Genomic DNA, 72,089 nt, shown 5'->3' with positions numbered 1-72,089 from the left:
TGGAGTGTCTCCTAATGACAAGATAATAGGATATCCTGGGGCCTTCAGAAACTTTGGCTGTGTCTATACTGCTAATTAAAAGGTGACTAATGCCTGGCCCTGAAACCAAACTGGCTGTGTTGTACCCTCCCTGTTGTGGGCCACCTCTTTATAGCAGATAAGACTTAGAGAAAACTACTCAGAGCACTGAAACCCAGTGCCAGCGAGTGAGCTAACAGATACATGGTGTAGGTGTACCTGAAGGTTATGCCTTCTGTACTATGTCTGCTGAGAGATCACATCAGTGTGTACAAATATGTGAGGGGTGGGTGACAAGTGGATGGAGCCAATCTCTTTTTGATGGTCAGCAGCAATAAGACAAGAAACAACAGCTATAAATTTGAATGTAGAAGGTTTCACCTCAACAGTGAAGGTGATGGAGCACTGGAACAGGCTGCCTAGAGAGGTTGTGGAGTCTTCTTCTCTGGAGACTTTCAAAACCTGCCTGGATGCATTCCCTAGGGGATCCTGCCTTGGCAGGGAGGTTGGACTCAATGATCTCTGGAGGTCACTTCCAACCTTTAAGTTTCTGTGATTCTATGAAAAAGAAGAGGTCAAATGAGTAGTAGTCCCTGACTTACACAGCTTGACTTCTGTCCTTGCTGCTTAGTGCTAAGGTTTTGAAGCATATGGGCCACATCCACCCTCCATGTGGCTTCACCTATTTTCTGATTCCCAAGTGATGCTTCTATGATTACACACTATGATGATACCTCTGTGTGTTTTTTCAGATGAAGGGAATCTTATTAATATTTTAAAATACAAGATGGAAAAAAATACAATGGAAAGAAGACAGAGACTTTTCTCAAATATAATCTGCTTGAGCATCTTTTTACTGCAAGGATGATTAAAAACTGAAAGAGGTTACCCAGAGAAGTCATGGAGTCTCTGTTTCTGGAGTTACTCAAAATCTGCCTGACCATGATCCTCAGCTCTGAGCAGGACTTTGGACAAGATAATCCCTGGCAGTACCTTCCAGCAGTGTTCTGAGTCAGTGGCTGTAAGAGAGAGTGCCCATCATCACCTCAGGGGAGAGATTTCTGGGCCTCCATGGGTAACTGAGGTTCAGCCTTTCAGGTAGCTTCCAAACAAACACTGACACTCCTAATGTCTATGCTCCAAGTGTTAGCTATTGCAAAGAAAGGAGGCAAGGGTCTGTTACTGAGTCTTACATCAGTTTTATCTGCCTTTATCTCATTTCAGATGAGTCATCTTCTTAGATTAGGACAGATTATAGCACTTCACTTTCTGCTTAGTTGTATTGGGGCTGTTTTTAGAATACTAATGAATCTGAGCAAAGGTCATAGAATCATGGAATGGTCTAGGCCAAAAGGTACCTCTAGAGGTCATCTAGTCTGGCCCCTCTGCAGTTAGCAGGGACATCCCCACTAGATCAGGTCATTCAAGGCCCTGTCAAGCCTCACCTTCAGTGTCTCCAGGGAAGGGGTCTCAACCACCTCCCTGGGCAGCCTGTTCTAGTGCTCCATCACTCTCATAGTAAAGAACTTGTTCCTAACATCCAATCTAAATCTGCTCTTCTCAAGCTTGAACCCATTGCCCCTCATACTGTCACTGAAGGCCTTTGTAAACAGCTTCTCTCCATCCTTCTTGTAGGCTCCCTTCAGGTACTGGAGGGCTGCTATTAGGTCCGTCAGAGCCTCCTCCTCTCTCCTGAACAACCCCAGCTCCCTCAGCCTGTCCTCACAGCAGAGGTGCTCCAACCCTCTGATCATTTTCATGGCCCTCCTCTCGACCCACTCCATCAGGTCCATGTCCTTCCTATAATGAGGGCTCCAGATCTGGACACAAAGGTGTGGTGGCCTGTTTGCTAGCTCTGCTTGTTATGACAGGTTCTTATGACTGGGCTGCTGCACAGTTCTCCCCACACTGCCTGCACTCTCACACCCATATCTTCTTCAGAATGCCTATAGTGCCAAGATTTTAGCCTCAGGTTTTCTTGAGGGGAGTCCTAATCTGTTGGACAATTGCTTTTCCTCCTGCCCTTATACAGATTAGGTAATCCATCTCTCCCTGAACTTTGTGAATGCTGTGGTTGCATTTATGCATTCCATTTTTCTTCCTTTTGCACTCTCACCTGCTGCCAGTTTGGGGGTTTTGGTTGCCTTTTCTGAAGTGGATTCCCAGCATGCATTGTACAAGCACAGGTGGTAGTGCAGAAGTAGAGGTAGAGAGGTAGAGGCTTCTGGCAATTTAAAGTGAATGCTCCAAGCGGGGCAACTGTGTTGTTTTTAAATGGATGTCATGTTTTAATGATGGTCCAAACTAATGTGAGATCAGGTTATTGACTTCTGTTTCAGGACGTGATGCTGCTTCTGTACTTGCTTTGATGTTTTGTTTTCTTTGTGTCTTTTTCAGGCTCTGCAGTTAAAAGAAGGTATGAATAGAGGAGGGGAAAGGAGAAGCTTTTAAAAATGTTCTTGAATCAAAAACTAAGACATTAACTATTACACTGCCAAAGCACAGCTGCCAGTCACAAAATTAAGAGCATCATTCTATGTATTTAGCTAAAATTGTTCAACTTCATCTAGTCTGTTATTCAGATGTCTTGTTTACAATGCTGATATTTTAATGAAAATAAGTTTATTTAGTTCCATGTCTTCTGCTTTTTTGTCCTCAGGAGGGAATATGAAGCAAGGAGCTCCCATTTCCCCTCTGTGGCAAATGTCCCATGGGCTAAGCAGGGAAAATGGGAGCTTCCTTCTCAGCTAAAGTGGCAGGATTTGATATAATCATTTAAGCAGGAACCAGACTGATTTTCTCTCAACTTACATAAATCCATAATGGTTAAATCCATAGTCCTTCACTGTCCCTACTGCCAGTGGTTTCCAAATACAAACTCTTTATTAAATAAACAGGGATCAGATGGCATGCCTTAGAGTGCAGATGACCAGTGCTAATAGAGATTGCTTCTAGCTGAAAAACACAGATTTGTAAGGGGCTGCTGGGTGCATGCAAGAAAGGATTACCAGGCACAGATGGCAGTGTTCATTTATAGCAGTAGAGCAAGGTTGTAACAGTATTAAAAAGTGAAGGAGCTGATTTTGTACATACAGAAAGTGAAACCCATCACATGAAGATGCAAGAGGGAAAGTCACTGGTCCAAGCAACTGGCAATATTTTCCTGTCTAGTTCATTGTGAGGTGCATTAGTGAAGACACTTGAAGTGTTCCCATGCAAACAAGCATTCTAACACATCTTTTGTTGCTGCCTTGAGCCCAAGATGAGGAGGAGAAAGGAATAAAAGAGTGTAACAAAATGCCAGTACGGAATCTCACAAGTCCATCTGCATTACTCACACTCTGCTATCCTCTTGCATGCTGGGGTCCACATGAAGGCCAGTGTATTTCACATATATTTGTAAGAGTTATATAGACTGCCAGTCCCACTTTTCCACAACATCACTTCATTTACTCCAAAGCAACTGGCAAAAATATTGAGATGTGATGCTTAAGTGGTGCCTTGAAAAAAGCTTCACCATGGGAGATGTACTCATGTTCCATATTAAATAAAACCTATGCAAGCCTATTTATGGGCTCTTCAGATCCTCTTATTAAATCTGTCTTAATTCAGTGTCATTGATGGAACTGTAGGGTCTGTGAGGATGGGAAAAAGAGTAAAAACTTTCCACATCTATTAACCCGAGCTTGAAAGCATGGGGATTCAGGTAGTATAAACATATGTAATTCCCAGCATTTCCATGGCCATATAATTGGCCACAGTGAATGGATTATCAGACTTTTCAGCCTTAAAATGTGTAAGCAGTTTATTCAGGCTTACTTATATTAAGATAGCATGGCAGTGCACTGCTACAGAAACCTACCTGGTTAATTCTAGTGTAAGTGTTACAGCTCCGTGTTCAGATAGTTTCATCTCTTCTGTTTGCTTGCTGCTTATCACAAAGCCTGGTACTGGTTTACATTCAGAGAATTACCTGAGTGTTTTGGGTAGTTTTTTTGTATAGAATAGATTTAGAATAGAATAAAATCAACCAGGTTGGAAGAGACCTCCAAGATCATCCAGTCCAACCTATTGCCCAGCCCTCGCCAGTCAACTAGACCATGGCACTAAGTGCCTCATTCAGTCTTTTCTTGAACACCTCCAGGGATGGTGACTCCACCACCTCCCTGGGCAGCCCATTCCAATGGCAAATCACTCTGTCATGAACTTCCTCCTAACATCCAGCCTATGCCTCCTCCAGCACAACTTGAGACTGTGTCCCCTTGTTCTGTTGCTGGTTGCAACAGAGATCGACCCCCACCTGGCTACAACCTCCCTTCAGGTAGTTGTAGACAGCAATGAGGTCAGCCCTGAGCCTCCTCTTCTCCAGGCTAAACAACCCCAGCTCCCTCAGCCTCTTCTTATAGGGCTGTGTTCCAGGCCCTTCACCAGCTTTGTTACCCTTCTCTGGACATATTCCAGTATTTCAACATCTCTCTTGAATTGAGTGGCCCAGAACTGGATGCAATAAACCATATTTTTCTCTGAAAATTCCATAGATAATTGATTTTTAATTATTGGGGTTTTTTTAGGAATCCTCGTTGCATCAGCTCACTGAGTCAAAATATTTGCCTTACTCCATAGTTTGTATTTTTTGCTCTTTTTTTGGTTGGGTTTTTTTTGTTTTGTTTTGTTTCTTGTTATTAAACATAAAGTTACACACCGGAAATCATTTCTCATGATGTCTGTGCTCCCATCAGTCCTTGAACTGTAAAACAGTGTCATGTACTGTTTTGTTCAGCTGACTAACTGCATCTACATCTATAAAATTATTCAGTCTTCAGTGGCCAGAGGCTCATCTTATTATTTTCTTCCCCTTAAATAACTCTTTAAATAAAACATTGAAAATGAAAATGCAATTCAGTGGTTATTGCTTTTTTTTTTCATAAACTTTTATCTATCTTCTTCAAGGTTGAAATTCTGAGTGTAAATATTAGCTCTATTAATGGAAATTGTATGCATAAAACCTTAAGCAGAGTGCTAGAAATCTTTACTCCTCTTTGTTCCCAGGTACAGTTCCTTGCCAGGCTTGGCAAAGAGGATTTGTCCATAATGCATCTTACAGGAATACTTTTTTTTCCCAAGGCCTCTGAAGCAGGGAGAGGGAAGTACTAAATTTACAAGAACTTCAGTTTAATACTTTTGATTTTATGCTTTCCATTTGTATAACCATGTCAATTTTATAATGGTATAATGTAACACTAAAACATTCCATCCAGCATAATCCAATTACTGTTTCACTCTCTCCGATGTGTCTTATTCTTGGATAGGAGAAAATCATCAAGTGTGGATTTTATGGATTCGCATGTAACAGACATGAGCTGTGTCACTGATAGAATCACAGAATGGCCTGGATGAGTTGGAAAGAAGCTCTGAAGGTCATCTAGTCTTCAACTACATCAGGTTGCCCAGAGCTTTGTCAAGCCTCACTTTGAGTATCTCCATGGATGAGGCCCCAACCACCTGCCTGAGCAACATGTTCCACTACCCCCATGGTGAAGAACCTGCTCCTAACACACAATGTCAGTCTGCTCTTCTCTAGTTTGAAACCATTGCCCCTTGCCCTATCACCACAGGCCTTCATAAACAGTTTCTCTCCTTCCTTCTTGTAGGCCCCCCTCAGGTACTGGAGGGCTGCTCTTAGGTCCCCCCAGAGCCTCCTCTTCTCCAGGCTGGACAATCCCAGCTCCCTCAGCCTGTCTTTGTAGCAGAGTTGCTCCAACCCCCTGATCATTCTCGTGGCCCTTCTCTGGACCCACTCCATCAGGTCCACATCTTTCCTATATTGAGGGTTCCAGACCTGGACTCAGTACTCCAGGTAAGGTCTCATCAGGGCAGAGCAAAGTGACAGAATCATCTCTCTAGTTCTGCTGGCAATGCTGCTTTTCATACAGCCCAGGATGCAATTTGCCTTCTGGGCTGCAAGCTCACACTGTCTGCTCGTGTTCGGCTTCTCATCCATCAGGACCTCAAGTCCTTTTCCACAGGACTGCTTTCTATCACCTCACCCCCAGTCTGTATTGATAGTGAGAATTGTTCCAGCCCAGATGCAGAACCCTGCACTTGCTCTTGCTGAACCTCATGAGCTTCACCTGGGCTCACCTCTCCAGCTTGTCCAGATCCCTCTGGATGACATCCTGTCCATTCGGTGTATCAACAGCACCACTCAGCTTGGTGTCACCTGCAAACTTGCTGGTGGTGCACTCAATCTCACTGTCTATACCATTGCTCAAAATGTTAAGCAGCACAGGTCCCAGTATGGACCCTGAGGGGTCCTCTGGACATCAAGCCATTGAGAACTACCCTCTAGATGTGACCAACCATCCAGCCAATTCCACTGAACAGTCCACCCATCAGATCCTTATCTCTCCAACTGGGCAGTTAGGATGTTGTGGGGGAGTATGCCAAAGGCCTTGCAGAAGTCCAGATACATCACATCCAGAGGTCATCCTTTATCTACTGACACAGTCACTTTATCATAGAAAGCCACTAAGTTGGTCAGGCAGCATTTGTCCCTAGCAGAGCCACACTGGCTGTCTTGAATCATCTCACTGTCCTCCATATGTAGGCATCTAGGAGGATCTGTTCCATGGTCTTCCCAGGCAAAAGGGTGAAGCTGACAGAATGGTGGCCTCAGGGTCCTCCTTTATATCCTTTTTAAAAATGAGTGTAATGTTTCCTTTCTTCCAGTCCCAAGGGACTTCACCTGACTGCCAGGACTTTTCAAATGCCATAGAGAGTGCCTTGGCAACTACATAAGATAATTCCCTCAGCATTCTGAGATGCATCTCATCAGGTCCATGGACGTGTATATCTTCAGGTGCCTCAGATGAGCACACACCTTGTCTTCACTCTACAGTGGGAGGGACTTTGTCTCCCTGGTCTCCATCCTGTGGGCCATCAACATGAGCACCATGAGGAGAGAGGTTGCCAGTGAAAAATGAGCAAAAGAGCTGTTAAGAATCTCAGCTTTTGCCTTGCCCATTGATACTAGTTCCCCACTATTGCTCATCAGAGGAGGTTTGCTTTCTTTAACCTTCCTTTTTCTGGTTTGTGTATTTGTAGAAGTCTTTCTTGTTTTTCTTTACATCCCTTGACAAGTGCAGTTCCAGCTGTTTCTTGGCCTTCCTGACCTCATTCTTATGCAACCAGGCATTGTCCCTATACTTCCAGGATGTCTGTCTCTTCTTCCATTTCCTGTATGATCCCAACTTGCCATTTAGTTTGACCAGGAGGACATGACTCAGTCATGGTGGTCTCTTGCCTTTCTTGCCTGATTTCTTACACATGGGGATTGAGATCTCTTGTGCTCTATAGAAAACATCCTTAAAGATCTCCAGATCTCTTCTGTCTCCTTGTCCCTGAGGGCCATTTCCCATGGGGTCCTATTTACTAACTCCTTAAAGAGCTGTAAGTTTGCTTTCCTAAAATGTAGAGTTCTAACTGTGCTTCTCATGGGCTTCATACCCCTTAGGAGAGTGAACTGCACTAGTGCCTGATTGCTGCAGCCTGGGCTGCCTTCAACTTCACCTGTGTTTTGTGATGTAGCTGTCACTGACAGGCTGCCTCAGTGTCATGATACAGACAAACATTATAATAATTTTAAAAGATTATTTCCTAAACTATGAAAAGGATGCACTTGTGGACAGCAAATTTGCCAAAACACAGTTTGCAGGGGTAGTTTTGTTCATTGAAGGAATTTTCCTCTGCCTCCATTTAGGCTGATACACTCTCTGGGATGTGCAGATGTGTCTCCAAGGGAATTTTTGTTACTTAAGCCCCTCTTCCAGAGACAGATCCATGTCACAGTATGATGGTGATGTAAGCTTAGTTTATTGCTCATAGCTGTTGCCAACATGTGCTTGTAAAAATTCTCCTCGTGTATCAGATGAATTGGACATGAATTTTGCATAACAATTGTCAGCTGAGGAGACTAAGCTGTAACTGGCACAACAGCACGGACTCTAGAGGTGACATCTTCACTCCATCAATAGTTTTTCAAACACAGAAACACAGAATGTTAGGGGATGGAAGTGACTTCAAAAGATCATCTAGTCCAACCCCCCTGCCAGAGCACGATCACCTAGACCAGATCATACAGGAACACATCCAGGCGGGTCTTGAATACCTCCAGAGAGGGAGGCTCCACAACACCCCTGGGCAGCCTGTTCCAGTGTTTTGTCACCCTCATTGTGAAGAAATTCCTCCTCATGTTTACATGGAACTTCCTATGCCTCAACTTCCACTCACTGCCCCTTGTCCTGTCATTGGGCATCACCAAGGTGATCCTGGCTCCATTCCTTTGGCACTCACCCTTTACATATTTATAAACATCAATGAGGTCACCCCTCAGTCTCCTCCTCTCCAAACAAAAGAGCCCCAGCTCTCTCAGTCTCTCCTTGTAAGGAAGATGTTCCACTCCCACACCAGTGTGAAGTTCCTTTTCTTTCCACATTAGGATTAGAAGAAAGCTGCTTTTCTGTTTTTCAGGATCTAAATATGCCTCTTTTGCTGTTAGATGGATGTTGTCCTTTTATACATTTTGTTTGGTTAAGAGAATTGCAAATCCTTCCTAGGAAAAGATGGATTGCAGTGCTACACCTCCAAAGGGTTGGCACCAGCAGACTGTCATTGCAGTCTGAGCTAGTGAGGACAAGGAAATCTTCTGTACATCTGTGAAGCCAACAAAGATAGGTAGAGGAGAATCTTAGCAGTTGGTTGTGGCTGAATTAATCAGGTTAATGCAGCCAACATAAAAACAAAACAGAAGTCCAAGAACTGAAACCTAAGGCAAAGTGGATAATCAGGTATCCCAGATTCCCAAAACAAGTTTTCACTCCATTACAGAGCTGGTAACACTATTTTTTTGCAGGGCATGGGGGTGGGAGGGGTGGGGGTGGGGGACCCAAAGTTCAATCCTTGAAAGTGACAAACAGTGCCAGTGTGTAGATCAGGCCTCCCATGGTGCAGCAATTTCTTAAACCCGAAGGGCCACAAAGTTCTCCCATTGCATCCAGCCCTACTGGCTGATTACACTCCAGACTCCACCACTACAGATCAGGCTCCACTCTCCAGCTTTCTATAAGGATACCCAGAAAGCACCACCATCTCCCCTCTGGAATTATCTTTACCCTCAATTTCCCTTTAAAATACAACGAGCCTTTTCAGGTGGGCTTCTCTGCCGCCTCCTGCAGCATTGAGAAGAGCATTGGTTATTGGCAGTTTGTGAGGATTAATTCCCCAGACTAAGTGAACTTGCTCCACTGGCATGTTTTCCAAAACTTGCATTTCATTCTGAGTGCTGGTGCAGTCTCACAAGTACCATCCTTCCTTGCTACTTTTGCCTACCTCCTTCTCTTCTGCATGTAACTCCATCCCTAGCAGCACCTGCAGCACAGGGAGAATTCAGAAGGCCAGGTACTGACCTTATGATATGGCTGCTGGTGACTTTATGAAGGTTGGAAGAGATGCAGCTCTGCTGCAGCTCAGCCTTTTAAAAGGGTGAGCATAAAGTCAATAGGACATGCTGCAGAAACTAGAAGGCTGTGGGAAGGTTTCACTGCAGTTTGTAATATTAACATAGTACCATGAGGAATCCCCAAATGGCTGATTAACTGTCAAGTTGTGATGCTGTGCCCATGCATGATGGTGTCTGGAAAAAATGCAGTGAGGCCAACAAATTAAAACACTAACCTGGAGTTTCCTCTACATATTTTTGCTTTTTTATCCTCTCTTCATTTTCTGGGTTTTTGGGTTGGTGGTTTGGGTTTGGTTTTTTGTTTTTTTTTTAGGTTTGGGGGGGTTTTGTGTTGTGGGTTTGATTTTGGTTTTTGTTGTGTTGTGGGTTTGGGTTTTTTGTTGTTGTTGTTGGTTTTTTTTTCTCCTTTCCATGTCTTTCCTTGCCCTTCAGTTTCCATCTCTATTATTCATAAAATTCCCTTTTATCATTTTTTTTCCATCTAGCTTCTTTCTTTTTTCCTTTCCTCCTAGTCTCTCTGTGCCCCACATTGCATTTCCCCCTTCTGTTAGTCAGCCTGTTACCAGATCCTGACGCCTCATGGGAATCATTATTCAAGAGCTTTAAGGCAAATGTTACGGTTCTCCCTCTCCTGTTCTTGTAAGCTCCACATGGGTAGAGACTCTTGGTCTGTCACAAATGCTCCTGTTGTGCCTGCTCTTGCCAGTGAAAGAATAAACCTACCAAGGTCCAGCTGAATATTTGTAGTTTCACACTCCAATTAGACACTTAACAGAAAAGCTATTTCAGCACAACCACAACATAATGTTTGTAAAATGGGAATGATGATGGTGGAGGGAGAGGGAGTTAAGCAGCTTTCCAAGTGCTTCATCACAAAAATACTCATTTAACCAAGGGGAGGAAAGCATTCCTGTCCATTTTATAGGTATTAGAAATAGTGTGCTCCTGGAGTTGTTGGTTTGGATTTTCAGCTATGATAGGTTAGCTGTTATGTCATTTTCTGGCACTAATTACAGAAAGACTTAGACTAATCCTATTTCTGAAGAAGCCTAGCTCCATTTTTGTCTATCTGGCTGGCAGCAGGGAGAGTGTACTGTCACTAGAATGCATCTCTGAGCCTGCCCTATTTCTCCTGTGCTCCCACCAGCTCTTCCACAGCATGGCCCGTGTGCACAGGGCTCTGGAAAGGCCTTGGTGGAACTGCTTTTTGCTCACCAGGCTGAGCTTGGCAGGAGATGCTGCACAGCCCCAGGCAGCCTGGTCCTGCGGCTGCCTCCACAGCTGCAAGTGCTCAGGGGCAAAGGGAAAGCATGAGTAGTTTTTATAATGAGGAATTATTCATTACATCTGGGAACTCTCTGACCACACCTCCTTCCAGAAGACTCTTCCAGTCAAAAGCAGCTGATTACCAATTCAGTTTATCCTCCCATACTAGGATGAACCACAGAACAGCTGAGTTAAATTGACATCATTGGGTATTACCCAAAGAATGAAATCACTTGGTGCCATGGTCTAGCCTTGAGCTTAGAGTTAGAAAGCCTATTCTCCTCCCAAAGAAATTCTTTTTAAATTCAAAGAGAAATGTAAGGTCCTTAACAACAGCAGAAGTCACCATACTGCAGCCAGAGGATGAGCTCCTGCTCTGGATGTTGGAGCCAGAGCCCTCTTCACCAGCTGCCTATAGTACCCCTGGAGAGTGATGATGTGGAGTATCAGGGATCCCCAAAGCATGAGGCACAGCCAGCAAGACGCTCACATCCTGCACAAAGAGAGGTTTCAGAGTGCTCAGGGAGCTAATAATCACTTACGAATTTAGAAGTTTTTAATGGTGTTTAAACTCAAATTTAACTTTACTTCCAATCAAGTTGTGTCAAATTTACCTTAAGATTAGGTGAAAGGTAGCCAGGCTGAGCTGTACCTCTTCTTGCCTTTCCACCAGCCCCAGTTGAATAATTCATTGTTTGGGGGGGGTTCATTTGCATAAAGGTAGGGGTGAATGTGCTCCAAAGAGGCTGTCTGCATTCTCCAAAGCCTTTGTTACGCAAGTAAGCAAACCATACCAATGTAAAATGCCATTCATTGTATGACATCTGCAGCACAGAGTATCCAGTTTTGTGTTGGGCACCAGACTTTTTTTGCTTGGTTGGATTTTGTACTGATGCACAGCTTTATTTCCAAGTTATTTTATGGCTTTTCCTATGACTAAAGAAAGGATGTTGGGGGTGAGGGAGAAACTAGAAAGTCCTTGAGGTTCAGACTGGTGTGCATAAATCATGCTTGAACCTGAGCAAATCCCCTAGAAATTATTTAACCTGGGCAAGATCAATGGGTATTCCTGCTTGCTTTTTGCATTTGTTTTTCTTCTGCAATGTGGCTTGTAGCCAACTTTTTTAGGATTGGCTGAACATTTTTGCTTACCAATCTAAATGGTTATGCCCTTAAAATCTCTCTTGTCTCTTACTCTGGTGCACTGTATTTCACATGGATTTCAGTCTGTCGTACTAAAAGCATCAAATGGAGTGCTGACAAGCATTGTGTGGTTTATGTCTTCATAAGAGCAGGGGATGGGCATTTGTTGGACTCCTTTAGGCAGAAATGTCCAGAGCATGACTGCTGCTAGTTGCTGGGGACTGGTGTGACCGCTCTCTTCCCTCAGCTTCCCCCACAAAGGGTTACTTTCTTACAAGAACCTTACAGAAAATATATTTCAATAGTGCCTTGCAGAACTGGATTTTTACATTTCAGAGTCCAGACTACTTCCTCCACACTTGAAGCTACCATTTTAAAACAGAAGATACAATGTCTTTCCTAATTCTATTCACCTGTAACATTAATATATCTTTGTGTGTGTGCGTGTCTGTTGCAGAGGAGATAGTGCTTTTCAGAGAAGTCAGGATGGGTTTACTTAACTTTAACATTTGTTTGCCTTAGTTTGAAAGGGTGTGTTACTATGTGGTTTCTCTTCCTAGATGCTTTCATATGCACCACCTTTTTTATTTCATAATTACGTGTCTCAAGGTGGTAGCAACTTTCAATCTGTCCCTCTGCCTAAGTGAGCCATGCTGAGAGTAAGCCTAGAGTTAAATGGAAACAGTTTTGTTCTCTTCACTCCTGTGATCTTACATCACTTCACCAGTTATTATTTCCTCTTGTCAAACGAAGCAATAGCAAAGCTCTGAAATTATATTGTTGCTTTTCCAAAGAACAATTCCCCTCTCCTTCTCTTTCCCCTGTTCTGCCTTTTCCTGTATATTTGATAGTACATCAGCTGCCTTTTGAAACGATCCCCAGTAGAGCACTTCAGCTATTTCAAACAGGGTTTTTCTGAAGGTAGTTTTTAAAAACCAGCTTCTACAGCAGAGTTTGATTTTAAAGAAGAACAATCCAAAAAATCCTTCTGCCTCAGAGAGGCAGTCTTGTACGTGCTGATGCACCTGCTGAACTCTCTGCCTGGAATATTCCCACATGATGCAGTCAGTGGTATTGTTTGCACACACTGAGTTAAGCACCTCTCTAAGTGCTTGTGAGGTAATGGCTTTAATCTCACTAGAAGCTAAAAAGATCTGCAGTGCAGTGCAGGAGAGACTAACGAAGACAATTCAAGTTTGTTGTCTTTTTTATGATTATCTGTGTTTTTAAAGTGGCTGCTATTCAGCAACACATATCATGAAGAGAACAGTGATGATCTTCCAAAGAATTTCTTCACTCTATTCCAGTACTTGTCATCACTTTGAGCTAGGCAGAATATGCGAAAAACTTGCAGTCTGGGCAATTTCCCAATGATGCTGAGTGAATATCCAATATGACATCAAGGGCTACAGGATTTAATCCTAGAACAATTAGTGCCATGGTCTAGTTGACTGGATAGGGCTGGGTGCTAGGTTGGACTGGATGATCTTGAAGGTCTCTTCCAACCTGCTTGATTCTATGATTCTATGATTCTTTATGACGTAACCAAAGTCTCTCTAGACTTAGTTTCTTGTCGTTACTGTGGGATCAAATTTGGGATAAGTCTGCTCTAATGTTTCTCTTTATGTAATTGGCCTAGGAAGTCACAGAAGTCTTTTGGCTTGCTGGGATTTTAAATGCTTATGGGCTGGAAAATAAGGCCAATATAAGGACTGCATCAGGAGTAAGGTTAATGAACAGCCTACAATACAGGGATCCTGGGCAAAGTGCTGTCATTGATATATTTGCTTCAGAGGACAAGTTATTCTGTGTGGAGTTGTTTCAGCGTATGAGTGGAGCCTATCATAGAATATTCCTTTAAAAGCCTCAGCAATTTCCTTTTAATAGCAACAAAGTATTTGGAAATGCTGTTTCCTAAATATTGTCATATCACTTAGCATACTTCAATGAGCTAGCATAGTCTTGGTGGTGGAGAAAGAGGCAAGCCAGCTCAAGAGGGACCACATTCAAAGTGTATATGAGAAAATTGCTCCTTACTTCAATGATGCAAGCTACAGGGCACAGCCAAAGGTGCAGGAGTTCATTTCAGAGCAGGAACCAGGCAGCCTGGTTGCTGACATTGGTGAGTTGAGCTCTTTATCAGACTGATAATGACAGTCTAAGTATGTTGTCTCTTTATATCAAGCAATATTCATAGCAGAAGAGTTTGGAGCTTGTGGATCAAACTGGGGAGTTGAAATTTGCCTCCTACCTTACCCCACCATTCATAAAGTATATGAAGACAATTTGACTTTTCACAATAGGTGAAAGTAGGTCAGCTAAACTGAAGCACTAAACTGAAGCTAAATTTATTAAGATGTTTTAGTGGATGCTACATGTTGGTATGATAATTCTGAATTTGAAATCTTGTTTAGCCCTTACAACATGTACTGTGTGTTGTCAGTTTCAAGCCACTATCCTGAGTGCTCTGGGGTAAAATATGTGACAGTTTCAGTTCTGTGAAGGTTTGAGAGTGTTGGAAAGGTAGAAGAGAATCCTCTGTACCTGCTTCAGCTGGCTGCATGCTGGCTCATCATTTCTACATGCTTAGGCTAGACCTCTAAATAGTCATTTAACACTGTAATCTTTCACAGCAATAGGTATGTGTAGTCTCCCTACTATAGCATAGGAACATTTATGAAAGAGAAAGAGTACTGTTGGCCTAACCAACACTAACTTTTTGGGTGTCATTCAAACTTTACCATAGACTTTTCCCAGTTTATTCAAGTCTAAATGATGGGAACTATGTTCCTGCCAAATCATGGCAGATGTTGCAGGGCTTTCAGTGTGAACAAATACAATGCATACAAAGAGGCAGCACATTGAGTTTCTACCAATGTCACAGACTCGGGACTCTCTTAGCCCTGTAATTTAAGATCAGGCTTGGCTCCTGGATTTTGGCCTGCAGGGGCTGCTGAAACACTGGTGTCCATGGCCAGAGATTAGTTTTGTGGAAACACAATTGACATGAGTGGTGCTGCTGTGCAGAACTGGAGTCTACCTGTAGGGCTCTCTGTGCCTCCATCCCTGGGAAGCAGCCTTTGGTGCCAGATTAGAGGAAATGTATTTAATAGTTGCTTTTTGGCTCTCTTCCCTCCAAAAGTGGAAAAAGTCCTAGAGTTGTCTTCCAATGACAACTCCAAGGTAGTCTTCTTTCTGCTTCTTGGAAAATAAAGTCAAATATAAGCCAAGTGGTGGCACCATTTCACAGCACCACTTCTCAGCTGGTGCAGAAGTCAGGCATGGGAAGGACAGAGAGAACTCCAGCTTCTGTCTTCACTGCAGGGAGATGGGACCAGCAGCTAGTATTGGACAGGCAGTTAAGAGGAAACTTGTATCTGCAGCTCTGCAGTGATTCATCTCCCATTCAAAAGGCATAACAGATTGTTGAGACTGGGAGGCTCCTTACTGAGCATAGAGGCCCACACAGGGTTTCAGAATAGGTGCTATGGAGTGGCAGTCACCTAAATATAGAGACTTAAATGTTTGGAAGGCTGCAAAATAACTGGAGAAAAATGAGAGAGAAAATCTGGGCTCTGACCTGATCTTAGTGTTTGATGTAAGCATTGCCATAAATAGGATGTGAATTAAGGTCTGTACATGGTACAGGGTATTATGCTAACCCAATGCATTTACTTTCCCTGCTCTTAGTCTGAACTGTGATTTTTATCATACAAGTGAGTGAGAAAGCAAGTTTTCAAAATTAGTAATCTACTTGAAGGTGCACTTTATGCTAAGACCCAGATAATTCTGCAAACAAATTATCAAAAATTTAGGTAAGATCTGTTTCACTGCCACCATTAAAATCGTTCTTGTCCAAAGATGTCTGCCTTTATTTCAGCACAAGAAGTATTCCAGTTTGGGAAAATGTAAATTTCCCTGGTGCAGGCTCCATTATGAAAAGGAAACTGTGCAGAGATACCAGAAAAAGAAACTTCACTGTTGTCATGGTGACAGCAATTATCAGCAGTTAAAACAGCAAACAATGGGTTTAATGGCTTGGTCTAATAGTGACTTAATTACTTAGCAGTCCAGTTTGTCTATCAGCATTTCAACACACAGGAATAATTCAGTGATCCTCACTACATAGTGCTTTCACTTACCATTTTCAGTCTATTACAAGCAGAAGTGCAGTAGCATCATTACTATAAATATTTTTGATTCCTTATGTGGTGGAAAGGCCAAGGTAAATGCTCTCTAGCAGTCCCATTTGAACACCTCCTGTCATGCAGCAGAGAGCCTGCTAGACAGAAAGGAGCAGTCTATGCTCATTGTACTGTGATGGTAAAATATAACCTGAATTCCATTGCAATTGTGAACTCCTCTAAAACAGGTGGAGAATTTCAAGCTATTAGGTCAGCCAAGGGCATACATCATGGCTTATGTCAGGAACACATTTTCTTTTGTACAGACACCAAATGTCTGCCTTTCTTTCTCTTCCTCATTATTTCTTCAGGCTGTAGAAATGGAAAATACTTTCACATCAACTCTCAAGTCTATAAACTGGGCTGTGACTGCTCTTTCCCGTTGGTGGAATCAGCACAAGATGAAAGCCATGCAGTAATGGTATGCCATAGCTGGGGCTGCCTTATTGAAGTGAGTGCTTTCATACTGTCCTGTCCATTGCTGGTAAGTTCTGCATGCTGCCAGTGTCTATAGGCCACATCTTTAAAGAGTCTAAACCACTTAGGCTGGGATTGCAGCCTTTTCAGTGACCAACAGATTATTTTGGGTTGTGTACACTAGATTCATCTATATAATCATGAGAAATGCATATTACTGAAAACTCTGTGAAAAACTGCAAAATGAGTAAGTCACATGGATGTGAGCTGAGATTTATCCTAGTCCAAGACATCTAAACTACTATGTGCAAACCAGGAGAGGAGAGCTCTGTTTGTGCCTTGTCACATGGTGGAAATTTGAATTGTTGGCTCTGTCAGGAAGAAGATAGAAACAAACTTACCAAACATTGTTTTTTAGTCTAATGCTTCATGGTTCATCAGCTAGCACAATCAGTTTTGTGCTTATGAGGATGGATGACCACAGAGCAAATCCTTCTGGAAACTGTGCTAAGGCATATGGAAGATAAGAAGGTGATTTGTAACAGCCAACATGGGTTTACTAAGGGCAATCACACTTAGCAAATTTCGTGGCCTTCTACTTCCACTGTTGGTGGATAAGGGAAGATTAACCAATGCCATCTACCTGGACTTGTGCAAAACATTTGACATTGTGCCACATGACATTCTTGTCTTTAAACTGGGAAGACATGGATTTGATGGGTGGACCACGTGGTGGATAAGGAATTGTCTCCTTGTTCACACTCAAAAAATGTCAATGGTTTGACATCTGAGTGGAGACCAATGCCAAGTGGTGCTCCTCGAGGCTTAGCATTGGGACTGGCTCTGTTTAACATCTTTGTCAGCAACAAGGACAATGGGATTGAATGCACCCTCATCAAGTTTGCTGATGATGCCAAGCTGTGTGGTGATATTAACACACTGGAAGGAAGGAATGCCATACAGCGGAACCTTGCCTGGCTTGAGAGGTGAGCCCATACAAACTTTGTGAGGTTCAACGAGGCCAAGTGCCAGGTCCCACAAGTGGGTCAAGACAGTCCAAACCACAAATACAAGTTGGGTGATGAGTAGATTTAGAGCAGCTTTACAGAGTAGGACTTGGAGGTGTGAATTGATTGGACAGTCAGCATGATCCCACAACAAGTGCTTGCAGCCTAAAAAGCCAACTGTATCCTGGGCTGCATCAAAAGCAGTGTAGTCAGCAGGTCAAGGGAGATGATTCTTCCCTTCCACTCTGCTCTTATGAGAGCCCACCTGGAGTATTGCATTCATCTCTGGACTCCCCGTCCTAAGAAGGGCATGGACCTGTTGAACTGAGTCCAAAGGAGGGCCATGAATATGATCAGAGGCCTGCTACACCTCTTCTGTGACAACCAGCTAAGAGTTTGGGTTTGTTCAGCATAGAGAAAATCAGGCTCCAGGGAGACCTTATAACAGCCTTCCAGCACCTAAAGAGGGGCTACAAGAAGCTAGAGAGAGACTTTTTACAAGGGCTTGTAGTAACAGGACACGGGATGATGGCCTTAAACTGAAAGAGAGTAGACTGAGATTAGATGCAAAGACGTTCTTTACTGTGAGGATTGTGAAGCACTGGAACAGGTTGCCCAGAGAGGTTGTTTATGCCCCATCCTTGGAAGTGTTCAAGGCCAAGCTGGGTGGGCTTTGAGCAGCAGTCTGGTGGAAGGTGTCTCTGCCCGTGACAGGAGGGTTTGGATTGGGTTGGGCAGGGAGAAATCTAATTAAATTCAACAAGGCCAACTGTAGAGTCTTGCATCCGGAAAAGAACAACCCCAGGTATCAGTATAAGTTGGGGAGTAACCTGTTGGAAGGCAGTGGAGAGGAAGAGGATCTGGAAGTCCTAGTGGATGGCAGGCTGACCATGAGCCAGCAGTATGCTCTTGTAGCCAAAAAGGCCAATGCCATTCTGGGGTGTATTAGAAGAGCCGTGGCTATTAGTTCAAGAGAGGATCCTCTGTCCCTCTACTCTGTCCTAGTGAGCATGCATCTGGAATACTGTGTCCAGTTCTGGGCCCTTCAGTTCAAGAAAGACATAGAACTGCTTGGTAGAGTCCAGCTCAGAGCCACAAAGATGATTAAGGGAATGGAACATTCCTCTTACTATGAGAGACTGAGGGAGCTGTGGCTTTTTAGCTTGGAGAAGAGGAGACTGAGAGGTGACCTGATCAATATTTACAGATATGTACAGGGTGAGTGCCAGCAGGATGGAGCCAGGCTCTTCTCGGTGATGCACGCTGACAGGACAAGGGGCAATGGGTGGAAACTGAGACATAGGAAGTTTCATGTAAACATGAAGAGGAATTTTTTCACTGTGAGGGTGACAGAACACTGGAATAGGCTGCACAGGGTGGGTTGTGGAGTCTCCCTCTCTGGAGATACTCAAAACCCACCTGGTTGAGTTCCTGTGTGATTCTAGTTTGCAGGAGAGTTGGACCAGATGATCTTTTGAGGTCCCTTCCAGACCAACATTCTGTGATTCTGTGACTAGATGATCTTTAGAGTCCTTTCTAATCCAAACCATTCAGTGAGTCTATGGTATTACGATAGGTACATCAGCACTACCTGCCATGGCTCCTATATCCTCTTTTCCCTAAGGGTTGTTTGGGATTACAATCAGTTTTTAAACTTTTTCCAGTGAAAAGTCACTATGGTCAGAAAATTGCATGAATGTTAAAGGCACAGCAAGTGATTTGTCACAGTGGAAAGGAGAGTGTAATGAGGTCTGATACGGCAGCATCAGGAACTCTGTAATGCCACAGAAATAGCAACTAATTAAAGAAAATTCATGACCAGCCACAATTATAAGAGATTATGTGAAGAACCAAAATCAGCATGATTACAACATAACATGAAATAGAACTAGGATAGGGTTTTATAAATGCACAGGAGGCAAGAGGAAAACAGAAAGGAATGAAAAAGAAATAACAGACGACAGAGGAAGTTGTCTTTTTCTTTAGTGTTTCCAAAAAGCTAGCAGTAGTCATCAACAAGTGAGTTTTAACGAGAGGACAGGAAATTAGACCATAAGAAAGAAATATCAACTTGCTCAAAGAATAGTCAGATAAACTTGGCTACACAATCACAAAGTTAATCTTGAACTACTATGAACTAGTAGATTATCAAGGAAAGCAAACATAATGCTTGTTTCCAAAAGAGAGAAAAAGGACATCAGAAGGAAGGCAGCCTAACTTAGGCTTAAGCAAAGATACTAGAATAAATAATTTAAATAATCTCATTTAAATAGGATAAATTATTCAAACCTACAGAATACTAATGTCATGGGGAACAGCCAACATGTGCTTGTCCAAAGCAAGTTAATCTGCTTTCTGTCTCTGTCAGGGTAATCATCCCAATGGCCAGGGTAGCAGAAGAAGACATGAGATATTTTGACTCTCGTGTCATTGTTGCAAGTAAAATAAGTAAATAGAGCTAAGAATATAAGGGGGGGGGAAACAATTTTCAAAACAGATCAGTGACTCACTGTCCAATCAGGATATATTTCAAAGGGGATGTTCTTGGTACCCAGCCTACATCTACTGCTATGAAAATTGTAGTTAATAACTTTGATGGTGGGCTAGAGAGCTCACTGAACGATTTGTGAACAGCTCCTACATAGGAAGAGCTGAAATTATTTTGGAAGAGGAGATCTGACATCCAAATGATGGAGAGCTGTCTGAAATCAACAAGGAAAGATACAGAAAATAACAAGAGGGATGTACCATGCTCAGGAAGGAAACATTCAGTCAACCAAATGAGCAATCATGTCCATGCAAGATGGACCACAGACCATATACATGCGAGTAGTGTTATGCTATTGCAAAACCAAGCAGAGCCTGTCTGGGGTATTGACGTGGATTAGGAACTTCACCACCACCATCACTGGAATTTACCAGACTAGCTCAGATGGCTTGGAAGTAAGATGAAGATACATTTACAACAAACCCAAATTTACAAGCATGCATACACAATATATTTATAAGTATTTACAATTACATACAAATTAGAAATAATACAGAAATGAAAAGTCCCTCCTGGACAAAGGAAACTGCCCAGAAGGGCTCAAAGCTACCCTCCTCTTTCTCCCTCTACTTCCACAGACGAATAAAACAATCAGCAAAGCTTATGTTGTTTTCTGTTAGCCAAGACTAGTAGAAAAGAATGAGGAGGAAGCAAATAGATCCAACACTCCAGACCAAAGTAAGACAAATTGTTGCCATTTTGGCTTTTTATCTCTCTCAGAAAACCAACAAATTATGTAGATTTCATCATTATTTTCTTTTCACAACGACTGTTCTAATTTCTCTCATTAAAATATTCCAGTTAGCCTCAAACCAGCACAGGTATGTTTTGTTTGTTTTTTTTTAACCAGGTTGGAAGACACCTCCAAGATCATCCAGTCCAACCTAGCACCCAGCCCTAACCAATCAACCAGACCATGGCACTAAGTGCCTCATCCAGTCTTTTCTTGAAGACCCCCAGGGACGGTGCCTCCACCACCTCCCTGGGCAGCCCATTCCAATGGGAAATCACTCTCTCTGTGAAGAACTTCTTCCTAATATCCAGCCCATACCTACCCTGGCACAACTTGAGACTGTGTCCCCTTGTTCTATTGCTGGTTGCCTGGGAGAAGAGGCCACCCCCCACCTGGCTACAATGCCCCTTCAGGTAGTTGTAGACAGTAATAAGATCACCCCTGAGCCTCCTCTTCTCCAGGCTAAACAGGCCCAGCTCCCTCAACCTCTCCTCATAGGATTTGTGCTCCAGGCCCCTCACCAGCTTTGTTGCCCTTCTGTTTCATAGAAGGCAGAAGAATGATTCACCCTCTTTCATTAGGTACTTTTGAGAACCTAGGTGGAATATCACATCTGCTTGTGGGGACCTTGCCTTACAAAGTTTGTCATCGGTATGGAGACATTTAAAATTAACTGCTATTTAGAAAATCTGCATTGTTAGAAGAAGCCAAAAGTGTTTGGTTTGGTTTGGTTTGGTTAGTCAAGAAAGAAAATTAAAAATTTAAAAAGAAAAAAGAAGGAAATACAATAATGTTCAAATGCATAAAAGATTTTACAGAAAGCTGTTCTTTATTTGATGGGTAGAAAAAAATCCCAAATCATCTGAACCTGCAGCAAAGGTTATTTACCTTAGGTATTAGAAGGCTGTTAAGAGCTGGCTAGACCAATTTGGGTCACATTTGGGCCAAGCATTTCATTCTGCCTTGGAGCTGGAAAGTGAATGACCTCTACCTTTCTGCATTTATTTTCATGTAAAGGCCACCTGGCCTCTTTGAGATAAATTCATTGACTTTCCTATAACCCATTGCTGCCAAATGTTAATACAGCCTCTTTCACTGCAGTGAACTCTCCTTCCAGATGGAACACAGAAGTGTAAGATGCTAATAAAATCTGCATATCCCAAGAGGTCTCAGAGAGTGAGGAGAAATGCCATTGATAGTGGGATTTTCTGGTTTTGAGGAGATGACCCACAGAGTTACCTCTGGTTCTTCTCTGAAAACCCTGATCTCAGCTTTGGTCTCCCCACTGCTAGTGTTCCAATTAAAGCAAATAATAAACATATTTCTCAGTGAGTAATTGCAAGTTTTTAACAACACAGAGAAGTTTCATAGGACAATCAGAGCCTGTGGTTGACACCTTCCAGCTTTATCTATCATTCACACCATTGTTTCACTGGGCTCCTGTCTGCATTTTTGTTTAAGAGCATTAGTTGTTTAAGAGATTTAGCTATTTCTCTTTTAAGAGGCAGTGAATTAAAAAACATTCTTACTGAATTCGTTCTCTGGACCCCCTCTAGCACCTCCACATCTCTCTGTATTGCATTGCCCAAAACTGAACACAATACTCAAGGTGTGGCCTCACCAAAGCCAAGTACAAGGGAACAATCACCTCTTTACTCTTGCTGGCCACAGCAATTTTAATACAAGCCAGGATGCTGTTGGCCTTCTTGCCCACCTGGGCACACTGCTGGCTCATATTCAGCTCCCTATCTATTACAGCCTTCAGATCCCTTTCTGCCAGGCAGCTCTCCAGCCACACCACCCCAAGCAGTCTTCAGGGTACTCATCCAGAAAGCATGAGAACTCAAAACATTTCCTTCCTCAGCCAGAGAGGGGTTTCAGCCAGAGAGGTTGGGAATGTCCATAAGTCCTCCAACAATCATGTGCTCTGGGTGGAGAAAACTGCCACCACCAGCAGCCCAGGAGCTAAAATGCCCAAAAGAGGTGGAAAGGGAGCCTTAATCCTGTAGACCAGCACTTAGGAACATATCAATGAAGGGAAGGAAAGACAGCAGCTGTCTGCATTATTTCCTCTGTATGCAGGGACTGAGTGATGTGAAGTATATAAGCAGGATTAAATGGTGCATAAGAGCAGGCAGATAGAGTTCTCAGAGCCCATCAGGTGAACCCCAGATATATGGCCACTGGAGAGACTGGGGCAGCAGCTCCAGGCAAAGCCATGCCACTCTGGCTGGGAGGAGGGGAGCTCAGAGCACCAGGCAAAGTGGCTTCATGAGAACTGTTCCACATGACCTTACTTTATTACCCTCTTTTGCTGGTTTTAGCTGTAGTTTTCGCCACTTCTATGCTACTGTGACAAGCAAAGTTTCAGAATTAACTGTAATGTAATCACAGAAGTGATCCCACTGAAGCCAGTGTAGCTACTCAGATGTTTAGAATGAAGCATATAATTATATTCCTGAATCAAGGCTTTAATACACTAATTAAATTTCCTAAGTATGTTCTTTATAAAAGCAGCATCTTCATGTGCTAATGCTAACCATAAATGTGTGAAAAGAAAGGAAGGAGCAAATTTTCCAACCTAAGTAATTACAGAGTTATGTTTTTAATAGGAAAAAAAAAGTTTTTAATGGAAATAATGTTTGAAGTTTAGTGAGTAATTATTTTAATTAATTCTTTGGTGTGTCGATATTTTTCCTCCCCTTTTAATTTTTTGATACCACTATAATGAAGAGACTAAAATAATATTTATCTTAGAATCATGCCTTCTATATGTGTTCCAATTGTTCCTATTATTAGAGCTGACAGAGATAAATTGACATCTGAAGTGTACATACAAAAGAGTCTCTATGATAAAGATTCTGTGATCCTTTCCAAATGTCTCTGAAGGGATTTAAGTTCAGAAAAGAAATTTGACAGAGAAAAGCAACTTCTGATAAAACATCTTTATTTTTTTTTATTTTTTTTTTTTTTTTTTTTTTTTTTTTGCCATTTAGTGGGGTTTAAATTGAGTCACTGACCTAAAATATTAATTCTGAAACTGACTTTAAAAAAAAAATCAGACAAAGTTGTTGATGCTTTCAGTTTTGTTCTCTGAAGACAGCTGAATGACACAAAAACGTATCTTGCATTGTCTGCTTGTTTTGAATAAACCCTTTTAGTAGGATTAGTCACAGTATTAAATTAATAGAAGGAGCAATTAATTATATTCTTATGAAATGAAGAAGGGAAGAAAGAATCATTGAAATGTCCTCCTTTCCTCCTCAGCTCCTCCCTTTGAAGTCTACAACTGCATTATGCATTTTTCAGTTACAGAACATCTTTCAGTTTTGAATTTAAAGAAAAGTGGTGTGAATGAGCAGCACTTGGTACAGAAATAATTTGGATTGACTTTTAGGCACTAAGGGAATATATGGCCAAAATGAAATGGTATGTTTGATTCATTACTACTCTTAATCCATTAAGTAAGGCCTCGCTGCTGCACAGACCTGCCAGGGGTTTTGAACAAGCATCTGTGCTCACCTCAAATACTTTTGTGTCCACATGTGTTCATGTTGTAATGGTTTGTTTGGATGTTTTAAAAGTTGAATGTAATCCTACTTGTCCTGGCATGATATTAGTAGTGAAGACCTTTTTGTGTTGAACTTAACAGGGTTTCTCTAGCTTTTATTACACAGGTGGCACGACAGCTAACAAGCTCTGAATATCCTTCTGTGGAAGAAAGCACATGGATAATCTTCTGGTAGAAACAGTAGTAAGCAGTCACCTACAGAGGACAGCAGTGTAGGAATAAGGATTGTGATGGTCTGGGTGTTACCCACCCCCCACACTTTAGAAATCACCCAGACTAGACTCAGCCAGCTCTGGGAATATAAATGAAGCTATTTATTTACAACTAGCACAATATACAAGCAGATATTTACAGTATATACAGTTATATACAGAAATATACAAGGTAAAAGTAATACAGAAACACAACTCCCCTCCCAGAAACCTGAGTCCCCAGGAAGGGCTCTCAACCACCCCTCACCTTCCCCCTGCCCCTCTCAACCTTACCCCAGTCCTAAGGAAGAATAGAGGTTCAGCCAAGAGGTTAAGAAGCAAAGGTGGGTTAGGCCAAACGGAAAGTGAGGTTAGGGAGTAAGATGCAGCTCAGCCAGCAGCCCGAGGCAGAGTGCGACAAAATGACAAGAGTGCTATCTAATGTTTCCCTTTCTTCTTCAGCAAGAAGGGAAGTAGACATCACCATTGTTTTCCTTTCACAGCCTATGATCTAGTTCTTCTTACCAAAACATTCTACCCTGCTTCAAGCTAGCACAGGATGTATCACTAACTCAGATAAACTTCAGCAAAATGACCACAGGTTATTCAGAGGCTGCGAAGGCTGTGAAGGCAGAAAACACAATACTGAGAAACAGCAATTATCCATACCTAGGTTGTGTAAATGATACACAGGGGCATGAAGCCTCTTGGAAAGATTAGTCTAAAAACCCACAAAAGGGAAACAACTTATTAGATTAGTCTGAGACAGTGCATCAGGCCCACATCAATAATTCTGCAGAACCAGATTCTCCCACTGAATTTAATGGGACCATAACCAAAACTCCTAGGAACAAAAAAGCTTCAAAAGTTTACTAACTAAAAGAAAGACATTCAAAAGGAAATTGAAAAGGGAAAGCCAGAAGGGTAAAATGCTAGCAAGTGAGTGTGGAAAGTGTTGAAAGACTCGGTGTTGATCGCTTAGTGGAGGTGTAAGGCAGCTGTTAAATGGGTGTTATTTACAGTTACAAATTGAACGAATGGGCTAGGGATAGATTTTGCTGATGACATTGAGTTATTTGGGTTTGCTGACTGCAAAGAGCTGTGAAACAAAAGTCTCATGTTGTGATGGTTTGGGTGTTCCCCACCCCCCCCACACTTTAGAAATCACCCAGACTAGACTCAGCTGGCTCTGGGAATATGAATGAAGCTATTTATTTACAGCTAGCACAATATACAAGCAGATATTTACAGTATATACAGTTATAGACAGAAATATACAAGGTAAAAGGTAATACAGAAACACAACTCCCCTCCCAGAAACCTGAGTCCCCAGGAGGGGCTCTCAACCACCCCTGCACCTTCCCATGTTTTTCAGAGTCAAATTGTCAAACCTCTGCACATGTGGAACTAATGACTGGATGCATGTTGTGGTTTTTCAAGGCAGATGACAGAAATGAAGCTCTCAAATGAAACTGGAATAAAAAATACAGAATTCTATTTGGCGAGAGACACGGAGAGGACATTACAAAGCAATTACCTCATCCCTGGCAACCCCCCTTGAATTTTCCCCCAACCCCAAACTAAATCTACTCTCCCCAGTGCTCCAATCCTCCCCCACCCCCAATGCCTCTGCCATCCAAGAGGCCTAAACAAGCCTCTGGAGGCCCTGGAACAGGCCTACTGCTTACATGTTCTTCCTGATGAAGTGGCTCCTGCCAGACACAGGGCAGGAGGAGGAAGGGAGAGCGAGCTGGCCTCGCTGTGAGTTTATAAAGAGATAGCCGAATTATGGGATGGAATAACTGCCGGTGGAGCACCTGGGTACAATGACTCTTTGTTCACCAACATGGTTAGATGGTCATAGTCCGTTTATTTTGTGATGCAGAGACTTATATGCTTTCTTGCAAGAGGCGTGCTCCACCAAGATTGGTTACATACAGAGGGTACAGGGTTACATGTGAGGCATGGATAGGTCAGCATACCATAACAACCTGAGGGTCAGCCTCTGGGGCTGGCTAACTCTGCCCACCTGCAGCTGGCACTCCACCCCCTGCAGCTGCATGTTGGGGGTGCTGCCCAGTGCCTGGTATCTTAACTCCCAAGGACACTTCCCAGCACAGGTTGCTCATGTTTATCATTTCATGTCCTGTTAGCAAAAATCTCTCCACGAATAACAATCTTCTAGTCCCCAGAGGACTTTTTTAACCCTATGGTTCTCAACCTGGGACTTTTTTTTTTCTTTTCTGGAAATTGAATGAAGCTTTATATTTACAGCTTTGCACAATACACAAGCAGATATTTACAGTATATACAGTTACATGCAGAAATATACAAGGTAAAAGGTAATACAGAAACACAACTCCCCTCCCAGAAACCTGAGTCCCTAGGAGGGGCTCTCAACCACCCTTCCACCTTCCTCCCACCCCTCTACCTTACCCAAGACTTTGCTTTATGTCCAAGGTAGATTGGAGGGTCAGCCAGGGAGGTTAGGAAGCAGATGGATTAGTCATACAGATGGCAGGTTAGGTTACAGAGAGAGGTTGAGCCTCATAAAGACAGAAAGCAACTCTGTTATCTATATTTATGTTCTTGTTCTTATATATCTCAGCAAACCTATAAGTGAAGTAGACATCACCATTGCCTCCTTTTCACAGCCTGTAATCTAATTCTTCTCACCAAAACATTCTAGCTAGGCTCAAAATAGCACAATTCAAAATAGTGGAAAAGTACTTGTGGATAAATCCTGGGTAGTGTAGACCTTACTGCAGTCTGTCGTTGCTAAAACGGGGCTTGAACAAAAGATGGAAAGAGACATTTTTACCAGCTAATGTAGACCTTACTGCAGTCTTTTGGAGATAAAACAGGGCTTGAACAAAAGATGGAAAGAGACTTTTTTACCAGGTAATGGAGACCTTACTGCAGTCTTTTGGTGATAAAACAGGGCTTGTACGAAAGATAGAAAGATACTTTTTTACCAGGGCCTGTAGTGACAGGACTGAACCAATGTTTTTTTAAGTAGTAGAGGGTAGATTTAGATTACATATTAGGAAGATATTTTTCACAGTGAGCATGGTAGGACACCAGAAGAAGTTGCCCAGAGAAGCTGTGTGTGCCCTGTCCCTGGAAGTGCCCAAGGTGAGGTTAGATGGGGCATTGAGCAACCTGGCGTAGTGGAACTGAATGATCTTTGAAAGTCCCTTCCAACTCAAACCACTCTATGATTCTATGAAATACCATTCCCAGTGCCATCTACTTGTCAATATGAGAGAAGCTGCAGGAGAAGCAGATCTGAATCATTTCTTCTAGAGCAGAGGGAAGTAGGCTCTTGTCACCACTGGGCTGCACTCAGGCCTCCATGAGTGTTTGTGCCTAACTGCCAGCTAATGTGAGCCACTCTGTCTCTGAACCAGCACCTTTACTGCACAGTGCAGACTGCTCAGCTTAAATACAAAGGAATTTAATGTCAAGAAAATGAAAGACATTACATTTTTTTATGAGCCACCTGCTTTAGGTAAATGTGGCTGTGTGGTGGTCTCGGTGCCTGACAAGTTTGCCTTTGATTAGAAAGAGTTGTGCAGTAATTCACACGATAATCTGTGATTTCAGGGTAGTGTGGTGTTGCACTATGCAGATGCTCTGTTTCCCTTGAGTTATGCTTTTTTTAATGGAATACATTACCCATAGCTTTTAAAATCACCTGAACTAATTTATCTTGACAAGACTTAAGTTTTGAACAGAGTGAGGTTTTATTAATACACTGTAATATGTGAAATTATACTTGATGCCTTTTTAATTAGAAAGTCCATAATTTTTCAATGTCGATGTCTCAACTCATTCTAGGGGACCTGAGCTTTTGGAAATTATTTCTGTTCATCTCAAATAAGTAAAACCTACAGGCAGAGCAGCTGAATGTTAACCTATTTCTTCAAAGCTTGCCTTTTGATCCTCTCATTGCCACTGAGGCTCTGAATGCATCATTCATTGCAGGGAGAGTGTTTTCCTACCTCAGCTGGGATGCATGCTGTTCTTTTAATTGTAAAGTGGCTCTTTTTCTGGGGCAAAATGAATCTGATGGTGAATGGCTACCCTGGCAGACACAGAGAGGCTGCACATACAGGGCTTCTGCTGGCATTTTCTATAGTTATGTTTCTAGAAAGAATCAAAAGCCTGCACCATTTTCTTTTCCCTCAAAGATCAGTAATTTTACATGGAAATCAGCACCTCAACATCTCAACCAAAAACGATTTTGTAATTGTGACCTGAAGTGACACAAGTAGAAGTATCTGCCCAAACTGGCACAGGCATTTCCAATGAGGGAAATAAAAGTAAGGTTGCATAAATGTCACTAATTCTATTGCTTCTTGATTTCATCATTTTTAACATGTGCCCCTTCCTTTCCAGAATTTCTATTTCTTATTCTTATTTCTCATGTAACATTCCTGTGATATAGCTGAAAAATTGCTGGAGCCTCTGCTGTGGACTAAGACCTAAACCAACCTTGACATCTGCCGTGAGTTGCTCTGGAGATGTCCAGTCTGGTAGGAGAAGCCAGCCTGCAGAGCTGCCATTGGGAAAATTCCTTTGAAAGCCTGACACCAAATGCCCTTTTCAGGGCAAAACTTCTCATTAAAATGAGAGTCAAATTAAAAGTCAGTTCTGCCTCAAGCAAAGCCGAGCTGCCTGAGTTTCACCATTGTAATGATGAGATGTTCTCCACATTACATGTTTGTGTAGTATGGGAAGTTCTCAAGCATGATACATGCTCATTAATAGCAGAAGTAGACATATGCTAGTTGACTAAGTGTCTTTTAGCCATATGCTGATGGTATAAATGTATCTCATAGTGACTGTTCGTGCTTTCTGCTCTGTTACTGACATCTGTCAATAAAAGAGGAAAAATCTGCAGGGAGTTTTAGTGTGGTCCTTTTTCAATGGGAATCATCAGCAGAGTTGCTAACACAGCTGTTGTAAGAACGATGTTGGAGCCTCAGTCTTTCAGCCATGCTTCTTCCAGGCTGAAGACAGAGCATCTACTAGAGAGAGTCCAATGGAGAGCTATGGGGATGAGTGGGGGACTTGAACATCTCTCCTATGAAGAAAGACTGAAAGAACTGGGGCTTTCTAGTCTGAAAAGAGAAAGCTGAGAGGGGATATGTAGTAACTGCCCTCATAAAAATATTCCAATTAGCCTCAAACCACCACAGTATCTTATCAACTTCTATAAACATCTGAGGGGTGGGTGTTAAGAGAAAGAGGACAGCCTCTTTTTGGTGGTGCACAGTGATATGATAAGGAACAATGGGTATAAGCTGGAACACAGGAGGTTCTACCTCAGCATGAGGAGACACTTTTTTATGGTGAGATAATGGAGTACTTGAAGATACTGCCCAGAGATGTTGCGAAGTCTCTGGAGACTTCTGGATGTGTTTCTGTGTGGGCTACCCTAGGTGATCCTGCTTTGGCAGGGGAAATTGGACCCAATGATCTCTGGAGGTCCAGATTCTGTGGTTGATTCTGTGATTTTGTGATTATGAAAGGTAGAAAAAGGGCCATGTTGCTTTGCCTCTGATCGAGTGGCAGCCATTCACTGAGAAAATGAGACCGTTGCATTGTTTATTGCTGATCAGAAATACATCACTTGTTTTGGCATTCCTAAATTTTATGTGTTATGAGCTCTTTAGAGCTAGAGACAGTACAGTGTTAGAGATGTTAGAGGTAGTACAATAACACGCATCACAATGGAAGATAAATGATATATTCCTGTGGTGCAAACCACCAGCTGCCAGTGTGTCAGAGCCAGTCCCTGTCCTTATACTCTGTATTCATTAGTGCCTCGAGGGGTATTTATTCACCTTATCTGTTCTGTTCTAGCAATTCACCATTTTTCAACTGAAGAGAGACGCATGCAAGCGCTTAATAAAAGAGATGGCTCGCATCTTGAGAGTGGGAGGCCAGATAATGATGTATGTGTTGGCAACAGAGCAAAACTAGAGAAGATTTGAAAAGCAAGACGTCTTTGTTCCCTGGAATCCTTCACCTCCTTCCTGCTCCTTGGGTGAGCCTTGCTCACACGGAGTATAAAAATCAATTCTTCACAAGGACAAAGAGATGGCTTTGAACCGGCCCTGTCATAAGTTAGATGGAACTTCAGGGCTACACAGGAGAGCAAGGAGCTCATCCTGTGGAAGGGAGAAAAAACTGCCATGCATGGTGCTAGAGAAATCTCTGAGATGGTTTATGTTCTCAAGGTTGCTTGACTCAGTATTAGATGTGGGTGATCAGTGGCACCAAGAATAGCTCATTATATACCGCAATTATGTGTTCAGATGAAAGAATTAACAGAAGGAAAAAAAAAGTTGAAGAAAATAGAGAGCATGGCTTTCTGAAATATGTTTCAAACTTTTTTCTCCACTGCAAAATGAGTATCGAAAATAAAACAGCTTTTGAAGTGGCTGTTAAACCTGTGCTGCCCATGTCATGCTGCTCGAAGGCTTTGAGAAGTTGCTATTCAGAATTAGGGCAAGCCACTATATAGCTCCCTATGGCTGCATATACTCCTCTCTATTGCAACAGAGTGTATTTACCTGACCTGATTTCATATCAGAAAGAATTAGCTGTCAGACAAGAACTTAAAATAGACCATCACCCAATACAAAGAGTTTTCTGCCAAGCTCAGAACAAAAGAACAGCCTCTTCAAGTCTGAAGAAAGCAGTCGCTGAACACTCCCCAGCCACACAGAGTCAGCAGCAGAAAGGTCCTGGTGGGGTCTGGCTGAGGTACTACCATGTTTTTAAGGAAGGGAAGTTGGCTCAGCTGACAGAGCATCGTATTCTTGAGCTGTATATTACACATTCTTACTTTGACCATGCCAATTGGTGTGTGATTGCAGAAAAGGCTGAAGCGTGGAAAATCTTGGGAAAATCTCCTTATTGAAGTGCAGGAAGAACACTTAGAGCCTTTCTTCCTTCTGAAAGCTCAGTGACTTTGAAAATCTTTCCTGAAGGTTTTTATAGCCTTGGGTTTGTTTTGGAGGGCAAAGGGACTTATGAGGAGGAGACTGCTTTGAAACTGTCAGGTTCTGTGACTGTTTTCTTTGATTTTTGTTCTTCAAATACATCTCTATTGACTTGAATTTGTTGGGTTTTGCTTAGAGTTATTATTTCAAACTGAGCACATTTTAGCACAGTGACCCCTTTAGATAAACAGCTGCCAGCTGAGTTTTGTTACTTGAAAATAAGTTTAAAAAAAAAAACACACAGTCTGGAAGTGATTGCTGGGGTTTTGTTGTTGTTGTTTGTTTGGGTTTTTTTTTCTGTGCATTAAAGTCTTTATTGTTAATTTATAACTACATAATCATTCATGCCAGCTCTTTATTTTGCAATTTATTGTGTGGTGCCACTCGATGTACCATAATGCAGAAAATAATTGAATGATGCACTATTTTATTATGGCTCACTTTGCCAGCTTATATGATAGTTCTAGGCATACAAGACAGTCTTTTATGAGAATTATGGGGCATGTAGAGCCCTCATGGCAGAGGCAGTAACTCATGACACTGTCATAGTCTAGGAGTCTTTGTCATTGTCTTGTAGCAGTCATGGCAAAAAAAAAAAGGAAGGAGAAATTTGCCCTTTTATATGCCAATACTTGGCATACACCTCTCAAAAAAAAAACCCAAAACCCACATTTTACAAGTGAGCTTGAATGTATGCTTATCACAGAATCAAAGTTAATCAGGTTGAAAAAGACCTTCAAACATCATCGAGTCCAGCCTATCACCTAACACCTTCTAATTAACTAAACCACAGCACTAATTGCCTCATTCACTCTCCTTTTAAACACCTCCAGAGTCAGTGACTCCACCACCTCCCTGGGCAGCCCATTCCAATGGCAAATCACTCCTGTGAAGAACTTCTTCCTGACATCCAGCCTAAACCTGCCCTGTCAATGCTTGAGACTGTGTCCTCTTGTTCTGTGACTGATTGCCTAGGAGAAGAGACCAACCCCTCCCTTCAGGTAGTTGTAGAGAGTTATAAGGTCTTCCTCAGTACTCCTCCAGGCTAAACAACCCCAGTTCCCTCAGTCTGTCCTCACAGGGCTTGTGTTCCAGCCCTGGAATGCTCTTTTTCTCTGTCAGCAGGAGTAGGGCAACTCACTTGAATCTGAGCCATAAAGGAGCAGAGCACTAAGAAGAGTTCCAGTGACCACTAGTCAACAGAAAACACTTACTAATATTGGCATGCCACAGTAATGATTTTATCTATGGTCACCTTTTGCAAAGAAGATCACATTCATGATCCGATTTTTATATGAAAAGAAACTGAAGTAACTAACTTTGCTTAAGGCTACAATGTAGAGTAAGTATTTGGAAGAAGGACAAATAAAAACACCAAGCAACGTGACTGCTCTGCTGGTGGTTATTTATGTGCTGGGGAGATCTGTCTGTAATTTTACTTCCTGCCTTGTTTTCTGTAGGTTTGTGAATCAGCACATCAGAGATCAAACTCAGGGTTTTAGAAATGAGAGCCTGTACATTCTTTTTACAAGTCTGTCAGTAGCAGATGCATATTACGTTTTCAAATGTAGCGTGGAACTGTGCAGCAAACTGAGTTTTCTAATGCAGTTTTAATTCAATTTGGATGTAATACTTGTAATCACATTTCCTTTACTTCCTCACATGGAGTTCACATTGGCGGTATTGTACATCTTGTATTTGCAGGTGGAAAAGATAGAGGAGCTAATCAGTCTCCTCCATCTGCAATGACTACCTCTGCAGTGCTGCTTTTTCCTCTAAGTGTTAGCATTATTGTGCAGATGAAGAAAATAATTCTCAGTCACAAAATGTCGATGTTGTTCAGGTCTGACAACACCATTCCCTTCAGTTTTTACACTTCCTTTCCATTGCCAGAAGGACTTGCTAGCATCTCCCTATTTTTCAGTGCAGCTTCAGGTTGCACACAGCAGCAGTACTTTGCAGGTCCGAGCCTCTCCATCATGTCTGTTCTTACAGTTTAACAGTGTGTTAACCCACACAACATACCAGATAAACATATTTGATTGTAGCTGCCAGTCCTTGGCCTCCAGCTCACCTGATGTTTAGTTTTTCTGGAAATGAACACAGGTATTTTCACTGAACCTGACTGGTCCTCTTGGAAGGCTTTAGCCTCCTCCAGCATTCCCTCATGAAAGGCACTTGTCATCTCCTCCTCTTCCCGAGGGCCTTCTCCTAATGCTGATACCCTCAGTTTGCCTACTTTGAGAGGTTCCCAAATAGGATCTATGTCACAGTGTCAGTACTAGCCTAAATGAAAGGAATTTTAATCTCTGGACAACTCTCAGCGGCTCCAAAAGCAACCCTCCCATTCAATGGGAGGTTAATGTCCTTGTTTTGAATGAATCAAACTGCAAAGGCTCACTTCTTGTGTAGCAAAGTGCTGCTTAAGGCATGGGTTAGACCTGCTTGCACACTGAATGACTTCCACTCATGATGGTCGCCTCTGGAGGGTGCCGAGTGCTTCCTGGGATCAGAGTAAATTCAGCCTCTGCAAATGAAGCTGCCCCAGGACAGGGCCCTGACTATGCAGAGAAAGAAAGTAAAAATACAGATTTAGTTGGAAGGATCATGTATTTGTGCGTGGCACAAATGTTATAAAGCCATAAGCTCGATTTGAAATTCTCATTTTGATGACGATGCCAGCAGCAAAACCAGGACTGAGTTCATTCCTTCATTTCTACATCACAGCCTGCATTTGTAGTCCTCAGGGTAGGTGCTACTTTGCATAGCAGGGAAATGCTCTGCACTCCAGAGCAGTGCTTGATCCTAATTCGTTTTCTTCTTGTGCTCTTTGCAGCTCTGAGCTGCATTTCAGAATAGAAAGGGACATTTGATCTGGGTTCATCTAGGCATCTAGAGTGTAGATCTATATGTAAGTGTAGTTGTGTGTTTCTTATTGCCTGCAAATTTAATGGCCCCTTTAGAAGATGAACCATGAAACACACCTTGAGCAGCTGCTGAGCATAGAGAGCTCATCTTCAGCACTTGCTCACCTCTTTCCATTGGTTGCAGAAAGATCTTAAAGAGGAGCTCAGTCTTAAACACTGATTTTTGGATGCTTCAGTTAGGAGGCATGGATCCTGCCTAGGAATCTTTTAGGATGGAAAAAAGCAGCACAAACAACAATAAATCCAACAGATTCATTCTCCACTCCACCTTTTGGGCAAGCAGTGCTGTCTACATATCTTTATTTTGTAGGGTGCATGTGGAAAAATTCATTATTAATTTTGGGAGGGAAAAAAAAAAGAAGGGAAAAAAAAAGACTAAATGCAGCAGACTACCTCAGCAGTTCTGCAGTTCCTGCCACTCTGGATTTATGCTCACTTGAGACATCACTTGTCCAAGGGATACCTTACCAAAAAATTCTAATGTCATCAGACTTGATGATCTCAAAGGTCTTTTCCAACCTGGTTAATTCTGTGATTCTGTGGAACTATCTCTGCTCTGCCAATGATGGTCACCTTTACAGATACACTAATAAAGCAAATTAGTTGTTACTTTTTCTGATTTGTACATCCCTAAAGATTTCTCAGTGTCAGAGATTTCTGAGTTTTCTGCATAGACAGTTGCTGTTCTGTTCATAATTTCTTCTGCGGAGCCCTGAGAAATTGTCCACAGCCATCCTAGGATCCATGAGCACAGCTCAGGGTCTTCTGTTCCATGCTTGCCACGTTAAGCACTGTCATATTAAGTTCCACATGAAGTTGGCAAGGTAGCAGCAGCCACTGCTGCTCGCATTACTAAACACTGTGAGCTCAACACTGCTTATCCTCCTTCGGCATAAACAGGTTTGATGAGTGTGAGTCTATCATAAAAGATTTTTTGCCTACTGGGTAAATGCCTTTCTTCTAATTGTCTGCTAATTGGCAAACAGCTAATCCCACTTATTATCAAAATTATTTCTCCAGAGAACACTCAGCCAAGAGTTTCATAAATCTTTTCCCTTATGCTTTTTGATTTTCAGAATTGTTCCAAGTATCATTTGGTAGCTTTTACCTGAGGAGGTGTTCTGTTTGTGTTAATCAGCTCCTGCAAGGTTATCTATGATCTATTGGAAAGTGCTTTAGCCGTCATCTTGCCTTCTGTTTTAATCAGTAATTATTGGCCTAAAATTGTCCCTTACCATAGGCATTTGTACTGATGTCTCAAATTAAGATTGCCCACAAAATTAAATGAAGAAGCCACCTATTGGATCAGTTACTCTATCCTCCAAAGGGCATTTATTATTCATGATGTGTGGCAGGGAGCCTAAGAGTAGGGTATGATCGAGAACACCACAGCTAACTCATCTTTGAAATGTAAATACAATTAATGAGCATACCTGTCTCCCCCCCTGGGATCTGTCCTTGTCTGCTTTGTCATTCTGACTTCTTTCTTTATTTCATCTCTTTGAAGATTCTGGGGATTCTGATTTCCTCTCCTTCCTTCTTACTCGAGGCCGAAAACAACATTTTGCAGAAGGATTGCAGGTGGCAGAAAGCACAGAAAACACCCTGTGCATTTCTCAAAGCATGTGCATTACTAGCATGCCTCTCACATCTCATTGTGACCAGGGCTCTGAGAAGTGTCATCTTCAATAATTTGACACAACAAACCATTTGACGTGCACACACTAGCACAAGCTCAAAAAAGAACACCAGCCTGCTTGCAGTGAAAGCCCACATCGGCAACATTTAGCTACAGCGAAGCTGCCATTCACTGGCTGTCACAGCCATCCAAATCAAAGCATCACTTTTCGCACAGCAGAGTAAATTTTCCCAGGCGAAACTGAGAAAAACTACTTTGGAAAGAGAGAGGAACAGCAGGTCTCCATCTCTCAGCTTTCAATTGCCCCATATCCATGCTCTTTGTATACTGTGGCTTGAAAAAAGAGGTTGAAAATACACAAGAAAGGTGTTTTAACAGTTAGCCGTGCCAGAGTTGCCATAGAATCTGAGCAGAAAATACACCTTCCACAAAACCAGTCTGGATAGTAAAGTGTGAGACGAAGACCAGTAGCTTTTGGGGGTTTTTTTCTACCAGCACTTTCTTCACAGCTGTGCTAGTTTGAAGCAGGCTAGAATGTTTTGGTGAGAAGAACTAGATTACAGGCTTGTATAGGGTTAACACTCCTGGGGGAATAACCCTGAACCTGACCCTAGGGGTCTTGTCCCCTCCCCAGGGGTGGGCCACACTCCAGGTGATGGTTAGCCCACTCCCCCCACTTCCTGTGGTATAAAAGAGACAGGAGTTTCCTGTCTCATCCTCTTTTGCCTTAGCTCCCTCTGGACACACACACTCACACTGCATACCAGCACACCACATGGCAGCCACGAGGCAGAGACACAATCACATTGCTCGGGTTGTATCCATCCCTTTTTGTATTTTGCTGTTTTCCCTTCCCTATCCTTTGTAAACTCCCCTACCTCCAATACCTCTTCTAAGTTATTGTTAAACTTTTCCTTTTTAACTTCCAAATCGAGTGAGATTGATTTATTTGGGTGTGCTCACCTCTCCCTCTCTACATCTAATTCCCTATCTCTGGGAAGGGAGGGGGAAAAGAGGGGAGGGCACTCTATAAATTCTATAAATTGTCATTGGGTCTATTAAATTTATTAGAGTCTCTGGGAACTTGCATTTGAACCCAAGACAAGGCTGTAAAAAGAAAACAATGGTGATGTCTACTTCACTCATAGGCTTGCTGAGAAGTATAGGAACAAGAAATAAAAACATAGATAACACACTTGGCACCACTCTCCCTTGGGCTGCTGGCTGAGCTGCATCTCACTCTCTAGCCTCCATTTTGGACTAATCCACTTTGCTTCCTAACACCCTGGACGAACCTCCATTCTTCCTTGGGACTGGGGTAAGATTGAGAGGGGTAAGGGAAAGGTGAAGGGGTGGTTGAGAGCCCCTCCTGGGGACTCAGGTTTCTGGGAAGGGAGTTGTGTTTCTGTATTACCTTTTACCTTGTATATTTCTGTATATAACTGTATATACTGTAAATATCTGCTTTTATGTTGTGCTAGCTGTAGATATAAGCTTCATTCAATTTCCAGAGCCAGCTGAGTCTAGTCCAGGTGATTTTTAAAGTGGGGGGGGAGGGAGGGACAGACATGGGGAACACCCAAACCATCACAACAGCTGTGTATGTATAGGTGTATGTCTAAGTCTATACATATAGCTTTGTAAATACTGCAGCCTGCTGATCTACTGTGTGTTGGGACATAACAACTGCTAGGTGTTAAGAGCAGTCCTGAAGAAAAGGACTTTGGGGTACAGGTGGACGAGCACTTACAGCCCAGAAAGCAAACCACATCCTAGAGCATCTCTCTTGTAAAAACAGGCTAAAAGAATTTGGGCTGTTCATCCTGGAGAGCAGAAGGTTCCAGGAATACCGAATAACTACATTTCAGTATCTGAAGAAGGTCTACAAGAAGACTGGGGAAGGACTGTTTAAAAGAGCTTACAGTGACAGGATGAGGAGCATTTGTTTTAAACTGGAGCAGGGAGATTTAGGTTAGACATAAGGAGAAAGTTCTTTACAACAAGAGTGGTAAAATGCTGGAACACTTTGCTCGGAGATGTGTTTGAGGCCTGGTTTGTGGTGAAAAAGGACCTCTGGGACTCAAGGAAATAGAGGACAGCATCTCTGGGTTGGAAAGCATTCACTGTGTGTGCTGGCTTGAGACTAATTGCAATATTTTAATGAGAAAAAAATAGATTATAGGCTGTGAAAAGAAAACGATGATGATGTCTACTTCACTCATAGGCTTGCTGAGATGTATAAAAACAGGAACACAAATACAGATAAGACAGTGTGTGTGCATGTGTCTCTTGGCCTCTGTGCTCTCTCCCTGGGCCTTTACTGTGTAACCCAACTGATTCTGCTTCTAAGACCCCCTGCCAATCCTTGCAGCTCACCTTGACCATAAGGCATACTCTGGGATAAGGTAGAGGGGTGGCAAGAAGGTGGAAGAGTGGTTGGGAGCCCCTCCTGGGGACTCTGATTTCTGGGAGGGGTACTGTGTTTCTGTATAACTTTTTTATTTGTACATTTCTGTATATAGCTGTAAATATTGTAAATATCTGCTTGTATATTGTGCTAAGCTGTAAATAAAAAGCTTAATTCCTTGACTTTCAGCTGGCTGAATCTAGGCTAGGTGATTTCATAAGAGTGGGCGAGGCAAGTAACTCCCAAAACATCATACAATGCTTGAGAGGCTGGGTGGGCAGAGGCCAATGTGATGAGATTTAACAAGGCAAAGTGCAGTGTTCTACGCTTTGGCCACAACAGCCCCAAGCAACACTACAGGCTGGGGACAGAGTGGCTGAGAACAGCCAGGCAGAGAGGGACCTGCTGAGCCAAGAGAGCCAATGGCATCCTAGTCTGTATCAGGAACAGTGTGGCCAGTAGGACAAGGGAGGTTATTCTGTCCCTGTACTCAACACTGGTCAGGCCACACCTTGAGTGCTGTGTCCAGTTCTGGGCTGCTCAATTCAAGAGAGATGTTGAGATACTGGAATGTGTCCAGAAAAGGGCAATGAAGCTGGTGAGGGGCCTGGAACACAAGCCCTGTGAGGAGAAGCTGAGGGAGCTGGGGGTGTGCAGCCTGGAGGAGGCTCAGGGGTGACCTCATTGCTGTCTACAACTACCTGAAGGGAGGTGTGATGGTTTGGGCTCTTACCCGCCCCCCCCACGCTTTTGGAATTGCCCCAGCTAACTCAGAAGGCCTCTGGGAATATAAATGAAGCTATTTATTTACAAGCAGCACAATATACAAGCAGCTATTTACAATATATATACAGTTACATACAGAAATATACAAAGAAAAAGTAATACAGAAGCACAACTTCCCTCACAGAAACCTGAGTCCCCAGGAGGGGCTCTCAAACCACCCCAACACCTCCCCTTGCCCCTCTCAACCTTACCCCAGTTCTCAGAAAGAAATAAAGGTGCAGCCAAGAGGTTAAGAAGGAAGGTTAGTGGCAGTGAGGTTAAGGAGATGTGGCTTGGTCTGAAGCTCAAAGCAGAGTGAAAAACAAAATGGAGAATGTTATATAATGTTTACTTTCTTGTTCCCAGACTTCTCAGCGGGACTATGAGAGAAGAGACACAACCATGTTTACCTTTCATAGCCAATTATCTAATTCTTTTCACCAAAACATTCTAGCTTGCTTCAAACTAGCACAGGAGGATATAGCCAGGTGGGGGTTGGTCTCTTCTCCCAGGCAACCAGTAACAGAACAAGGGGACACAGCCTCAAGTTGTGCTGGGGGAGGTATAGTCTTGATATTAGGAGAAATTCTTCACAGAGAGAGTGATTTGCCATTGGAATGGGCTGCCCAGGGAGGTGGTGGAGTCGCCATCCCTGGAGGTGTTCAAGAAAAACCTGGCTGAGGCACTTAGTGCCATGGTCTAGTTGACTGGCTAGGGCTGGGCAATAGGTTGGACTGGATGATCTTGGAGGTCTCTTCCAACCTGGTTGATTCTATGATTCTATGACTGTAAAGCAAGGTAATTTAATGGACACAGCAGCCTGAAGCTTTCAGGAGAAGTGCTAGGGCTAGCTGAAGATCCTATCATCTAGGTCAGGGAAATGTAAAGAAACTGCCTTTTATTTTTCTATTCTTGAGTGTATGGTAGCCAGAGACATAACCCAGAACTCCTCTTCCCAGGTGCCTTCTTATGCCCCAAACCTCTTGTGCTTGTTCTGCTTCTGGCCTATGAACTTTGGCTGCAGTGAATCACATCCAAAAAAAAAAGGGTGTAATTGCTCCCTCCTGATCCCAGCCAACACCATGGGCTGAGGGGGAAGGCAGGCAGGCTGTATTTGAATTACAGGTATTAGTCAGTAAGTAGTTCAGTGGCCATCACATTCATAAATTATAATCAGTTTTCCCTTTTACTGTTATTTTAAGAGATTCCAGTGTTCCTTTCCCCCTCAAATGCAGCTGTGCAGTCCACTGATGCAGCAAATCTTGCAGGGGTTTCAAGTGAACAGTTGGGTGTGAGGCAGGGACATCATCAAACAGATTAGACACTAATAGACAACTGAAATTATTTCCAGTGTGCAGGAGGCAGAATTTTAAAAGCTATTTTTAAGCTCTAACTTCCCTCCTAAATGCACTGCTAGGTAACAGTAAAATGTATTAAACCCTATTAACCCTATTAACTGGAAACAAAATTAATCACCCTAGTTTAAATCTCTTTATGTACAAGTGAAGAATCCAGCTCCCCCACTGCTGGCTGAGCACTCCAGCCTTCAGCAAAACATAAGCCTTGTTCCCCTCCTACAGGCAATATTTTTAGATCCTTGCCTAGGCAGATGGTTCCCAAGGAGAGAGGCATCTCCCACCTAGCTGTCCTTCAAGTGTCTAGAGCTGCTTTCCCAGCCTTGTCTTCATGTTTTTTGGTAGCTAACATACTCTACCTACTCCCAGCCACTCTCAATCCAGTTTCTGCTGTTTCCAGCCATCTTTCAGCTTGCTTTGGAAATCAGGTGTGAAAGGGACCCAAAGAGGATGTGTACTTAATGTTTTACAGAGAACCCAGGCAGAGGACAGCATTAACAAGATGGAGCTAGAAGCCTGTTCTCCAGCAGTTACCATGGCAGAAAATGACTTTGGGAACAGCACTGAAAAGTATGCCTAGAAATAGAATAACATTGATTGAATAACTTTTGTGAGATAGTTCTCGAGGAGTTAAAAGTGACTGCAGAATTTCCATTGGACTAAGAAGTTGTAATTTCAAATGTGACCTGCAGGTCAGCTAAAGGACTATCAGGGTCACATTCCTGATAAAGTACCTCATCACGTCAAAGGCAGAGGTTTCTCCTGACACAGCAAAACAGACATTCCTCCAAGCTTTAAGTACTCCCCTCTTGCCAAGCCACCCATACACATTGCTGTTGGACCATGACTGAGTTCCACAGAGCACTCTAGCACAGCAGTGAGGATGCTCCCAGCAGTGTGTTACTGCAGGGAAGCAACCTCAACTGTTGCACAGCATTTTTGATGACATCTCATACTATTGGTTTGGGTTTTTTCACTAAAGCTCCATAGCAAAAGACCAACACCTGCGACCAACACCTCCGTGTCTTGAAGATCATCTCCAAAAAGATGTTAGGACTGAATTGGTAATGGATGCCCCAGCATTTCTGCTAAGAGAAATGCAGATGGACCAGTGGTGTCAGTAGTGAAGCTACATGTTTCAGGCTCCTTTTGCTTTTATTATCTGCTGTTATCTTATGAGTTTGGCTGTTAAAAAGAACAGGGAATCCTTCCACAAATATATTAGCAACAAAAGGAGGACTAAGGACAATCTCTGTCCTTTTTTGTGTGCAAAGAGGAACATAATAGGCTGGACGTTAGGAGGAAGTTCTTCCCAGAGAGTGATTGGCATTGGAGTGGGCTGCCCGGGGAGGTGGTGGAGTCGCCATCCCTGGGGGTGTTCAGGAAGAGTCTGGATGGGGCACTTGGCGCCATGTTCTGGTTGACTGGCTAGGGCTGGGTGCTGGGTTGGACTGGATGATCTTGGTTGGAGGTCTCTTCCAACCTGGTTGATTCTATGATTCTATGATAATGGTCAAGGACAAGGGAAAAGCTGAGGTACTAAATACCTTTATTGCCTCAGTCTTTAGTAGTATGACCAGTTTTCACTGAGCTGAAAGATAAGGGTGAGGAGCAGAATGAAGCTCCCATAATCCAAAAGGAGACGATCAGTGACCTGCTGCACCATTTGGACATTCACAAGTCTATGGAGGCAGATGGCATACACCCAAGGGTACTGAGGGAAATGTTCACCAAGCCATTTTCCATAATCTACCAGCAGTCCCGTCTAACTGGGGAGGTTCCACATGACTGGAGACTAGCAAATGTGAAGCTCATCTAAAAGATGGGATGGAAGGAGGACCTGGGGAGCTACAGACCTGTCGGTCTGACCTTGGTGTCAGGGAAGGTTATGGAGCAGGTCATCTTGAGTGCCAAGATGCAGCATATGCAGAGGTTCATAAAGGGCAGGTCCTGCTTGATGAACCTGATCGCCTTCTATGACAAGGTGACCCACTTAATGGATGAGGGAAAGGCTGTGGATATTGTCTATCTGAACTTTAGTAAAGGCTTTAACAGTTTCCCACAGCATCCTGGAGACACAGGCTGCACATGGCTTGAAAGGGTGGACAAGTCACTAGATAAAAAAAAGCTGTCCAGATGGTCAAGCACAAACAGTAGTGGCAAATGAAGTTAAATCCATTTGGCAGCTGAGCATGAGTGGTGTCCCACAGGGCTCAGTTTTGGGACAGTCTTTAATACCTTAATCAATGATCTAGATGAGAGAATTGAGTGTTCCCTCTGTAAGTTTGCAGACACCACCAGTTTAGGTGGCAGTGTTGATCTGCTTAAGGGTAGGAATGCTCTGCAGAGGGATCTGGACAGACTGGATTGATGAGCCAAGGCCAGTTGTATGAACAAGGCCAAGTGCCAAATCCTGCGCTCGGATCACAATTCCATCTAACACTACAGGCTCCATGCAGAGTCACTGGAAAGATGCCCAGCAGAAAAGAACTTGGGGGTGCTGATCAACAGCTGGCTGAACATGAGACAGCAGCATCCAGTAGCAGTGTGGCCAGCAGTAGGGAAGTGATTATGCCCTTGTACTTAGCACTGATGAACCCACACCTCAAATACTGTGTTCAGTTTTGAGACACTCCAAGGTGATTGAGTTGCTGGCATGTGTCCAAAGAAGGGCAACAAAGATGGTGAAGGACTTGACAAATAAGTCTTTCGAGGAGCACTTGAGAGAACTGGGGTTGTTTAGTCTGGAGGAGGCTGAAGAGAGACCTCATTGCTCTCTGCAAATACTTGACAGATTGTAGTGAGGTGGGTGTTGGTCTCTTCTCTCTAGTATCTGGTGACAGAATGAGAAGAAATGGCCTGAAATTGTGCAGCGGAGGTTCAGAGAGGATATTAGGAAAAATTCCTTTCCTCAAAGAGAAGTCAGGAATTGGCACAGATGGCCCAGAGCGGTGGTGGAGTCACCATCCCCAGAAGTGTTTAGAACACATGCAGACATGGCACTTTGGGGCATGGTTTAATGGTCATGGTGGTGTCAGGTTGAAAGCTGAAATCAATGATTTTAGAGGTCTTTTCCAACCAAAACAATTCTATGATTCTGTGTCTCACTCCTATTTAAGAAATACCACGTAACAGTCAAATGTTTGGGATAGTATTTCCAAGCTCCAGTATTGCTGAAAGAGTGTACAATTTCTTCCAGAAGTTCAGTGCACTCAACTGTAGAAGAAAATCTGTTATAGGAAGGTTTAACAGCTATAAACAGACTCATTTTTCCTACACACAAATAATCCAAAACCAAATACTGGGTTAGGCCCCAGATGTCCTAATTAATTTGGACAGAAAATAATTTCAACGTTGATGACAGAAGATTCTGAGTCAGTATCTCAGCATCTCTTTTGCATTGAGCAGACTAGAACTGGACACAGTACTCAAGGCCTGACCAGTGCTGAGTACAACGGAAGAATAACCTTCCTTGTCCTGCTGGCCACACTGTTCCTGATACAGACCAGGGTGCCACTGGCTCTCCTGGCACCCTGACACTGCTGGCTCATGTTGAGCCTATTATCTACCAGGACCCTCAGGTCCCTTTCTGCCTGGCTACTCTCCAGCCACTCTGTCCCCAGCCTGTAGTCCTGCTTGGGGTTGTTGCGGCCAAAGTGTAGAACCCTGCACTTAGCCTTGTTAAATCTCATCCCATTGGCCTCTAGCCACAAGCAGCCACAATCTACTTGTGCTGTGGATTTATGTGACAAAACCAGATGGAAGACAAAAAAAAATAAATAAAAAGAACCCACAAACAATGCACACACACACACACACACCAGAAAAAAAAAAAAAAAAAAAACCAACAAAATGACCCAAAACATCTATTTACATTTCCTGAAATTGAAGGAGACTGGTTCAGCATGAGAAGCCTGCACTGCCTTATTGCAAACAAATCTGAAGGCAAACTACTCATTAACACAAGTTCCAGACAACAGCAGTGACACTGCCTCTAAGGAATAATGCTGCTTTTTGTGCATTTTAAAGGGGATAAAAGTCATTAAAAAAACTAGTGAGATTCTTTATCAATTACTAGAGGAACAGTTTCAGCTTCTAGATAATTGCTGTTATGCAAGACTAGCTCCAACACAAAAATCACAGTATTGACCACATTCTTGTTAAAAAAAAACAACAAGTGGGAGCAGGAGGCAGCCATGGAAAACAAAATTTAATTCATTTTATATACAAACTAGCAATAGACTGAATTAGCAAAGTGAAGGAACAAAGGGCATAAACTCATTCCTTTTCAGGCCACCATAATACATAGGCATAACAAGAAAGACTTGCAGCATAAAGTGTTATAGGTGGTATCAGTTGGTTGTTTTTTTTTATTTCAGGGCTTTCCTTTGTCTTACTTTGTTTGGTTTTGCTAAACTTCAGTGGCTCCCTTTAGCCTTACAATGGAGTGGCATATGCCACAAAGCAAATGAATGCACTCATCTAGCTAGTCACAGGCAGTGTAAAACACTAATTCGGCATGTAATTTGTTCTAGCTCTATACTTTTTATTTTGCATACATCTTACCCAAGAACAATCAGACAGCAAGCATGCAGAATCCACATTCTCTCTTCTTAATGTCAGCTTGCAAATACTGCAAAGCAGCTACTATCTTACATGTCTTCCAAGGTAACTTGTCAATTTAAAAGGCTAATGTATATTGTATGTATCTAAAAGGGACTTTGCAGCTGTCAAAACAATCCATTTGGTTTCTAAAACCAAATGTTGTTATTCAGTTCACTATCTTCTATAGGAACTACATAATAAAATATTTGACTTTGAAGTAGACCAGAAGCAATGAAGCATGGACAAGCAGAAAACATTTGCAACATTACTGGCATCATGACACAACATCCTGTGTATGACTTTGGGCACTGGAGTTAAAACATCATGTCATCTAGTCCATCCTCCATAAACTTCTTGTAAATTGCCATAAACTTTGCCACAAATGCTTCCAGATGATAAATGGCTTTGCTGCCCAGTTGCAAGCGGTGTTCATAGAAGGCTGCCATCTGTGCAACTTCTCCTTTCAGTTGGCCATCACAGTTATGTAGAAGTTCTGTCAGAAGGCCCTAGAAAAGAAAAAAAAAAAAAAAAAAAATCAAACCCACCCAGAAAACAGAATTTGAAAAACTGTACTTTTTTTATTAAGAGGATAAACTAAATTTCTCTGAAAACAGCCAAGCTATGACCAATAGTGATTTGGTTTGGGACAAGGATTTATCCTTGGTCCCTCCTGGCACGTGGTCAGCGACCACTGTTGGCTCCACTGGGCAGGTCTTAATCTTCTGTAGCTTCCCCAACAATGGTTGACTGTGCAGACTGACTGAGCCACTACCATCACATTATTTAGTTTTAGCTTCCTGCTGGGGAGGCGAGAAACAGTTAAGTCCCCTTCCTAGGGAAGGGGCAGAAGCCTCCACAGGGGAGCTGCTGCTTCAGGGCAAGAGTGTCAAGATCTTTATCTACCAATTAGGCAGCTGCTTTAAAGTGATCACGGTACTCCCAGACACAGGGAGTTGTACCACTTATCTGTGGGGCACCGTGACTGTTTAGATTTCTGCAGGCAGTCTCTGCCTCTATTTCACACAGAGCAGGACCTGGATGAATCCACACTGCTAGGGGGGCTTTTTACGGCACAGACGTGCTTGTCCCTTGGTGCTGCCACACTTCTGTCTTTACGGCTGCCACTAACTTTTCTTGCAAGAGCATTTGCCTCCATGGAGGCAAAAACTCAATTGACGTTCACCGAGGCAGAGGGGAGTTGCTGGACATGTATCTGGCAAGACTAGTCCTGACATAATTTTTACCTCTGTCTGGGCTTTTAAAGCATCTATAAATCCTTTAGACTGCACGTGCATAGTTTCCAACAGATTCGGCCACCACCGAACCCAAAACCACAGCAAAATAATCAGCTGTAGACTAACAGATCAGAGTCAGAATTTTCAGCTAATTTTGCTGTAATTTCCTCTGGGTCTTTACAGCTTTCCTGAGCCCAAAATAAATAGATTCCTGTGATTATGCATTATTTTTTGTGAAGAAATTCCACAATAGAATTAGCCTGTTCGCTGCACCACAATGATTTGGTTGGGGATTAATTTGCTGAGGCAGGAATTATAAAAAATATTATTATTTTATTTTCCCTACAAGCTCCACCCCTAAACTATACACAGAACTAGTTAAATTTTATTTAGAGGTTCTAATTCGGTTGGGAATATTCACAAGGATGCTTATGAGCAATTTCAGTAATTTATGAAAGTCAGAAAATGAAAAAGGCTAAGCTACTGCTGCAGATGGGGATTCTCAGTGCCTACGCCTATTTGGCGGAGGGGAGAAAATAATTGGGGCAATATAAATTTTATATAAAAATATATTTATTAAATTCAATATTCTGAACTTTCATCACCCCCAACCACTGTATATTAATATTCAGTTCGGTACACGGTTATGAAAACAATTTAGGATAAAATATGTACAGGGATTTGGTTATTTAACTAGCAAACATTTAAACTACAAACAGAGAGAGGAGTTTTCCCCATGGCTTAATGCCGTTGGGATCTTCATGCTATTTGCCCAGCAGAGTGGGCTGAAACTCTTTCTGCTCTATGGCAGAGATAACTTATATTTACAGAGGTATTAAAACTTTTACTCACAATTCTTATCAGTTATTAATCACCCTCTGGGGTTGTGTCACAGCCTGTGTCTAACGTTCAGACTTCAGGGGATCGCTACACGCAGACTTGGGAGGCTGGAATCTTCCCGGCTTGAGGGGAAAGGATAAATCTTCCCAGTTACTGGGGAAATAGGTTTTCTCTAACCTTTTCTCCTGGCGAGGGATGATCTCTGCCTTTGGTGCTGCTGGCTTCTTCTGGATGCTGTGTCCAGGAATTATCATCTGGCAGGATTTGAGGCATCGCAGGAGGAGAATATCGTGCTGTCTCTGGCACGGTTGTTCACGGCTAGCAGGCCGTGTGTATGTGCAGACAATCCAGAGTCTGCTTCCTGGCCGTCTCAGCGGCAGTGGCTTTTACCAGGCAATGGTAGGCAGCAGGCATGCAAAGTGTGCACGGCTGCTGGGAGTCTGAGCTCCATTAGATAAATCAATGCAGGATCTGGTCATGATAGCAATGGCATGCAGATGTGCACAGCTGGCTGGAGACTATAGGCTCCTTACATATATGTATGTGCAGGCTTAAATGAGCTCTGCATCTAAGGTACTGTCCTGGAGTCCTGTATTCCCCTAAATTCCTCTCCTGCCGTGACTTCGGGGGAGAGAGAAAGCCGCCTGGTTTCCCCCACCCCTCGCCTGCCCTGCAGGCATGAAAGGGAGTGAGCAAAGGGGTCCTGCCCACACGAGGAGTGCCCCATGCAGTGCCCGCGCTGGAATCGGGCTGGGATTGGCTGTGCCCTTTTGCGCCTAAGGAAGTGGTAACTCTGCCCTTTGTCTAGCAAGGGTATAAACATTGGGGGGCTTCCCACCTTTGGGGGTTCCCGCCTTGGAGTTCGTCCGGCTTGGAGTTGGTTACTGCCTGAACCTTCGTGCCTGCCTGAGACTTCTCCCCCCCCTCCCCTGGTGCTCTGCTCCAAAAGGATTGCTTCACCCATTGACACCTTTTGTAAGAGCTGAATACCTCTTAACGACTCTTCCGCAGCTTCTGAAGGAGAGCGAGAGGGTGTGCTAGTTTGAAGCAAGCTGGAATGTTTTGGTAACAGAACTAGATAACGGGCAGTGAAATGAAAACAATTGATGTCAACTTCTCTCACAGTCTCGCTGAGAACTCTGGGAAGAAGAAAGACTTTTTCTCCATTTTGCCTCACTCTTGCTTTTGCCTTAGACCTGGTCACATCTCATTAACCCTGCTCCTACTAACCCTGCTCCTACTAACCCTGCTCCCTAACCTCTTGGCTGCACCTCTCTTCTTCCTGAGAACTGGGGTAAGGTTGAGAGGGCCGGGGGGGAGGTGTTGGGGTGGCTTGAGAGCCCCTCCTGGGGACTCAGGTTTCTGGGAGGGCAGTTGTGCTTTTGTATTGTTTATCCTTTGTATATTTCTGTATATAATTGTATATAACTGTATATATTGTAAATAGCTGCTTGTAAATTCTGCTAGCTGTAAATAAATTGCGTCATCTATATTCCCAGGGTCCGTCTGAGTTAGCTGGGGCAAATTCAAAAGTGTGGGGGGGGCGGGGTAACCCTCAAACCATCACAGAGGGACAGGCCGCGACGAAGTCAGCCTGATCGTGAGTTATTTTGGCTCAGCTCTGCTTTATTAGTAAGAAAACCGCTACAATTTAATAGCTAAAGCCTTTTCCAACCTCTGACTTCCAAAATAGTCAGATTATCGAAGGTATCCCTGTAGATAATTCTCAAGCAACTGAATCTGCTAATTAAACTAAATTAATCTTTGTATATATAGTTTTGGGGGCGGGTTTTTGGGAAAATAAAATAACTATTTTTGTATAAAATTCCCAACTTGACCACACATTAATTCCTGCCTCCACAACAGGTACGCAGGCAGGTGAGCTGTGAATAAGTCAGAGCACGAGGGTCTGAGCCTCTGAGCATCAGAGCTATGCAATGGCATCCGAGCGTGGGGGTCTGAGTGGCTGAGCGCTGCAAGTGAGGGTCAGAGCACATGTTTGAGCCGTGCAGGTGAGACAGAGCTGAGCTGTGCAGAGTCTGAGCTGAGCACGTTGTTTACCTGTGCACCCCTATTTATTGAATGTGGGCCGAGATTAATGGCCTCTTTGGCCACTAGAATGACCAATCAGGTTGGCAGTCAGCCAAACCTTACCATAATAGGCAGAAGTTACTTGCCTGGACTTTCCCAAATATGGGGATCACACGGGCTTATCCCAGGGAGACACGAGATGAGTGTGTGGGCTTACACAACTTGTTTACAACCAGGGGTCCTAGCAGAAAAACATGTTCAGGCAAGGCAAGGCATGGCATAAACAAGCCGGCTTTTGGGCCAACAGGCCCTCCACAACAGCCACAAGACAGCTTTACCCTACTTATTTGCCATTGGAATGGGCTGCCCAGGGAGGTGGTAGAGTCATCATCCCTGGAGGTGTTCAAGAAAAGACTGGATGAGGCACTTAGTGCCATGGTCTAGTTGACTGGATAGGGCTGGTTGATAGTTTGGATTGGATGATCTTGGAGGTCTCTTCAACCTGGTTGATTCTATAATTCTTATAAGTCAGGCTGAGCAGAGAACCTACGGAAAGGCTGATTTACTCACGGAGGTGGAGTAGTAGTTTAGAGACAGTGCCTGATGGATCTCTGTGGCAGCCTCTGAAACTGAAAGCCTCTGAAACTGTAGATCCATGCGGCAAAGTCGAAAGTGTCTCAGAAACAGCTTCCACGAGGCAAAGATTGTGTAGAGGCACTGCCTTAGCAGTGCAGGGAAAAAGCCAACTGCTGGCATGCTCCTATGAACAGCAGTGGTTTATGGCAAAGGCAGGGTTCTTCCAGCAGGAAGCCAGGATAAAGTGGCCCAAGGAGAAGCCAGGTCCAGGTACCGCTGGCAGCTCTCTCTCCAATGGACCTAATGGACTTGCAAAGTGAACAGTGCAGAACGGTGCAAAAGCAGGAACTGCACATCACTCTTCATTAAAATCTTTCTAGACAATGTGTCCAGTGCCACATATATATTGGGCACAAAGAATCCAGCCAATCACCAGCCCAGATTCTAGTGCAGGCGTTCCCACGAGTCAGTCCATGTGTGAAAAAGGGAACCTTTTGCTGTTCCCCATTCAAGCCCACACTTGCAGCTTGCTTGGCTACTATTTGCCTGTGTTATCTACTTTTCTCTACGGAGACAGAGTTTCCCATGGGCTCCCAGCCAGCTGTGCACACTTGAACGCCACTGCGGTGAGTTACCAGGACTAGAACCTGTATTGCCTGCCTTTATCTATGGAGCCTAGTCTCCTGTGCAGCCGTGCACCCTACTGCACACCTGCTGCCTTATCACTGCCTGGTAAGCAACACTGCCGTGAGTTACCAGGAGCAGACCCTGGATTGTCTGCATGCAATCAGCCTGTGTGGTCAGCACGACACCATGCTGAGATTGTACAGCATCCTGCCTCTGCACTTGAAGGTCCTGCCTAAGAATCCCTGGTCAGAGCATCTAGAAGAAGCCAGGAGAACAAGTCTGAAACTGTCAGCAATTTCTCCTGAAGCTGGGAGAATTCCAGCCTCTATGTCTATGGGCAGAGTTCCTGAAAACTGGACACTTACACAGGCTGTGACATAGCCCCGGAGAGTGATTGATAATTAATAAGAATTTGTGAGTAAATGCTTTAATGCCTCTGTAATTCTCTATTGCCTTCTGCCATAGAGCAGAAAGAGCTTGGGCCCATCTACTGGACAAGCAGCATATTGACCCCAGGTGGCATTTGACTGTGGGGAAATTCCTCTCTCTGTTTATAGTTTGAATGTTTGCTAGTTATTAACAAGTTACTGTTTGATGTTATTCCTAGAATGTCTTCCATAACCGTGTAAGAACAAATATTAATATTAAAATTCAGTGGTTGGGGTTGGTGAGAGTTCAGAATATTAAAATTAATAAATATTTTATAGAATATCATCTCCAATCAATTAATTTTCCCTTCCTCCACAACAAACTCAAATTGAAAAAGTACAACCATGTTCCATTTATGCTTTTTTTTCTTCCCAAGATGCCTTTGAAGAGGTCTTCTTGTGTACTATCTTTCAGCAAACTTCTCCACTAGTACATATCAAATTTTGAACATTTAACAACAAAACTTCTACAAAAGAAAACAAACTATATCAAAATTAGCCCATAAAATACTTCTAGGTTCAACACAGAAAGTGGTCTGAGTAGTCTTCAGAGAAACCTTCTCTGTCGCTTTTAGTCAGCTATGAAGCTGCTGTTAGCACAGAACAAGTATTAGCAAACTATTCAAGGGTGTAAATGAGGAAGCCTGCAACAAAAATAGACACTTACATTTTCTAAATTGGAGAACAGAATCTTCCTGACCCCTGGAATCTACACAACTCAAACCTCTCCTGCCTAAATATACTTATGCATGAACCTAATTAAACAGTCTAGTATTTCAACTGATGATCACAAAAAGTGAGCACTATGTATCATTATTACTAGGGAAAAGATCTTTAGTTATTGCTTCAGAGCCATAACCTGGACTATTTTGGTTACATTTTTGAATGAAGCACAAAAGTATCTTCCAATCATTCATGTCCGTTTGGAAAGGACATGGCTATTATTTATAGCATTATTATTTTAACATACTAAGAGTAAAGTAGCTGAATTACCTTCATTATAATCTCAGGTGGAATGCAGTGTGTCAGGAGTTCATAAAGCCGTCCACGGACTTCCAGAAGCCTGTTTGAAAGATACCATGCAATATTAGAATCACAGAAAATATCTGGCTGTAAGAGACCTCAAAGATCATCCAGTTCAACCTTCAACCCAGTTTTGAGTCAATCCTAAACCATGTCCCTAAACACCAAGTCCACATGCTGCTTAAACACCCCCAGGGATGGCAACTCCACCTCTGCCCTGGGCAGACCATTACAATATCTGATAATCCACTCTGTGAAGAAGTACTGTCTAGCATCCAGCCTGAACCTCCCCGGTGCAGGTTGAAACCATTTCCTCTAGTCCCATCACTTGCTACCAAGGAGAAGAGGCTGTCCCCTCCTTTCTCCCACTGCCCTTCAGATAGTTGTATAGAGCGATGAGGTCTCCCTCCCAGTCTCTTCTTCTCTAGACTGAACAACTCCAGCTCCCTCAGATATTCCTTGTAGGCCAAGAGTTCCAGGCCCTTCACAACCCTCACTGCCCTTCTCTGGACGTGCTCCGAAGTGTCCTTCCTGTAGTGAGTGGCCCAGAAGTGAAAGGACACTCGAGATGTGCCCTCACCAGTGTCAAGTACAGGGGTATTTTTACCTCCCTGTTCCTGTTGGCTGCAGTGTTTCTATAATACAAGCCAGGATGCTATTGGCTTTCTTGGCCACCTGGGCACACTGCTGACTCACATTTAATGGACTGTCAACCAGAACTCTCAGATCCCTCTCCAAGTTGCAGCTCATATCAGAAGCATGTTTCCTAAGCACACTGGTGTATTTTTGCTATGTGTGAAATATGCTGCAGGAAAAATGTCCACCCAAGCAAAGCATTTTTTCTGTGTTTGGTTTTGTGTGCTATTTTAAATCCAAAATCACTGCACAGGGCAGTTCTAAGCTCAAATACTACATATCGACGTCCCTGGAGCTGTTCAAGGCAAGGTTGGACGTGGCACTTGGTGCCATGGTCTAGCCTTGAGCTCTGTGGTAAAGGGTTGGACTTGATGATCTGTGAGGTCTCTTCCAACCCTGATGATACTGTGATACTGTGTGATACTGTGATATAATCTTTTATTCACAACAGTAAGATAAGCTACATATACTCTAGTTACAATGGTCTAAGTTAAACTAGAAGCTGCAAGGCTATTACAATTTGCCTCAGTCTTGTCTCCCTTTAATTCCTCTTTCTATCTAAATTATTATTCACGCTTAAGAATAGTGAGAAAAGACACCAAAAAAAAAGGTTACAACCACAATACTAATTTGTGCTGGTTTTCTGTCTTCATTGTTTACAAGAGAGAGTAAGATGATTAGGTGGCAGAATGTGACACAATTATCAGTTCTCAGCTTTTCATATCAGGTCAGAGGCTACAAGCATTTAAACTAAGTACAGAAATATAAGTGACATTTAATGTAATATATGGAATAGCCTAAAAATATTTTACTGTGCATATGAATCCTACTGCACTTTAAAAAAGTGATGATTTCTCATTTTCAGTTCTTTTGCAAACGTGCATTTTGCTAAAGATGGGAGAAACGGAAACCTTAAATAAACACCAAAACCCAACACCTCTCCCCTTACAAAAAACCCCATATCAACCAAAAACGAACAAACAAAAAAACCCACAAAACCAAACCCTCACACATCCCAGCACAATGTGCAACTAAGTTGATGATCATTTTTTATTACAAATTTCAATAGGGAAAAAAAAAAATCAATGTTTGTTTCAGTTTCTGAAGCTTATTCAGTCTCCTCTGATAATCTTAAAGCTCATTTCCTCTAGCTAGCTGCACAGTACCAACTACAGCAGAAATGCCAGAAAATCACATATAACTAAAGCAAACATGCCACACTTTTAACGAGAACATTTTTTGTTGGTTTGGTGGTTTTTTAGGTTTGAGAGCACACAATTTATAGCTGTAAGCAAGTATATTTACCTACCTTTGTGGTGTTTGTTGTCCAACAATAGCATTTGCAGTTTCCCTCAAATAAACCTCCCAGTCCATTTCAGGAATGTCTTGATCAGCAGTAAAAGGATACCTACACAATAATAGTAATATCTTTCATAAAAATTTAAGCAAACTGTCCTATTCTAACAAGGTGTCAGAACTAAGTTCATTTGTATGCCTGAGAGTGTAATTTACATTAATTTTTAGTGATGACTTACTGTTGTACTCTGCAGGATTCACACATAAGTAGTGCTTTCCGAAGATTCCTGCCAGATTTCTCTGCAATCCTTTGAGCCAGCTCCTGAGGAAGAGTCAGGCCTTCTTTTTTACACACACTGGACAAGACTTGGCAGATCTAGACAGAAAACAGCAGGAAGTGCAACACTTAGCAAACAGTTTAGCACCTACAGATTCTCCCATTTGAAACACTTCTGGAATACAGATGAACCAGTCTTTTAGAAGACATGCTTGACAAGTTACCCGCCACAAACAGAAACTAGGTCACTTTTTGGAAAGTCCACAGCAAGAACTTATCTATTAAGAAGTTTTAAATAACTTCTTTTTGCTTCTGTTTCAACATACATCTTCAATGCTGGGAGCAGGCACTCGTACGGCCAGACATCTGCTTTGAATAGGTCCTATAATTTTTGACATTGAGTTGCAGCACAGGATCAGCCTGCAGGTTGCCATGTACTTCTCCATTGTTCTTCGCAAAGCATGCTGAGCATCTTTAGTGAGTTTGTCCACTTCTGTTAACAGCACCACTGAAAAGGATTAAAAATAGTGGGTTTCTTTATTAATATCAAATCTTTCCAAGCAAATTTAATACTTGACATACAGGCAATAATACTAAAATAAATGATACAAGCAGAAAAAAGCAGCATGGTTTGGCAGGCAGGAAAATAAAGATTAAGACAACCTACATGCCTGCATTCCTTAAAGGAATTAAAGTAAAAAACGGAAAAGAATTTATGGCATAATGACATAGCAAAAATTTCTTGAGGATTCCACTCAACACATTTTGCATTTAAAAGTCAATGTCTTTACAAAAAAAAAAAAAAAGTAGAAGTCTGCCTTGTTATTGTAGCTTCAGCACCTTTCCAGAGTCTTTTCAAGGAAAAAAACAAAAGCTTATTTATAAAACACTTCAGAACAATCAGGCTCACAGATGGCTCTTTTCAGTGCTCTGAATAGTTCTGGAGGCACATGAGCCCATTGCTCTTCTTCCACTTCTCTGCTGGTTATATATGCAGCCTACGGAGATCAGGCAGCTTACTAGATACTTCAAGGTACATAGTATGACTGCAGCTGTACAGATACACACATCAAGAACTGGTAGAGCAAATCAGGGTCTAGCAACTTAGGTGAAATATAGTATTTCCTGAGAAAAGTGAGGAAAACGAGATGAAGTACTAAGACTATGGCCATTTTCAGCTAATTTCTGCTCTACTCGGTTGAGTTTACCCTCTATCCTTCAATCACTTGTTATACAGTTCTGATTTTGCTTGCAGTTCAATCATGGCGAGAAAAGTAAGCCAGCTGTGGCAACATAAAAGCATTCTTCATTTCTTACCCACTGCTCTTTCATACTCTACAGACAAAATGCTTCTAAACTGTCTAAGATACATCATGTCCCAAAATGCTAACAAATAACTGGCTAATGCCTAACTTACACAGTATCATTTGCCATAAGGTAATCCTGCCCCTCAATTCAATACCTCATAACTCATTTGCTACTGTAGATCATTAATCTAAGTTACAGTGGACTTCAGTGATAGACTGGGGAAAACGACAGCAGGAATCCAAGCTCCCTCTGCCCAGCCACATTCAACTACAACCAGTCCTCCTAAGAAACCAATACAAGAGACAACCTCATACTGAGTATTTCATCACTCCAGATATTTCCACAGTGGAAGAAATCTGGGAAGTTAATTTGGGAAAGGTTTACATATGCCTTCATACAACATGCACATACAAACAAACCAGCAGAAATCTCTGAAAAACAAATTTGAACTTTGGTTTTACTCACCTTTAAAATCTCGTTGAGTACTAGTTTCAAGCTGTTGGGATTGCGCTACTGTCTTCAAGAGTTCCTGAATTACTACCCGGTCATTGTTTCCTGCATCACTGTACCAGAAGTTTGAATAAAACTTGCTTTAAATTTTCATATTGCATATAAATACATCTCCTTCTAAGTAACCCCTTGGTCAACTGACTAACCAATAAGAATTCAGCAGCTGTTGAGATAAGAATTCAGATCAACACACATGCTTTCTTGAAAGTTACCTTCCTAATAACAAAAAATAACTCAAAGCTTATGTTGGCAAAGCTGGATTAGTAGGACAGTATTGGGAAGTAGTGAAAACATTGTCAAACATTTTATTAAATCTTTAAACTCCTATAGAACTTATTTTTCCAAGTTGAGATATCTAAATTTCAGTTACTTATAAGTCAGGCAAAGACACATAATGTTAACATTTCTACCCATTATGGGAAGAAAAATTAAAGTCTAACCATATAATAATAACAATAAATCAAAGGACTAACGTAAATGCATATTTTTTTTTTCCCCCTGAAAATCAGATGTCATTCTATGAACAACCTATACAAGTAATTGTGGTGATTTGGCCCTGGCTGGGGGCCAAATGCCCACCAAAGCTGCTCTATCACTCCCCTTCTTAGATGGACAGTGGAGAGGGGAATATAAAACAAAACCCAGTAACAAGGTCAAAGCAGTTTAATATTAATAGCACAAGCACAATGAAATGAGTGCACATGGAAAGAAAAAGCAAGGAGAGATGTTATTCTCCACTTCACATCAACAGATGGTGGTCAGCCTTGGGAAGCAGGGCTCTAACATGTGTAGCAGTTACTCTGAAGGACAGATGCCATTGACAAATGTCCCCCCACTTCCTTCTTTCACTTAGTTCTCACATCTGAACTGATCTCATATGGCATGGATTAATCCTTTGGCCAGTTTGGGTCTGCTTGCCTGGCCGTGTCCCCTCCTAAGATCTTGCCCACCCCTCAACGTACTGTTGGAGTGGGGAAATGTTGGAAAACCACATTCTGGATGCTCTGTTTAGCAGTAGCCAAAACAGTGGTGCATTATCAGAACCCAGCTACACCACTGCAAAAACACAGCACCAGAAAGATGCTCCAAGGAGAATTAACTCCAGCTCAGCCAAACCCAGCACATTTGTAAGACAGTGCAGTTAGATTTAGTATCCAAGTATCAGTCTCTTCCTGCTATTACAGCACAGAATGCAGGAAAACATGATGAAATAATAGGTTTCCTTCCTGTCTCTTCTCCTCACTATACCCTGGAGCAGCACTGCACAGCTTTCTCTGTCTCCAGGTTAGTAGCTCAGCTAGCTTGACTCACATTTAATAACCAATGGAGACTGACTGAAAATGCAAAAAAGAGAGGGAGGAAAGCCCCTGCTCTTTAGCATCCAAGACTATCCCTTCACAGAGGCAGCACCAGCTTTGCAGTATTTCACTGGCAAACAAATGAAAAAGACATTTGTTTCACTTGTTGTAGTCACCACTCAACCAGACTTTCCCAATTCTTGCCAAGGAGAAAGCAGCAGAACAGACAAAATTTTATTAGCTACACAGTTCACAGTCTGTTAAGTAGGCTGTGTTGACATTGACTGTGGAAATCTGTCCTTCAGCAGGGCAGCACACCTCAGATTACAATGCAAAATAATTAAGTAGCAAAATGAAACAAGACAGTTCTACTCATGAGCTAGGTGAGGTTTTAAAATAGTTTCCTAATAGTTAAAGATACATTATCCTTAAAGAGAAATTATTCTCAGCAATAACAGAGAACTCATTTATAATTTCATAGTGGAAGATTATTTCACCAGCAATTTCACAACTTTCAAACAAGACATACAGTACACCATTAAAGTTTCTGTCATTTAAGTCAATGTCTGACCTCACTCACGACAGGATTCCCTGTATTTTGTGGTGATGTTATTTCCTATGCTCTAAACTTTTTTGTTTAAGAGTTACTGGGTAAACCTTGCTTACTTTCAAATCACTTTACTTTCGCATTTGTGAGAGAACTAATGGTATGGGGAGTACTGGTTCCACTAAAAGTTCTCAATTATACATTCAACCATTTAAGTTATGAAATCAGAATTGTTGCTGTTACACAGTCCTCAATGCCACCATGCTTATGTGGCTAAATAGAACACTACTGCCTTTAGTACTCAGCACTCCAAATTTTTGTTCATTTTACAGCTGATCAATTAAAAAATCATCTTTCTGCTCCTATTTGCAATTCAAATCCATAGACCATAATGTAATTTGCTCAGAAAAACTGGGAAATCAGGACCTTCTATATCCAGGTTGAAACCACTTGCAGTATGATCATCAGCTTATATTTGAAGTGGCACATTTTTACCATACACTTACCTTGGGTTAACTTCAAGGTGATAATTACTTGCAATGGTGCTAATTTCAATTTTCTTTTTAGAAGGTGCCTAAGTAGAAAGTAAGCATATTACATTTAAAAATCTGTATTTTGAAAATCTGATAAAAAGTATTATCATGTAGATTATAACTGTCCTGGTTACAGGTAAACCAAAAGCCTCACAAGAACTGCTGAGACACTAAACCTGCTCATTTCCTACCACAAACTCCACTTACAAAGGAGGAATACCAACATATCATTCAGTTAATAAAACAGTTATTATTATTATAGCAACACTTGATATTTTATTGAATATTCCAAATCTTGTGGTTTTGTAACAAGAAATCTTACTATTGCAGTTAGCCATTCAAAAAAAGTGATACTTTGTCTCTCCAAAGAAAAGCTTTGGAGAAAAAACTCTTGACAAGTCTGAAGAAGCTGTTTACTTCTCTTGGCAAAGGATTTTAAGCAAACACTAGTATTTATGTCACACTTGACTTTGGGCATGAATAGTTAAACATATGCTATATTTTTCTCATCCAATTCAAGTATTATATTTGTTCCACTACCAAGAATTAAACAGCAAGCATTAAATAACCTAAGTTATCAATAAAGCTTGGTAAGTCCTTGCTAGTTCAGCTTTGCATAACAAGCATTTTGAAAGGACAACACAAATTTTTAATAATAAACAACTAAATACCTAAGTCCAGGGCACATATAATTGAAATTGATTTTTGCTAATGCTGAAATTGTCACTGACAACAAGAAAAGTTATAACTTGAATATATGCAAAGAGTAGTGCTAATAATTTTCAAAAAACAGGCTATTCTACAAATCAAGTTGTATACATATAATTGAGAGTTAGTCTATCGCAACACATGCTACTGTCCAAACTGACCTCAAAAACAAACAAAAAAGCCAGAAACCAAATAAAAATAAACCAGCCAGCTACAGAAGACAAAACTATGCCCATATTCTCCCACTCATGAAGTCCTAAGGAACTAGAACATCTGGCAGAAGTACTTGTTCATGCAAACAAATTAGTCTGATTAAAAGAGCTTGAAAATACCTAGAGGGAAAAAAAATACAATTCACATAAAAGTACCAAAACAGAAATATATAAGTATGTAAATATTCACATCACCCAGGAGTAGATGGAAAATAAAATGTTTTTACCGTTATGCTCTGATGCTCAATCCTCAGTTTCTCCACTCCTGCACCATACAGTTCCCTTAGCAAACACATTATTCTTGTCTTTTTTCCAGCTCCTGATGGTCCATACACCAACAGATGAGGGAAATCACCACACTGAACCTGAACACAAAGTAATAGGATTATTCAGCTATGACAGTATTTCCCTTAACAGAGAGCATTTATCCTTCCCTTGTCATCCAAGTTTACATTAAATTCTTTTTCAGCTCAGTCATAACTGCTGGATTTCTTTCCTCTGGTGACATTTTCTATAGAGCGTCATATTTTTGATGTTTCATTTACAAGACTTACATACTGTGATCCCGTGACATTGTATTTAAATCCTTTGCCCATATTCAAATTAAGTCATGAGTTTGTTTCTTGAAACCACAAAAAAAGCATGACCTGGAGAACATATGTCCAAATCCAACAAACATAATTCGTATTAGATATATCAGAAAGCAAAAAGCTGAGAAAATGCATCAAACCAGTGGTCTAGTGAAGACAAGTCATTAAAGCCGGCAGGGGAAGCAGTCCTTTAACATCCAAGCATTTACATATTCCTGCTTTTTGTTTTCAGCTGCTCATCTTAAAAAAATCATCTAACTTTAAGTAAACAGACTAAGCCAACTCTCATAGATCGTTCTTATAGAATCACAGAATGGTTTAGTTTGGAAAAGATCTCTCAAGATCATCCAGTTCCAACCTCCCACCATAGGCAGGGACACCTCCCACTAGAACAGGTCGCTCAAGGCCTCATCCAACCTAGCCTTGAACGCCTCCAGGGAGGGAGCATCCACAAACTCCCTGGGCAACCTGCGCCAGTGTTTTACCACCCTCACTGTAAAGAACTCCTTCTTACCGTGCACTTTAAGACTCCTCTCTTCCAGTTTAAACCCTATATAGCATAAGCAGGAAGCACAGGTGCACACCATTGCTGAAAACAAGTTACGCTGCCAGTTTCCTCGCAGCCTTTTCCTCAGCAAGACCATGCACCCGAGCAGGGCACGGTGCCCGCGGATCCCCTTCCCTCCAGCCCCGCCGAGCAGGGAAGATAACCCGCGGGCCTGCACCGCGAATCTCTGCCCCTGCAGACCCGTATGGGCTGCTTTAAGGCTCGTAGCAACTTGACTCCTGAAGCACAAAATTACAGAATCATTAAAGCCGGGGAAAAAAACCCTTTAAACAGTCAACCAAACACCATCATGCCCTCTAAACCATGTCTCGAAGTAGCCTCACTGCGGGGACGCGCCCGCCGGCGGCTGCCACACCAGGAGGCGGCACCGGGCAGAGCCCGCCAAGCAGGCCGTGGGAAGCGGAGCGGCAGGTGTGGGCCCCCCTCACCAGGTTGCGGAGCTGCGCCGCCTGCTCGCGGTGGTAGTCCAGCCTGCCCAGGGCGCCGGGACGGTACTTGTCCACCCACAGGCTCATGGCGCTTGAAAAGCGCGCGCCGCCCGCCGCAGCGCCGACCCGCGCCGCCGGGAAGGGACGCCGCTACGGCGGCCGCCAAGGGACAAGCTGCATTGGCGTCCGCGGAGGTAGCGAACACGCGGTGGGGCTCCGCCTCCTCCGGTTACGGCTGAGCCGCGTTTCTGCACGGCCCAGCCCGGTGGAGTGCTACAGCTTGCTCGGTTCCTGCCAGCTTTAGGGATTTTCACCTCCCAAGTGACAGTTTTTCCCTGTGTGCTCCCGCAGCTTCTGTGTGTGAAGCTTTATGTTCGTGCCGGGGGCAGCAGCTGCTTCAGCGTTTGCCACAGCCGGCCATGGCGGGGCCTGGTTCCTATGTGAGCAGGGGCCGCTGTGGAACCTCCGTCACTGTTGGTGGAGGTGCACCCAGCAGGGACAAGGCACACCGGGCCCGGCAGTACTAGTGCCAGAGCTGGGGACTGCTGTCGCCCGCTTCTCGGCAGCAGATCTTCAGGTATCTGTGGCGAAAACACTGGTTTTATGAAACATTCACAGATGCACTAGGCAACCTGGTAATGGGACATGAGCAATGTGGTCTGATGTCCCACAGCAGAGCCAGCAGATGTGTTAGATCAGAGAGGTAGAAATCTGAGGTGAGCTCCTGTAGATAGGGCCCAATGGCCCAGCTAGCAGACTGTCAGGGAGCGCAGGCAGGGAAGAAGCAGCGAGGAGCTGACAGAAAAGAGCACTTGAAGCACAGGTAGGCTTGTCTGCCCTGCCTGTGACCAGGTTCATCAGTGTGCATTTGGCATCTTGATCTCTACAGAAAGCCAGCAAAAATACGCCTGTTCTCTGCATCAGGGGAACATGCTGTCCTTAGATTCTTTGGCTTGATGTCCACTTGGACTTGAAGCCTCATCAAAGTGTTGCCCATAATGTATGCATCACAGCATGAATTTGAAAGCTCCATCTATGTGTGTGTATTTATCTATTTAGATACGAAATAAGTACGTACAGAATACATAATTAAGAAACCCTAATTTTGATTATTGATGTAGTAGGCCTAATAAAGGAAGCGTTGTGTGTGAGTTGTATTACTTGAAAGCAGAATTTCTTAAAGCAGCAAGACATGGGTATGCACATGAATACTCTGAAGTGTGTCAGCCTAATTTTTTTGCTTACGTGGTTTACTTACATGATTTTCACTGAAAAGTTTATGTGACTCTTCGTATGTTTTCATATAGTCATAATGTGGCATAATAGCTTCATTAACAGACATTCAGTTAACTCATAAAGATCACATAAACTGTGGGGAAGCAAAGGAAGAACACGTAAGTTAGTACTGTGTTACCTGTTTATCCAAAACAGTCACATTATTCTCACAGACACTCATGAATCAGGGTTTTTTTGCAGATTGCCATGAATCGGCAAGTTCACCTTGTATTGCTTTGTCAGCGCTGCCCTTACACGTTTGAGTTTGTGAAAGTTGCAGCAGCAATATTCTGCCCAGTGCTTACCCATGGAGTTCCTTTGTTCTGCTCAGCACCACAGTGATATGTTCCTTTGCTGTTTTCTGTTTTGTGGGTCTACAGTGTTTCTCCTATATGGCTGCTGTCTCTGCTCGGCACCTACTGTTTACCCAAGTAATCTCTGAATTTGGTCATTCATTCCATTAGTATAGACCCTGGTTAACTATATTTATGACTACTCTTTTAGAGCTTTTTCACATCCTTTGTTCGTTTGCCTGGCTTTTTAATGATTCCTGAGTGATACACTACTCTTCCTGTGTCTATCAATGTCATGCTTAACTGTAACTTCTTCTTAATTGCAACTTCTGTGATAGCTTCTTATAACCTACTAATTTTTTCTATCCCATAGAGATGCTTTTTTTACTAATGCATGCCAGCTTCCCACAAGTGCTCTGACAGGTTCTCCAGACTTTCAAAACTACCAGTGAAAACAAATCCTTTTTGAATGAAGTCAGACTTAAGCAGCTAGAACTCAGTCCAGCAGGCTTTAGATACTTCCAGATCCCAAAGAGATCAAGAACTGAAGATGTGTAGCATCTCTGAGAGGGCCCTAGGCTCTTTTTTATTACTAGATCATTAAAATTCCGTAAGATGTGTTGTTATTCCAAGGAGAAAATGTTGGGCATCATGTCCTACCTCAGCAATGCATTTAAACATGAGCTTAAGCTTTCAGTTAAGTTATTCCTTGCCCTAAAGAATAATTAAGCAGATGAACAGAATTAGCGTGTTAAGTAAAAATCTTAGCATTGTAAAACCTAGGCCTGCATGAAGCATTGCAGTTATGGTACTTTATATCTGATTAAAATGGTCTAGAAATCTTTGGTTTTCTAATTCTTTTTTTTTTAACTTCACTATAAATCTAAACAAAAAGAAGTAAATACCTAAAATTGAATGGTTTGACCAAGTGTATTACAAATAAATTAATGTGAATAATACAGTAGACAATGGCAATTTCAGTTGCAGTCACAATTCACTCGAGGATAGGGACTATTAAAATACGTCTTCACTTATTTTGTTCAGTCCAATGGAAAGGTCAAAAGGTAAAATGACTTCTCTGCATGAATAAGCTAGACAATGTATCTGAGAATAGAGTTTTTAACCACAAATGGCATTTTGAGTCTTTTCCTACCAGCAATTGAGTTATAAGAACATGACACAATGTCAAGCACTCTAAAAGAAGCTCCATCTAATACCCAAATTGAAGTAAAACTGTAAGACCTGGGTCTAGTGTTTAAATATATAAACACATACATATATAACTTTTAACCAGTTTTAAACTTATTATTGAAACAATGTTAGAACACCTTAGTTCATTGTACTGACCTCTTAAATATCTTTACAGTATGACTGCTGATAGCTATCTGAGTAGCCATTAATAAGTCCAAGTACTGTTTTGCTATAGAAATTGTGCTTTTCAGACACAGACAGGCTATTTGACATCCTTTGGTCCTTCAGGCTGCTTAAATAACAGAGATAGATTTTTCTTTTCAAATATTTTAGTAGATTATTGCTATTCTGTTGCATGTCACTCTAGGTTATATCACTCTTCCCCCATCAGAGTGCCTGTATTGCTGCAAGTAAAGTGCAGCATGTCAAGAAAGATGAGATGACTAATTACAATGAGGTAAAAACCCAAAAAGACCACCAAAAAAATGTGACATCTGTTTTATTGGTGACATGCTGATATCATGCAGATTGAATATGACAATGGAAAGAACAACATTAGCAGTGATAGACAAATAAAAATCTGAAATAGATGTGTCCCATATAGATATGCAGCTTCAAAGAATCTGCTATTTTGTAAGAGATGTAAACTCAAGAAATCCTGGTTCTTCAAGAGTTTAATGGTTTATTTTACAATTCTTTATTAAATTAAAGTAATAAAACCGCCATAGTTTTCCAAGCAAGGATGAGACCAACTAAAAAGGTATAAGATACATTTTTGCCATCATTGAAAGTGTGTTCTGGAAAAGGCTACAGAGATAACATTTAATTGGAGGATACATCTTGTCTATCAGTTATTACTGCAAAAGCTTTTGAAGGTGCACTCGGGACACTTGGCAGTATTACAAAATGTTCAAATTTAATCTTTGTGTCCTGCGTCCTGCTGCTAAGGGCTAGACTGCTCAGCATCCCTAGTCTCTGGTGTTCCTGGAGAATTGGAAGAAAATAAGATGAGATTATATTTTGCTGTTCTTAGGCCTCTGTAGACTCAGTTGTGCATAGCTGTGCAACACTAAGAATTTTGATTCCTGCCATTAGGAATTGTCCAACCATACGTTTAAGCAAGATTAATGGCACCACAATTAATCATAACAGAAAACATAAAGAGAGAGTTGATTTTTTTTTATATGCTGAACATAAATTCATATACCCATCTGGAGACATGTAGAGTTACAGTTCCATTCTTCAGATGAACTACTGCTATGCTGAATACATGCCTGCCTTCTGCTGCAGGTTTTGATAAAAAAATACAGGCTATTAGAATGTGTAATTTAGGTCTTTTCTCCTGAGCTTTACAAGGTTACCAAGTAAAAGACATAGTCATGTTCTGCAGTTTTCAGCAGCAGCGGAAGGACTGGAACAAAGGAACCTCTTGTCCACTTAGGACTGCAGATTTGGGTTTACAGAGATTCTGAAAATGGCTTAGTAAGTTGAGAAATACTTAACAGTCTTTTCTGGAGGCATTAGTTTCCACAAGTTCCTTATGGAAACTAATCTTGTAACTCTTTAAAGAATAGCATGCTGCCAGGTATTTAAATATATATGAATGAATATTGATGCTTGACCTGTAATTAGGAATTACATTTGTGTAGATCTTAACATGTCGCACTTTTTGTCTCTTTCTTGGCAAGGATAGATGTTGCTGACTAAAGACAATGATATATTGACATATGGAGGTCTGTGTTTTCATTCTCACCAAGACTTGAACTAGAGTTTTTTTTATTGACTTGATCTGCTTTTGTGCAAAAAATAATAATGAAAAATAATGCATTTTTGTAAATAGTCAGATAAGTATATGGGAATGAAGTTGGCATCGATCCTAGATAGTTTTGCCTGCAATAGTCTAACGAATGTGGCTAAGATAATATGTGCTTTCTAGATTTCTAACATTTGATCTCTTTTATTTTTTGTCTTCAGATGATAAATAGCCCAAATGTTTTGAATTCATAGAATATTAATAAATTAAGTTCAGACATTTTTGAATACACATAGGTGTGTTTAACATTATGGCAATGAATGCAGGACTTAAAAGGCAGAGGTAGCTTATTTTACAAAGGAATCAAAGCTTACTTAAATGTGTTGCCCTTAAGTATTAATCACCCTCTCGGGATTGTGTCACAGCATGCCCAGTATTCGGATCTTTGTGAGGCTGGCTTCTTCCTGGATTGTGAGGGAAATGATAAGTGTTCCCAGTCTCTGGGGTAAACAGGATTTCTCTAACCTTCTCTTCTGGTGTGAAGTGGTCTCTGCCTCGATGCTGCTGCTTCTTCTGGATGCTGTGTGTCCAGGGATGGTCAGCTGGCAAGATTTCCAGGTGCAGGAGAAGGATTTGTCCGTGCAGCTTCTAGCACGGTCTTCTCACAGCTAGCGGGCTGTGTTTGTGGGTTTGCAGACAATATGGAAGGTCTACTTTCCCTTAGGCTATAGCAGTGGGCATGCAGTGTGTGCCAGGCTGCTGGGAGATTGATCTCCGTGGATAATTCGAGTATGTACAGCTGGCTCTCGGCTTAGTGGCCTATCGACTCCCCATATAGCTATCAAGTGCAGGCGTGAATGTGCTCTTCTTCCAAAGGTACGCAGACAGGTTAACTGCGAGTCGAGATCAATGCAAGAGGGCTGAGCCTCAGAAGGTTTGCAAGAAAGTGAGGGCCAGATCCTGTGTCTAAGCCTTGCATGCAGGTCAGGGCTGCAGTGTGGATCGGAGAGCTGAGTCTGAACAGCTAAGTCTGAACCTCTGAACATGTGGTGCTCCTTTGCACCCCTCTTTATAGACTGTGGGCCGAGATTTGTGGCTCTTTTGGCCATCTAAAGTGACCAATCAGGTTGGCAGTAAGCCAAACCTTACCTTAATAGGCAGGAGCTGTTTGCCTGGACCCTCCCAAATATGGGGATCAGCTGGGCGGACCCCAGGGATACACGATCTGGGCGTGTGTGTGTTACACAACCTGTTTACTACCATGGGTCCTGGCAGAAAAACATGTCCAGGCATGTAGAGGCATAGAGAGGCCTCTGTTTTGGGGCTGCAGCCCCTCCACCATACCATTGCATTCCTGTGAAGAAACTTGCTAGAACCTGATGTTACCCAAACCTGTATCTATGCTGTGCCATTAGCAGAACCCACTGTTTGTCACTAATCAAAGAGGCAAAAACTCAAAGGTTCTGTAGCACATACTATGTTTTATGAACTCACTCACACAGCTTGACTGCCATATTTTAATCTCCTATAAACTCATCAAATTATGTTTGTAGTATCTCTTTTATTTATGCCACAGCAGTCTGGCTCATGTGCCTTAATTTGCCCTTTCCCCTGTGGAGTAATTATATTTATAACACCAGAGTGTTATAAATTGAGAATGACTCAAAATCAAAGTGTCCAGATTACAAATTTATTCAATTAGGCAAGTAGAATATGAGCAAAGTTACAGCGCTGGACGACAGGGGAGTCACCGCTCCGCCAACTGCCGTGACAAGTCTCTTAATTAGCCTATATTTATACTATGTTGTCTGCGTTGTTCCACCCTGCAAATTACATAAATCCATCCTTTCTGCGCATGTTCCTTCTTTTGGGTTAGGGTCTTCCTTCTCTTCTGGTGGTCGTTGAGGATGAAGTAAGCAGTCCTCCTCTGGTGTCCTCTGGTTAACCCATCTCCAAATATGGACTTCCTTTGGCTGGTTAATGTCCCGAATCCCACTTCTCAAAATTAAAGCTTAGTCCTTGGAACATGACTGATTAATGTCCAAGTCCCACATGTGGCATGTTCTCTCTTATCTCAAAATTAAGGATGCACCTAAAGCTTAGTCCTTGGAATATGACTGATTAATGTCCCGAGTCCCACATGTGGCATGTTCTCTCTTATCTCAAAATTAAGGATGTACCTAAAGTTTCAGTCTTTGAAATACTTAGCAATTAGCTGGCTTATTCTTTGCACATTACCATCTATAGCATGACCTCTAGGTTAGGCATATCTCCTGATTTGCAACAGCTGTATATACACTGCCGTTTGCAGCTAAGCATGCTTAACATTCTATTAAAATGTTTATTTATTGAATAATTACAATTACCTATTACAATTCTATTAAAATGTTTCTTTATTAAACAATTACCATCACCTATTACAAGAGCTTAATTTTCTCTCAAGGCTCTTCGTTTTCAGAAGAACTTACATCTTAAGTTCAGTGTCAGGTTTAGTAAAGTTCACTCATCTTCCAAATTTTATTTTTTTCATCAGTTGTTAGACTCATTGGAGGTTTACTCAGATTTATTAGCAAATCTGAGGCCAGCCCTGTTCTTATGTAGATAGGAATGATCTGCTTACTGAGATAGAAACTGGTCTCTGTCATCACTGAGATGGAAACAGTTCTCTGTCATCTGTATAAAAAGTGGTATGGGATGTATGGCCAATAATTCATGCTTTTTTTAAGTTAAAATCAGTGCATTCTCATGTCCTCAATGTAAATGTGTTTCTGTTACAAAACATCAAGTTATACTTCCTGTGTTTATATATTTTTAAGTGCCCATTACACAATGACAAAAGAAACCTAGAATAGACATTTAGTTTGGAAAACGTTTATATATCAGATTTTAATAACAGGAGGCTTGTGCACATAACACTATTACCTGACTGTGGTCTTGGAAAATTACCACAGAGCAATACCTACTGTGAAAAGCTATTAGTATTGATATGTCTTCATACAGCTGTGTTGCTATTGATGTGAATTAGAATGAACCACAGTCCCAGAGCAGCTTGTGCTGAAAAGCTTTACCAACTGAGATTAGATGACCGATTTCCTGTTCTCTGATATTGCAACTCTATAGTGACAAAACTGTTGCTGTTCCTTTCATCAGACAAAAAGGAAAACTGTCATAAGATCTTCTGATCACCTTCTCTTTCTTAGGCAAAGTGGTTTTAAAGTTAGTGGGTTTTATTAAAGTAGGCAGTGCAGAACACATCATTAAATGTTACACATACATTGAGGAACAGATTGCCATGCTGCTGAATTTAAGGAAAATGAGATATAACAGATTACGTAAATATTTGCATTAGTTTTCTTCATCTGTTTTGTTCTTCCACTTGTTCAGCTGTCTGTCAAAATTTACATTTCCTTACAGTGAAGAGAACTCTTCAACTGTGTGAAGAGCCCCTTTAGAAACTTTAGTGCAAGTGTGACTGAGTTCATGTGAATAATTTGCTGTATTTGTGGAAAAGCTGTTCTCTTGATTCATTTTGCTTCAAGCGTCTGTGCTCTGGAAGAAACAGCTTAAACCACCAGGGTACACAGATCTTGAAGAACTATTAGGTTCATCCTTCAGAGATGCAGTTTTTATAATTTAGGGATTATTTTCTAGCTACCTGTATGTGACAGCACCGTTTTGTGATAAATCAGATGCATAGGCTAGCGCTTTTGTAACATTTTAAAATTATCTTAGTTGTGACTATTGTGCTCATTTCTGTCTCATTCTCCCCAACTTTCTACCCTCTACCTTTTTTCATTACTGCATTTGTCTAATTCCATAAAAAGCTGATTTGGTGACCTAAATGGTCAGTATAAGTCATATGAGTCTAGTTCCCTGAAAATCCTGCAAGAGAGTTAGCTGGGTGTAAGCAAGACCTTACTTGTGCCACCTTCAACCAATTCAAAATCTGCATTGTCAGAATTATGTATTAGGGTTATTTTTGCTCCCTTATCCTTAATTGTACTTCATGTAGAGACCTATAGAGATCTTCATATAGAGACTCTTGATAGTTTGGTAAATGGTCTCCATTTCATAGCTTCTGATGTGGATGATGAGGGACTTCCTTGTTCTAAACAGCTCTTTATTAATGTAGCTGTTTACATTTACCCTATAGCTATGTGTGCTAGTTTGAAGCTAGCTGGAATATTTTGGTGAGAAGAATTAGATTACAGGCTATGAAAGGGAAACAATGGTGTTGTCTACGTCTCTCATAAGCTTGCTGAGATGTATAAAAACAAGAACACAAACGTAGATAACAGAGTGGCTGTGTGTCTCTGCCTGCACTTTTCTCCCTAACCTGCTGTCTGTGTAACTAATGCTTCTGCTTCCTGACCCCCCTAGCTGATTCTCCAAACTCACGTTGCACATAAGGCAAAGTCTACAACTACCTGAAGGGGCATTGTAGCCAGGTGGGGGTTGGCCTCTTCTCCCAGATAACCAGCAATAAAACAAGGGGACACAGTCTCAAGTTGTGCCAGGGTAGGTATAGGCTGGATATTAGGAAGAAGTTCTTCACAGAGAGAGTGATTTCCCATTGGAATGGGCTGCCCAGGGAGGTGGTGGAGGCACCGTCCCTGGGGGTCTTCAAGAAAAGACTGGATGAGGCACTCAGTGCCATGGTCTAGTTGACTGGCTAGGGCTGGGTGATAGGTTGGACTCGATGATCTTGGAGGTCTCTTCCAACCTGGTTGATTCTATGATTCTAAGGTAGAGGGGTGACAAGGAGGTGGAAGGGTGGTTTAGAGCCCCTGCTGGGGACTCTGGTTTCTGAGGGAGGTGTTGTGTTTCTGTGTTACTTTTTTTGACGTGTAAATTTCTGTGTATAGCTGTATATATTGTAAATATCTGCTTGTATATTGTGCTAAGATGTAAATATAAAGCTTCATCTTAATTTTCAGCTTGGCTGAGTCTAGTCTAGGTGACTTTATAAGAGTGGGGGGTGAGTAACACCCAAACTGTCATGCTATGATTAGCATTCAAAATACACATGCACAGGCTGCCACTTTTGATGCCTCCTACAAAATTTTATTTTCTGATACCTGTTCTTTTTCTACTACATTCTCTGTACTTAGCAATTTGTAATATCCTTGTGTAATGGCTACTTAGAAGAGTGTACCGGAGGTTAGAACTGAGATGAAATATAAGCTAAGACGCTTGATTAGGAAAGAGGTAAAGAAGTAAAGAGCAAAATCAATGTGTATTTCCTTTATGTATTATTTATTAACACTGAACATAAGTATGACATATCCTGAGGTATGGCATGAGTGCGTATGGCATGTATTGGAGAATGAAGGGCCTGCTGGGGTAGTGCTGGAGGACTGGGTAAGGTGATGGAAGCCAGATGTGGAGCAGCCTTCTTCATGCTGCCTGTTAAAAACAATGCTTAATGCATGATGTTCTCCTTGGCATTGCCTGATCATTAGCTTAGAAAGTATTAGAACGGCCAAAATTGTGCCAAGGAACATGTTTGGTCTTGAATAGTATGTGTGACCAGTGGTACACTGCTGGCATGCATTGTTTGGCCTTTCTCTATTGTATGACTCCCTGTTCCTAGCTTGCCATGGTGTCTGCCTCCTGGAAAACCTTGAGCACAAGGGATTGATTGTTTGTGCTGCTGTTATAGAAGGGTAATTAATTGGTGTGAGATGGTATTTTTCAAAATGAATGTTGTTTATTAATTTTGGTATTTTTAGAGTCTCGCCCCCTCGACCACTAATTTTAGTAATAATCAGGTTCCTCTGCAATGGTCATGGAAACATTGTACAGATGATAACATAGGATCTAGAGATAACTAGCAATAATATAACATTAACTGAACTGGAAGAGAAGGTTCCCGCAGTCAGTACACTGTGGTTATTTATACCACTTGTCCACTAGATGGATTGAAGGAACTCATTTCTGCTTATGGCAGAAGACAATTAGTGAATTACAAGAGGCTTTAAGTATTTACTCACAAAATATTATTTCCCAACTCGTGAGGCTAGCCACAGATTCAGACAGTACCCAAAATGCTCTCAGGTAATTCTGTCAGTGTCATTTCAGCTGCTGAGGCTTCTGATTCTTCCCAGACTTCACATGGTGCTGGGGAAAGGAGGCAGATGATCTCTAACCTGGTCCCAATTTCTCTGGACGATCTGTGTACCTCCAGGACTTCCCATATTGGCAGGAAACTTTTAGGTGTAGGCAGGATGTCTTGTGATGTGCAGTCTCAGTACAGATTCTGGCTATGCAGGCCGATCATGTGGAGGCATTTAGAGCCCCTTCCTGGTAAACTCGAGGCAGGCAGTTTCCAGGCAGTTCAGGATGCAATAAGGCAGAACACTGCCAGAAGCAGAGAGCAATGATGGCAGCAAGAAGCAAGCACAATAGAACAGCAGAGCACCTTGTGTTACCCGCTCATCTGCTTTTATCAGTACAGCCCAAGATTAATGGGCCATTGGGCACAGAACAGTCAGTTAGAATGGCAGGTAGCTGAGCTTGACCATCATAAGTGAAGCCGTAGGCTTGCTCTACTCAAATTTGGGAAAAACATAGGCCTTGGACTAGGCAGGCAAAAGA

At 42.2% G+C, this 72,089-nt stretch overlaps 2 protein-coding genes across 4 annotated transcripts; one reads left to right on the top strand and one right to left on the bottom strand.

The window, feature by feature from the left end:
- Positions 1-11,531: 11,531 nt before the first annotated feature.
- Positions 11,532-31,529, top strand: LOC135188494 (probable tRNA methyltransferase 9B). The gene is given in 7 exon segments (XM_064167941.1): positions 11,532-11,580; positions 13,896-14,066; positions 16,440-16,556; positions 16,559-16,612; positions 30,467-30,510; positions 30,512-30,650; positions 31,486-31,529. Coding segments are annotated over 7 exon segments (618 nt in total).
- Positions 31,530-44,894: 13,365 nt separating this feature from the next.
- RFC3 (replication factor C subunit 3) lies at positions 44,895-61,168 on the bottom strand. Of its 3 annotated transcripts, none has more exons than XM_064172998.1 (9): positions 60,981-61,168; positions 59,622-59,759; positions 58,448-58,515; positions 56,052-56,149; positions 54,605-54,786; positions 54,241-54,377; positions 54,015-54,113; positions 52,040-52,109; positions 44,895-45,815 (listed from the first exon to the last, which is right to left on the bottom strand). In XM_064172998.1, the coding sequence occupies exons 1-9, from the start codon at positions 61,065-61,067 to the stop codon at positions 45,624-45,626; spliced, it is 1,071 nt and encodes a 356-aa protein (XP_064029068.1). In that variant the 5' UTR covers positions 61,068-61,168; the 3' UTR covers positions 44,895-45,623. The 3 variants fall into 3 exon arrangements, with proteins under 3 accessions (XP_064029068.1, XP_064029086.1, XP_064029076.1); XM_064173016.1 differs by lacking the exon at positions 60,981-61,168 and adding an exon at positions 60,499-60,765; XM_064173006.1 differs by lacking the exon at positions 60,981-61,168 and adding an exon at positions 59,949-60,005.
- Positions 61,169-72,089: the final 10,921 nt, after the last annotated feature.

Source organism: Pogoniulus pusillus, chromosome 3, assembly GCF_015220805.1.
Source record: "Pogoniulus pusillus isolate bPogPus1 chromosome 3, bPogPus1.pri, whole genome shotgun sequence".
Lineage (NCBI taxonomy): Eukaryota > Metazoa > Chordata > Aves > Piciformes > Lybiidae > Pogoniulus > Pogoniulus pusillus.
Note: the sequence above shows the minus strand (reverse complement) of the source record. Positions and strands in the feature narration are given on the sequence as shown.

Excerpts from the sequence above, each read along its gene's own strand:
- RFC3 (XM_064172998.1), bottom strand. The coding sequence starts at position 61,067 with ATGAGCCTGTGGGTGGACAAGTACCGTCCCGGCGCCCTGGGCAGGCTG. Across the intron at positions 56,150-58,447 it reads CACCTTGAAGTTAACCCAAG|TGATGCAGGAAACAATGACC; the intron begins GTAAGTGTATGG and ends CTTCTGGTACAG. Across the intron at positions 52,110-54,014 it reads GGACAACAAACACCACAAAG|GCTTCTGGAAGTCCGTGGAC; the intron begins GTAGGTAAATAT and ends TCTTTCAAACAG.